Source organism: Halichoerus grypus, chromosome 2, assembly GCF_964656455.1.
Source record: "Halichoerus grypus chromosome 2, mHalGry1.hap1.1, whole genome shotgun sequence".
Classification (NCBI taxonomy): Eukaryota; Metazoa; Chordata; class Mammalia; order Carnivora; family Phocidae; genus Halichoerus; species Halichoerus grypus.
Genome location: NC_135713.1, coordinates 185,010,344 through 185,078,231, shown reverse-complemented (window position 1 = coordinate 185,078,231; position 67,888 = coordinate 185,010,344). Strand labels below are relative to the sequence as shown.

At 51.6% G+C, this 67,888-nt stretch overlaps 4 protein-coding genes and 2 non-coding genes across 16 annotated transcripts in view; 3 read left to right on the top strand and 3 right to left on the bottom strand.

Annotated features, from left to right (window-relative positions):
* The window catches only part of B4GALNT2 (beta-1,4-N-acetyl-galactosaminyltransferase 2 (SID blood group)), a 24,890-nt gene extending 12,280 nt beyond the window's left edge, over window positions 1-12,610 (top strand). Inside the window, exons 4-11 of the mRNA XM_036095275.2 lie at window positions 447-553; window positions 1,758-1,795; window positions 3,381-3,561; window positions 4,714-4,800; window positions 8,737-8,924; window positions 9,646-9,786; window positions 11,709-11,928; window positions 12,405-12,610. Coding sequence (XP_035951168.1) covers window positions 447-553; window positions 1,758-1,795; window positions 3,381-3,561; window positions 4,714-4,800; window positions 8,737-8,924; window positions 9,646-9,786; window positions 11,709-11,928; window positions 12,405-12,610 — 1,168 coding nt within the window. The remainder of the gene's footprint in view (window positions 1-446; window positions 554-1,757; window positions 1,796-3,380; window positions 3,562-4,713; window positions 4,801-8,736; window positions 8,925-9,645; window positions 9,787-11,708; window positions 11,929-12,404) is intronic.
* Window positions 4,168-4,274, bottom strand: LOC118537664 (U6 spliceosomal RNA). The gene has a single exon (XR_004918230.1). It is a non-coding gene; the product is annotated as a U6 spliceosomal RNA (small nuclear RNA).
* A 12,778-nt stretch (window positions 12,611-25,388) lies between the features above and the next one.
* TRNAQ-UUG (transfer RNA glutamine (anticodon UUG)) lies at window positions 25,389-25,460 on the top strand. Its single transcript has one exon. It is a non-coding gene; the product is annotated as a tRNA-Gln (tRNA).
* Window positions 25,461-35,332: 9,872 nt separating this feature from the next.
* On the bottom strand, window positions 35,333-40,274 carry GNGT2 (G protein subunit gamma transducin 2). Of its 4 annotated transcripts, XM_078065615.1 has the most exons (6): window positions 40,146-40,274; window positions 39,469-39,893; window positions 38,830-39,347; window positions 38,384-38,493; window positions 37,518-38,006; window positions 35,333-37,124 (listed from the first exon to the last, which is right to left on the bottom strand). In XM_078065615.1, exons 5-6 carry the CDS (start codon window positions 37,599-37,601, stop codon window positions 36,999-37,001), a joined length of 210 nt encoding a protein of 69 aa, XP_077921741.1. In that variant the 5' UTR covers window positions 37,602-38,006; window positions 38,384-38,493; window positions 38,830-39,347; window positions 39,469-39,893; window positions 40,146-40,274; the 3' UTR covers window positions 35,333-36,998. The 4 variants fall into 4 exon arrangements, with proteins under 4 accessions (XP_077921741.1, XP_077921738.1, XP_077921739.1 ...); XM_078065612.1 differs by having other exon boundaries at window positions 37,518-37,623; window positions 38,384-39,347; XM_078065613.1 differs by having other exon boundaries at window positions 37,518-37,617; window positions 38,384-39,347.
* Window positions 40,275-40,424: 150 nt separating this feature from the next.
* Window positions 40,425-49,450, top strand: ABI3 (ABI family member 3). 3 transcript variants are annotated; one of them, XM_078065611.1, is made up of 8 exons: window positions 40,425-40,544; window positions 44,591-44,758; window positions 45,800-45,976; window positions 47,316-47,401; window positions 47,534-47,629; window positions 47,820-47,971; window positions 48,502-48,639; window positions 48,967-49,450. In XM_078065611.1, exons 1-8 carry the CDS (start codon window positions 40,428-40,430, stop codon window positions 49,128-49,130), a joined length of 1,098 nt encoding a protein of 365 aa, XP_077921737.1. In that variant the 5' UTR covers window positions 40,425-40,427; the 3' UTR covers window positions 49,131-49,450. The 3 variants fall into 3 exon arrangements, with proteins under 3 accessions (XP_077921737.1, XP_035950969.1, XP_035950977.1); XM_036095076.2 differs by having other exon boundaries at window positions 47,817-47,971; XM_036095084.2 differs by lacking the exon at window positions 45,800-45,976 and having other exon boundaries at window positions 47,817-47,971.
* A 390-nt stretch (window positions 49,451-49,840) lies between these two features.
* Window positions 49,841-57,022, bottom strand: PHOSPHO1 (phosphoethanolamine/phosphocholine phosphatase 1). 6 transcript variants are annotated; one of them, XM_036095096.2, is made up of 5 exons: window positions 56,726-57,018; window positions 55,507-55,604; window positions 53,507-53,618; window positions 52,351-52,469; window positions 49,841-51,629 (listed from the first exon to the last, which is right to left on the bottom strand). In XM_036095096.2, exons 3-5 carry the CDS (start codon window positions 53,549-53,551, stop codon window positions 50,747-50,749), a joined length of 1,047 nt encoding a protein of 348 aa, XP_035950989.2. In that variant the 5' UTR covers window positions 53,552-53,618; window positions 55,507-55,604; window positions 56,726-57,018; the 3' UTR covers window positions 49,841-50,746. The 6 variants fall into 6 exon arrangements, with proteins under 6 accessions (XP_035950989.2, XP_035950996.2, XP_035951012.2 ...); XM_036095103.2 differs by having other exon boundaries at window positions 56,837-57,018; XM_036095119.2 differs by lacking the exon at window positions 52,351-52,469 and having other exon boundaries at window positions 56,726-57,021.
* Window positions 57,023-67,888: the final 10,866 nt, after the last annotated feature.

The following is a 67,888-nucleotide window of genomic DNA, read 5'->3' as shown; positions in this document are numbered from 1 at the left end:
TTTTTGAGTTCAGTGCCAGGAAAAGGTTTATTTGCCTCAGAAGTTGTTTGCTTTGTCCTGTTGATAATAAGACCAGAGTACTGACTGTCCATCGCTTTATACCCTGACTACCAGGAAGTTCACATGTGACCCTGGCATTTGGCTGCTGCCGCTGCGTTCACCCAGATGGTCTTGTTATTTTGTTTCTTCTTTCTCCCGGGTTGTGTTTTTAATTTTGTATGTGCTTTGTTGTAAACTGCCTCAATTCCTTTGCAGAATTCAAGGCTGGAGGGAAGGGAATGGAGGGGTGAATAAAGGAGGGAGGGAATGGAGGGGCGAACAGGACAATCTACTTTCGATTTCTCCCCATTGGCAGCAAGGAGCTCCGGGCACAGGTACCACTTTCAGAACTAACCAGGGGGGCGCGTCAGAGCAGCTGCTAACGGTTCTGGTACTGTTTCCTGCAGAGAAGGGTTGCCCCGTCCACCGCCGCTGCTGGCTCAGCCCAACCTCCCTTTTGGGTACCCAGTCCATGGGGTAGAGGTGATGCCCCTGCACACAGTTCCCATCCCAGGTAGGTACATCTCCATGTGGAGAGGAGCCAGGCAACTTTCTTAACTCTTCTTAAGCAAAATGGGGGAGTGGATGCGAACAGTCATTCATTGAGTATCTGCTGTGTACTCAGCACAATGCGGGAAGCTTGACATGATTTCATTTAATGGTTAGTCTCAGTGTTTCCACCATTGGGAACCGCCTTAGCCGATGTGACCTCCCCGGGGATCTGAGATAACACAGAAGAGGACAGAAATCTGTGTGCCTCAGGGAATCGTAGGACATGATTGGCTTTTTGAGGTCCTCCAGCATCATGAGCCCAGGCAAAGATGAGCCCATCTCCTGGGAGAGTATATTGAAAAGAACATTTATGTTGGTTAAAACCCCCCTCCACAAGGGATTTCTACACACTTCTCTAGTTCAGCACCACATCCCTGTGAGGTAAATGTTATTTTGCCAATTTCACAGATGACTTAAGTTATCTAAGACCCCATAGGGAGGCTATATTTGAATTAGAACTTGAATTAGTCATATTATAAGAACAGAGAGAGATTCTAAAGTAAATACATTTGGAGGAATTGCTAGTATTTTTGAATAGTCATTTAAAAAGGTGATTTGCCATTTTGGATGATTCCTTTTTTTGCATGTAAAATATGCAAAACATAAAATTTATTATATTAATCATTTTTAAGCACACAGTTTTGTGGCTTTAAGTATATTCTCATTGTTCTGCAACTGTGACCATCATCCATCTCCAGACCTTTATAATCTTCCCCCATTGAAACTCTGTACCCATTTAACATTGACTCCCTTCCCCCCACCCGACCCCCACCTGTGGCAACCACCATTCAGTAGAATGTCTTGTCTCATCTCTACCAATCTGACTATTCTAGGGACCTCATATAAAGATGATTCATTACTTATCCATTGCTGCCTTCCCTTCAGCAACAGAGATCCTGGAAGGGGCTGGATTAATTCACAGAACATGTCCAATGCTGAGGGTGGGCATCAGAGGCTTTAGATGCACTGGAATTTGAGAAGGACCATGGGACACCCCCTAACAGGACCCCAGGGAGAGGGGAGTGGTCAGCAAACACCCTGGATAAGAGGTGACCCCGGAAAGGATTGTGGAAGGATTTGTAGGAGTCATCAGGAAGGTAGCGAGCATCAGGGAGCCCTTGGCATCCTCTCAAATGGTGTTTTTTATCCTTTTTTCTGTCCTCCAGGTCTCCAGTTTGAAGGACCAGAGGCCCCCATCTATGAGGCAAGTCCCCTTCCCAGCCCCTTTTTGCACTTGGCATCACTGCCCAATGATGGCTGGTCGTGCCCAATGGTCATGGGTCTTGGATTTTGACAGAGTGCTCATCCAGATTAAATATCCGACACGAGTCCAAGGTGGGGAGAGGGGGTAGGATGCCTCCAGAAGGCATGATTTTTCCAGCCATTCAGTGGCTGCAGTTCCAAGGACTTCCAGAGCCCCGGGCCAGCACAAATGCTGCTGGTCTTGCTGCAAGAGGAATTGCATGTTGCCGGTGCATGTTGCCTCCGCCAGGGTTAGCGCCAGCCAGCAAGACCGGGGCTCCGTGCCCTGCCTTTCGTTCCCCGCTTAATGTAGCTCCAAATCCAGCCCTTGTGCCCATAGAGTGACGGCTGGGAGGCAAACTGCATCCAGAACCCTAATCTAAAAAGGAGTCTGGGAAATGTAGTTTTACTTTTCCCACTCTGCATGCCAGAGGTTGGAGTGGGTGATGAGTGAGCAAATCTGCAAAACAGAGTACTCTATCCTCAACAGCCTGCTCTGCCCTCCCCCACTACCAGCAAAGCACCCCTCCCCCACCTCTGCCACTTTCCAGGTGCTCTGTGTTATCCTCTTCGTGGTGCTTTCCTGTACCTGAATTATTTTATATGCATCATGATATGCTTACCGCCATTCTCCCCCACTAGAATATAAGCCTCTTGAAGGCGGGGAGTTGGTTGTATTCACTACTCTTTTCCCAGGACCTATAATTTGGATCTCAGAAAACACCTGTTGGCTGACCGAAGTGTTTTCAGCAGTCGTGACGTAACCCAGTGTACTTTTCATAAAAATACCCGGCTGCCCAGAGGACGAGAAGGCAGGAGAGGAGAGTTGCTTTAGGGAGTAGCAATGGGATGGAGAGAAAGGGACCAGTTCTAGCTCCATGTTGAAGGTAGACCCAACAAGACTCCCTCAGAACAGCAATGACCTCCTTTAGGGACTTCAGTAGTTGAATGGATGAAGGTGCCATTCACGAGGCAGGGGGAACCAGGGAAAGAGTGGCAAACAGGTTTATAGAGAAAAATCAGCAGTTGTAAAGATTTCGGTTGCCCGTGGCACTTCCTAGCAGAGCAACCAGCCAGGCAGTTGGGTCTCAGAAAGACGGGAGCTAGAGACACACATTTTTAAGCCATTAGCATCTGAATGGTATTTAAAGCCGCCTCCTCTAGTGTGACGCTGTTGAATAGTCAGAGAAAAGGGCACGGAACCAACCTTGGAAAAACTCCACTGGGAGGTCAGACGGAGGCGGAGGAGGAGGCGGTCGGAGGCAGTTGGAAATCAAAAGGAGCAGTCAGAGGGAGTAAGAAGAAATCTAGAATGGGATCCTGTAAGCCAAGACCTAAGAGAGCAATGGCCCTTGAACACATGAGTCCCCAGGACTTGGTTCTACTTCGCCGCGGATAGAGCAGCGGAGGGCTTTGGAGCCAGACCCCAGCTTCCAGGGACATCCAGGGGCACCTCCTCTCAGCCTCACGCGCTCTGCCCCCTGCTGGCCAGTCCGGGGCATGTGCTTTCCCTTGCATTTAGCGTCTTTCTACCTCACCCACCTTAGGTCACCGTGACAGCTTCTCTGGGGACACTGAATACTCTCGCTGACATCCCAGACAGTGTGGTGCAGGGCAGAGGCCAGAAGCAGCTGACCATTTCGACCAGTGACCGGAAGCTTTTGAATTTCATCCTCCAGCACCTGACATACACCAGCACAGTGTACCTGCACGACAGGGTGGATGTCGGTGAGAGCCTGTCCTTGGATGGCAAAACGCTTAGGGAGTGGGAAAATACCACCGGGCCCTCTCAAAGTCTTCCTCCTCCAGGAAGCCTGCCAGCATTTAGGATGTTTCCCTTGCTCTTGTTTCTAAACCTAGACCTCTAACTTCTCAATTACTGTCCCCAACATTACCCCCATGTTGCCACTAACCCCACAGCGTGACTTGAAGGAAAGAACATGCATCTCTCTGTGAGGGCAGATCATTCATGCTATGCACCTGGAAACCACCCGGCTCTGTTCCCCATTATCCGTAGCTCTCAGAGCTGAAGACTTCACCTGTGAGAGAGGAGGGACCCAGTCTGTGCATCAGTGTCTTGTCCTGGGCACCTTCAGGAAAAGAGAGATGTGGGGGAATTAAAGTCACTCTTTTCTCTTTTGACTAGCTACCCAGGATGCATTCCCAGGACACCAACAGAAAACTGAAACACAGGATAGATTATGCATGACCACAGACTAAAGAGAGCACTCTCTCTACTTTCAGATTCCCAAACATTTCCTTTCACCAAATGACCCTGTGAGATAGAACAGGGCAGGTGGTGTTATCCTGGTTTTGTAGCTGGAGGAGAGTAAGTGATTTACCCAAGGTGTTTCGAATTTGCGTGTAGTCCCTGTGCAGGGGCCATGCTGATCTTCTCTGTATCTTTCCAATTTGAGTATTTGAACTGCTGAAACAAGCGCTAATTTACCCAAGATAGTTCAGGTAATAAATGGTAAAGTCAAACTTAATCCAGACCCTATGATTCCAAACCCATTCTACCCCACCAGACTCTCACAGTGGAAGAAATGCGAGTTAAGGGACATTCAGCAGGGGGCGCCTGGTTGGCTCATTGGTGGAGCATGCGACTCTTGATCTCAGAGTCCTGAGTTCAAGCCTTGTGTTGGGCATGGAGATTGCTTAATTAAAAAACAAAAAAAAAGAAGAAGGAGGCATTCAGCCAGTTACCCCAGAGACACACAGCAAGTCAGGAGGCAGAATGCTGTCGACTCTGTGGGGTCTCCTCCCAGGCAGACATTCTCTACTGAACCTTTACCCCTGCTGCAAATCGGCTTCCTTGGGGCAGTGTGGAGAGTGACCTAGACTCAGTGCTGCCCTCCTTGACCTTATTTCTCCCTCCAGTGAGTCTGGAGTCCAAGTCCTCGGTGGTCAAGTTTCCAGTGACCATCCGCTATCCTGTCATCCCCAAGTTATATGACCCTGGACCAGGTAAGACCCTTGCTCCTGGGGCTCCAAGGCGGGATCTTGTAGCTAGTTGGTGAAACTCGGAAGGGACCAGCTCTGAGGCACAGGAGAAGAATTGATGAAAATAATTGCTCTGATATGATTCCTGACAAACAAGAAAGAAAATTCTAATATTCTCCTAATATTGCTTAATTGTATTTAACTTATTATGTGGTTGTGCTTATTTTGAAAAAAAAATACAATTAATTATAACATCTTAATAAGTAATAGTAATAAAAACAGTGTGGTATTGGACCATGGCTAGATATATCAATGGAGTCGAATTGGAAACCCAGAGACAGATATGTTGGAGCTTTACCATGTGATCAAGGTAGCTTTCCAAATTAAAGGGTGAAGAGATGGATGATCCAAGAAATCACATGGGACAACTGTGTTGATAAAGGAAGATAAAAAGTTGAATCTATCTTACAGCTCATACCAAGATAAATTCCAAATTGATCAAATATCTCATATTTTTAGGTGCTAGAAAAAAACCCATGGAGTTTAAAACATAATCTTAGAGTATAAGACCTTTCTAAATATGACACAAAACACAAAGACCAGAAAGAAAAGACTACACCCATAAAATACATAAAATTTTTAAATGTTTTTAGGGCAGAAAACCACCAAAAGCAAAGACAAATGACAAAGGACAAATTGGGGAAAAAAATATCTTCAACACACACTAAAGTCAAAGGTGTACTTTTACTTGAAAGTGCCTATGAATCCATAAGAACACCTACTAGGTAGGCCTCCGTGCCGGGCTGGCTCGGTCAGTGGAGCATGCACCTCTTGATCTGGGGGTCAGAAGTTTGTTTTGTTTTTTTTTAAGATTTTAGTTATTTTTTTGACAGAGAGATACACAGCGAGAGAGGGAACACAAGCAGGGGGAGTGGGAGAGGGAGAAGCAGGCTTCCTGCAGAGCAGGGAGCCCGATGCAGGGCTCGATTCCAGGACCCTGGGACTATGACCTGAGCTGAAGGCAGACACTTAACGACTGAGCCATCAGGAGTTTAAGTCCCACCTTGTAGAGATTACTGAAATAAGTAAGTGTTTTTAAAGATTTTATTTATTTATTTGCCAGAGAGAGTGAGAGAGAGAGAGCACAAGCAGGGGGGAGCGGCAGGCAGAGGGAGAAGCAGGCTCTCTGCTGAGCAAGGAGCCTGATGTGGGACTCGATCCCAGGACCCTGGGATCACGACCTGAGCTGAAGGCAGACACTTAACCATCTTAGCCACCCAGGTGGGCAATTTTTTTTAAAAAAAACACCTAAACAAAACAAAACAAAAAACCAAACACCTAATAAGCCAATGGAAAAACACACAGTTGGCAACAGATTAAATTCAACAATACTTTTAGCCATTAAAATATATGCTCAGTCTCGGGGCGCCTGGGTAGCTCAGTCGTTAAGCGTCTGCCTTCGGCTCAGGTCATGATCTCAGGGTCCTGGGATCGAGCCCCGCATCGGGCTCCCTGCTCAGCGGGAAGCCTGCTTCTCCCTCTCCCACTCCCCCTGCTTGTGTTCCCTCTCTCGCTGTCTCTCTCTCTGTCAAATAAATAAATAAAATCTTTAAAAATAATAATAATAAATAAATAAAATAAAATAAAATATATGCTCAGTCTCATACTAAAAAAAGTGCAAATGAAAAATACATTCATATCAGAAAGTATTGGACAAAGAGTGGGGGGCAGGAATTCTTATAAACTCCTGGTGGGAAATGTAAATTGGCACAGCCTTTCCGGAGGCAGTTTGGCATACCTATCAACGTTTGGGAGGTGCATTCCTTTCGGCCCACCAATTGCACTTCTAGAAATTATCGTACAGATACTTATATATGTGTGAAATGATGTTTGTTTGGGGTTCTTTATTGCAGCATTGTTTGCGAAGACAAAAACCTTCCAGGTGCGATGCACTGATGAGATCAAGTGTGGTCCATCCATATAATGAAATTCCATGCAGTGGCATTCAGAAGGAGGGAGGGGAAACACAGGAGGAGGGATTTTTTAATACTGCTGCAAAATGCTTTCCAAGTTATAAGCAGGTACAGAAGAGAGGGAAGAGTAATCTATTGTTTCTGTAAAAAGAAAAAGGGGGGAAAATGTATGTATGCCTTTGCTTGAACATTCTCATTTTAAATCATTTTCAGATTTCTCTATTATTTTCGGTCTATCTGGAATGGGTTCATCTGTACACGATAGATTTGGTAGATTCGTCGGCTGTCGTTCATACTAATTCTCTTTAAGTGTTCTGTAATTTTGGTTGGTGAGCTCATCTTGAGCAGGAGGTTTCGCTCGCTTATTTTTTCCTCTCCCTTCTCTCTCCTGACTCCTTCCCATCTCATAGCTTTAGTGTTGGATCTACTCCGTGTCTGCCCAGCTTTCTGGTCTACTATTTTATACTGGAGTCTCGGGGTTCCTGCCACATGGTGATATTGGGTTATTAAAGAACCAGTTGCTGGGCCTGAGGGTGGCTTGGCGCAGGTCGTGGTCATGTGAGGGGGTGTCATTTCTGTTTGCATCCAGAGGTGTGTGCAGGGGTGGTGGCTGTTCTGGTGTTCCTTGCCTGGCAGGTAGTGATGAGGGATAGAGGGTGTGCAACCTAGCTCTTGTCCATGGCTTCTAGCAAAAAGCCTGGCTCTGGACCCACACATCCCGTGAGACACCTTAATTCCATTACTCCTCAGAATCAGCCTCCTCTGCTGCTTCTGATCCCAGAATGTGGCAGGTCCCAGCTCTGATCACTGCTTTTTATTTCTGTTCCTTAGAAGTAATGTATATTTTTGAGCATAGTTATATCTTTGTATTTTTATCGTTGCTATATATTTGGAAAAAATAAGGACTCTCAAACAGAAAGCTACACCACGAACCTAGCCAGGAGCCCCCTATCTTGACCACATCCTCTAGTAATTCATGCCCCTGGTTCTCTCTTTACTATAACAAAAGAACCAAACTTGGCATGTGGCCCAAGAAAAGGGGGGACACGATTCACTTGGCATGCCCTTGAACACCATTTACTTGACTCTTCCCACTGATCACTTTTCCCTCATGCTCTCCAACCCAGGGGGAGCTGGTGTAATGGTGCAACAGGTATTAAAAAGAGGATTCTGGAAAGACTTCTGACTTCTGTCATTCTGAGAAGGGGCTCTGCAGTGGGGTTCTGGAGCACTCATCCATAAGCCACGGGTAGGGTTGTGGCTTTCAGCATGCATTAACTCCCAACAGAGTCCACCCCACCCCAACTAGGTATCCCACAGGCTCAGTCCACTGATGTGGCTCCACGTTTGATGACTGAATCCCAAAAACACACCACAGCTCCAGGTGATTCATCATGAGGCCTCTTCCACAGAAAAGCTGCTCCTTTTCCAAGTTTTTGTGGTATCACACGCCTTAAGCTGGACTATCTGGTCCAGACCTTCCACTCTCCAAGGAGAGCTACAGACCACTGATGTCTTCCTGAGGAGAGAGACCAAGTGTGTTTCTCTCTAGGAGTGCAGCTGATGACAGGGGCAGGTCTCAAGTCCTTTAGACCTTTCTCCACTCCCCGGCCCTGCCCCGTGTCCCTCCATCTTGAACCCCTTGATGGGCAGAGCTCTGTGCATCTCAATTCCTAGGATTAACATGACAGCAGCATGCAAGCCAAGTGCTGGTAAGACAAAGCATTCATACAGACAGTAGGAGATGGCGTAGTTGGGCCAACAGAACCAGGGAAAGAAATTCTAGAAGATGGATAAAATTTCAACAAGCTGGCTATGTTGTAAATATATTTATTTTCTATTCCAACTAACAAACTCTTACTAAGTGCGGTGGGCACGAGGCCCACACTGAGAAGTTGCGGCATAAAGAAATCACCAGAACAGTGCAAGTCAAATCAGTGAGGCTTCCCAAAAGACAGAGTTCTGACATCAACCCTTTCTTGCCCAGAGAGGAAGCTCAGAGACCTGGTGACCATTGCCACCAAAACCTTCCTCCGTCCCCACAAGCTCATGACCATGCTACGGAGCATTCGTGAGTACTACCCAGACTTGATAGTGATCGTGGCCGATGACAGCAAGGAGCCCCTGAAGATTAATGACAACCATGTGGAGTACTACACCATACCCTTTGGGAAGGTACATCCCGCCCGGATGGGGAGACATCAGGGTCCTGGGAAAGAGGACCCCAGAGTCAGGTTCCACCCCGGATGGGGACGCTTGAGTGGCTTTCCCAGGGTGGCATGATCCTGGAGTAGAGGGGGTGGACCGTCCTCTGAGTCCCTTTGCTGACTCCAAATTCACAGAGAAATCGGATCACTCTCACGTTTCTGCATTAATAAGTGGTTAATCTGCCTTCCCTCGAGATTGGTATGGACATTAATTGAGGTCCTTCTAGGTGACTTGAGGTGTCTGACATTCTAGGGATTCCTGACATGCAGAGAAACTTGTTATCCCTATGATTCTACCCAAGCTAGAGGCTCTCTCTCTCTCCCACACACACACCCTCCCTCCTACAAGGACACACAGAAGGAAATGGGTATTATACGTACCATAGCGCCCCACCCTCCAACACCTTCCAGGCACCAACAGGGGAAATGGAAGGAGAGCCACAGAGACTCAGTTGAAAAAGGACTTCAATCCATCCACACTGGTCCTAGGACCAAGGAAGGACTTCCTAGCCTTTCTTTGCCTCAGCCTTTGATTCAGGGAGTCACTGTCTTTCCTCCAGTGTCTCTGAGACATGGACTCCCTTTCACCCAGTAGTTCTCAACCGCTGTTTGGGGCGCAGCCTGGCTGTTGGGAATTTAGAAAGCTCCCAGGGATGGCAACCACTGATCTAACCTCATTTCACCTGCAGGGTTGGTTTGCTGGTAGGAATCTGGCCATCTCTCAGGTCACCACCAAATACGTTCTCTGGGTGGACGATGATTTCCTCTTCAACAACAACACCAAGATAGAGGTGCTGGTGGATGTCCTTGAGAAAACAGAGCTGGACGTGGTAAGGGAGAGTTGCCAGGTTTACCCCGGTTGCAACCTGTAGAGACAGCCAGGAGAGGGAAGGGGAGGAGGAGAGGGGAGAGGAAGGGGCAGGAGGGGGAGGGTCCTGGGGAGGGCCAGGGGCTGATGCAGGAGAGGAATAAGCCGGCACTGCTCGGGTTGAGAGCATCACACCAGGAATCAGGCGCTGTGCGGTTTCTGCTTCTGCCTCCAAATTTAATTTTCTTTGAGCAAATTACACCCCCCACACACATTAACCCTTGTTCTGTCTTTAAAATGGTGTGTTTATGTATCACTTCTAACTGCCCCCCCCACCCCCTGGACTGGTGTGAGGTGAAACAGCGGCGCTCTCTGGTTGTCACACGCCATTTAAAAAAAAAAACGCGAATGGTACAAAGTTTTAAAAGCACACATAGCCCTAATGAGATTTAAAAAAGAAGAATGAGAACATCAAAAGTCATTTGAAATATAGAAAAGCAAAAGGCAGCTACAGTTAATAATAGTCTCTTGTATTCTCGAAATTTGTGAAGAGAATAGATCTTCAATCTTCTGGCCACGCGCACAACGGTAACTATGCAGGTGATGGATATGTTGTTAATTAGCTTGATTGTGGTGATCTTTTCACAGTGTAGACATATATCAAAACATCAAGCTGTACACCTTAAATATATAAAATTAAAAATATATGTACAATTTTAATGTATCAAAGATAGCTCCATAAAAGCTATGTTTTTTTTTTTTTTAAAGAAAAGAAAAAACAGGAAATGGATAAGAAAATCAGTGGCATTGTGATCACAGTTATCTCTTCCGGGAGGACAGTCCCCAAGGCATCTGTTCACTCTTTCCGGAAGGTAGGGCCCTCCGTTTCACAAGGAGGAGCAGTGTTTGGGGTGCAGGCAAGCGACAGCCTGCGTCCCCAAAGATACCTTCCGGCTACTCCTGTTCCAGAGAGGAAATCACAGTAGCATCAGTGAGATAGAAAGCATAGCTCCTGTCGTGTAAAAATCCAAGCTGGCCCTTGACTTTGCTTCCAGCGTCCGCCTGGACCAGCCTCCTTCCCTTGGTGCTGCGCTGTCCTCTTGGGCCTCGGCTGCGTGGCCGGAAGAAAGGGGGAGAGAACATGGAGAACAAGCATTTGTCTTTGCGAAATGTGCTAGAAGTTGCAGACGTCCCTTCCAACTCACATCCCTTCAGCCAGGACTTAAGACACATGGTCAAACCTCGCAAGGGAAGTGGGGAGGGTCCGTCTTTAGTGGCGTAGCTGGCTGTATCTTAATTTAGTCTACTTACAACGCAGAGGGTCTGTTTGCTAAAGGAAGAAGATGGGGGACAAGGAGCCACCCTAGATGATTATGATGGCTCAGGACTCATCCTGCTTTGCTGGGGCTCACACATAGAAACGCACATATCTTCGGTGAGCACGTGCACAGACAGCTCAGGGAGGAGAGCCAGGAGCAGAGGAGGAGGGGGAAGGCAGCTTGAGACACACGGCACACGGCTTGTTTTGTTGCAAGGAGCCCGGCAGTAGGGACTCCACAAAGGGACCCGTGTGCACGCAGGCTGTTGCTTGCCTGCACCCCAAACACTGCTCCTCCTTGTGAAACGGAGGGCCCTACCTTCTGGAAAGAGGGAACTTGCTGTCAGGTGAGTAGGGCAGGGTTGTGTGCCCTTTGGACTTGGTGCTTTCTGCTCCCACCAAGGAGATTTTCTGGGTTAAAAGATCAAGGGACCTAGCCGTGATGTGCGGAAGGCTCTGGCCCCAACAGCAACAAGAGAGTATCCGAGGAAGAGTGTGAAGGGTAGACACAGAACAGGTGTGCTTCTTGTTGTAACTGAGGTTCAGTCCAGGAAGGCTTCCTGGCAGAGGCAACATGGATATCAAGTCTGTGTTCTCTAACATGCGTTTCTCTGCCCGCCGGTTAGGTAGGTGGCAGTGTACTTGGGAATGTGTTCCAGTTTAAGCTGTTGCTGGAGAAGAGTCAGAATGGGGACTGTCTGCACCGGAGACCAGGCTCTTTTAGACCCCTGGATGGCTTTCCCCGCTGCGTGGTGACCAGTGGTGTTGTCAACTTCTTCCTGGCCCACACGGAGCGACTCCAGAGAGTTGGCTTCGACCCCCGCCTGCAGCGGGTGGCTCACTCAGGTAGGGACAACCTGAGTGAGGAAGGTGCTGGCCCGTGGACTGACCTCAGGACTTTGTCCTTTCCAAGAGCCACGAGCCACTGATCATGGTCCTTGCCTGCAACAGTGGGCTTCTCTCCCTTCCTACCCCCCCCCCATGAGGGAGCTCAGGGTCTTTCTTGCCTCCCTCCTCCCTCTCACTGTAACTTCTTATCTCCCGTCTGCTGCTCCCATGCGAGACACCCTTCCCCTGAAGCTCTGTCCCCTCCCTCCGATCCCCTCAGTTCCGGAGTTCACAGTTCTGTCCAGCTGGAAAGCTCACCTGGGTCTCTCTGCCTCTCTGGCTACACCTCTGACAAATGTGCTTATTTGTTTCCTTCCAACTCGGTCAGCCTGGGCAGGGGGCTCTGCGCCCTTCCCCACCTGCCTCTCCCCCCCCAGACCTGGAATACGGCCCCGCGTCTCTGGCTGAAGCTCGTGTTCTCCCTCTCTTGGCAGAGTTCTTTATCGATGGGCTCGGGAGCTTGCTCGTGGGGTCATGTCCAGAAGTGATAATAGGTCACCAGGCCCGTTCTCCGGTGGCCGACCCGGAGCTGGCCACCCTGGAGAAGACCTACAGAGCATTCCGGACCAACACCAGGAAGCAGGTCCAGTTCAAGCTGGCTCTCCACTACTTCAAGAACCATCTCCAGTGCTCTACATGAAGGCGCCTGGGCATCAGAAATGCTCTAGACTTCCTGGGGGGTGGGTGTATAAGACAGCGGATACTGATGGTGGGACTCCTAATGAGACGAATGCTGTAAAGGACAAGCCAGCGGGCGGGGCAGGTGGGTCGGGCTCAGTTACTAGAAATACCCATCAGAGGCTAAGGATCATTAGAAATGGACCATTCCCTGAGAAGGGCGACAGAGGCCCATCAATAACAATTATTATTTGTATGATGCGGTACCATTTACGGAGCATCCGCACACACGGTATCTCGATTCCTCTCATTGGATCTCCTGCAAGAGAGTATAGTGTGGGTTGGTATCCTTGGTCAAAAGAATGGCTGCGGGGGTTTTTGAGGATTATTTGGTAGAAATTATATCAGAGTCAGAAGCATCCTCTCCAGCCTCCACAAATGATTATTTGTTGCTACCCTGGGGACTCAGATGATGTGAATAATACAGGGTCCTGGTCTTGAGGATGTTGCAGCCTGGTCCAGTTCAGTCCGCTAGCAGACTTTCGCAGCCAGGATCAGGGGATCAGAGGAGGGAGGAGTGACAAAGGGCCGGGCAGCTGAAGGAGGCTCGGTGGAGAGAGCTTGGCTGCAGCCTGGAGGACGGATGGGATTCAGGCAGAGGGAGGGGAGCACTGTAGTCCCCTGTCTGCCTGAACAGAGGTTTCCCTGGCATCAGATGCGCTACTGCCAGGACACATTCCAGAACGCCAGGGATTGAACTCCAACCCTGAGCTAGGTGCCATGATAGCCCGCGTAAGTGCAGTGGTGCCACTGTTGACCACTCAAGACCCATGTCATCTGCAGAGAGGAGCCATCACGTGTTGTGGAGGAAGGCTCTCTCTGTTATCTCAGGAGTCGGCAGCTTCTACAACTACTGGGCTTCCACTCTTTCCTGCTGAAGATGCTCTAGGTAGGTCAGGATCTCTGAAAATGTGGCTCAGAGATATGCATAAAACTCCATGAAAAATGTTTTGGTGGCCCAATAATTTTGAAAAATACCAAAAGTTGTATATCCCTCTTGGAAAGTTGCAATTCACATTAGCATATTAAAGGCTCTGAGAAGTCCCACAGTAAAGAAATCGGGTTAATTTTGTTTAATTCAGGGGCGCCTGGGTGGCTCAGTCGTTAAGCGTCTGCCTTCAGCTCAGGTCATGATCCCAGGGTCCTGGGATCGAGCCCCACATCGGGCACCCTGCTCAGTGGGAAGCCTGCTTCTCCCTCTCCTGCTCCCCCTGCTTGTGTTCCCCTCTCTCGCTGTGTCTCTCTCTGTCAAATAAATAAATTAATTAATTAAAAAAATTTTTTTTGTTTAATTCAGCATTTCCCAGCTATGGATATAGACCAGCAATCATTTTTTTTTTTATACTCCCAAACCCAGAATTGAACACATACCTCATTCCATTGCATATGTCATCAAGATTCTATTGCAAAAGCTTTGGTGGCTTTAACTAACCTGGACAATCATTTGGTGCAGTAGTACATGTACTTTACCTGTAATAACATAGCTATACAGGAAGATGATGCTGGATTGTCCCACTCAGTCCTGCCTTGAGAAGCAGGCAAGAGAAGCCCCTCACTGGGCCCTGTGCTCTAGAGAACACAGTATATCACAGACACGAGTGCTTGCTGATGACCACCTGGGCATCTCTTTCGCTTGGGATCCAGTGCTGAGCATGAGTACCGCACAACCTGTTACCCTAGATATCCACTCTTAGGACTCATAGTGTTCAGGCCCCAGGGAAATGCTTCTCCACACCTTATGTCCTCACAAGACGACTGCATCCAGATGCACTGAAAGTCTGTGGCCGTGCTTTAGAGCGCAGGTAAGACTTGATCTGCCAGCTGCTCGGATAAAAGAAAAAGACAAATGTTTCCTCTTGCCCTCCATGCGTGGTTCTAAAAGTGCTTAAAAAAATTAGCATAGTATTCACAGTGACTGCATTTCGTGACTTCAGGGACATTTGAAAGTAGTAAACCATTTGTACGCGCTACTTCTTCTATATGTAGATCTAGATGTATCATGCTTGAAATGTGACACAAATTCTTTACACTTGGCAAGTCGGTTGGTCATTGAAAGCTGATGTTGCAATCATTTTTATTTTTATAAAAATAATGTCTTAAATTTTCAAAAATTAAATAACAAATAAATAAATTTCATTAAATAAATAAATAAATGTGATTTTTAAATTTGGTATGTGTCTTATAACTTTGATTTTCTTTTAATCTTTTCTTTAAAATTATACATTCTCTCTCAAATAAATAAATAAAATCTTTAAAAAAATAAAATAAGATTATACATTTATTTATTCATTTGAGAGAGAGAGAGTGTGTGAGTAGGGGGAAGGGGCAGAAGGAGAGGGAGAAAGAGAATCTCAAGTAGACTCCACACTGAGCAAGGAGCCTGACATGGGGCTCCATCTCACAGCCCTGTGATCATGGCCTGAGCTGAAACCAACAGTCGGACACTTAACCAAGTGAGCCACCCAGAGCCCCCTATCTTTTAATCTTAATAGATAATTTTGAGTATTTAAAATTTTTTCGAAAGTTTTTATTTTTTAAGCAATCTCCACACCTAATGTGGGGCTAGAACCCACAACCCTGAGATCAAGAGTCACATGCTCTACTGACTAAGCCATCCAGATGCCCCAACTTTGAGTGTTTTAGAAGAAAAATAATTTCTAAAAACATAAAAAATAATTTTAAGCATTTTTTACATTTGCCTCAATTTACCCTTGAGTTAAATTTTGTGCACTTTGAACACACTCATTTTTTTTTATTTTTTTTTAAAGATTTTATTTATTTGAGAGAGAGAGAATGAGCACATGAGAGGGGGGAGGGTCAGAGGGAGAAGCAGACTCCCCTCTGAGCAGGGAGCCCGATGCGGGACTCCAGGATCATGACCTGAGCCGAAGGCAGTCGCTTAACCAACTGAGCCACCCAGGCGCCCTCATTTTTTTTTTTTTTTTAAAGATTGTATTTATTTATTCGACAGAGAGAGACACAGAGAGAGAGGGAACACAAGCAGGGGGAGTGGGAGAGGGAGAAGCAGGCTTCCCGCCGAGCAGGGAGCCCGATGCGGGGCTTGATCCCAGGACCCTGGGATCATGACCTGAGCCGAAGGCAGACGCTTAATGACTGAGCCACCCAGGCACCCCCACACTCATCTTTTTTAATTCCTCAGATTATTACTACTCGGTGTGCTGGTCCGCAAATCCGTAAGGAGCATGCGTCAAAATGTAATCAACACAATGCTTCCTTCATCGAGAAAGTCTTGCCATGAAAAAGTGTCAGCTCAACTAAATCAGTGTGCTTCAGGATGTAGATGGTTTTGATTCTAATACAAGCTCCTTACCTCAACGCAGACTAGTAGCAGACAGCTTGCAGACCAAACCTTGGGGCGTACTTTGGATTAAGGGTTGGCAAAATTTTTGTAAAGGACCAGACAGTAAATATTTTAGGTTTTGTGAGCCACTGAAGTCTTTTCTTCTTTTTTTAATATATAACTCTATAAAATGTAAAAATGGGGACGCCTGGGTGGCTCAGTCGGTGAAGCATCTGACTCTTGATTTTGGCTCAGGTCATGATCTCAGGGTCATGATATCGAGCCCCGCATCAGGCTCCATGCTCAGCATGGAGTCTGCTTGGGATTCTCTCTCTCCCTTTCCCTCTGCCCCTGTCCCCTGCTCGCATGCGCTCTCTCTCTGAAATAAATAAAATTATTCTCTTAAAAAATAAGAATAAAATAAAATGTAAAAATGATTCTGAGCCTGTGGGGGTAAAACCAAGCCATAGGTTGCCTTTGGTCCATGGGATATAGTTTGTTGGCAGATTAATATTGTCATTGGCAAAAAAACAAAAAACCAAAAACAAACAAAAAACCCCACAAAAAACAAAAAGCAGAGGGAGATGGAGAAAGAAACTCAACCCCAAACTATCATTGGCTACAAAATTACGTGAAAAATCTTGATTATAAAAGCATGATTAGTGATTTTGCTGAAACAAAAGCAAGAAAATTAAATTATACAGAATAAATATATGATAAATTATGAATTATATTCATCATCTACCCATATATTTTTTTCTTATCCAAATGTCACCGATCATCAACTAAACAACCAGACATGCACAATGATTGTTAAATTCCATTGCTTTGGTATGTTGTCAACTTTTAGTCATACGGAAAACCACAGCTTGATAATATTTTTGATTTTGCCATTATAAAGATATATTTGTCAAGGTAGGAGGATAAAGCATGTATTATAACAGTTTGCTGGCTTCAGGTATCACAGCTTTTAAATATTGAAATATTTTGAAATAATTAAGATATAGATAAAATATTTAAATATTTAGACAGATATTTGATTTGTCCCAGGCCTGGTTCCACATAAATGTTTGCCTTCCTGATTAAATATTGTGTTCGTGATCCAGGAGGATACAGTTGTGTACTTTCATGGCCATTAAACCATTCTCCAACGTCCCCCCAGTGGGCACCATTTTGACATGCTTATCATCAGTATGTTCCAGACACATTTTCCCAAGATCTGGAACCTTCTACTCCAGCAGGGAGGAGTAGTTAAAATGGAGCTCTTGTAGGGTGTTTGCCTAAACTGTGAGCCAATTCTGCAGGCTGGTCAACTACCCAGAGAGTGTGGGACCCTACTCCCTGGTGAAAATGTATCGGACCAGGAAAGCCAGGCTCCTGCGCCAGCGACCAATCAAATTGTCTTAGAATTTGAATTGGGTCTGCAGAGCAAGGCTCTGTGGATGGCTGGACTCCAGATGTCACACTCAGGAGTACAGATGTGCCCCTTACACCGAGCAGACTGAAAAGCTGAGAAGGCCAGCCTTCGGCCAGGAAAAAAAAAAAAAGCAACCTACGCACAAAGAGGAGCTGAAACAAGAGCCTCCTGACAGCCTTCTGGTTCTTTCCTGAGGTCTGGCTACAGTCCTGCCCTGGGATTTTGTGAAACACTATACCCTTATAATTCTTCCTTTTTGCTTAACCTAATTTGAGTTGGCCCCTGTTACTTCTAACCACAGTGTCCTGCATAATACAACCATTCTGTGTGTCTGCCTGTTTTCCAAACAGAAAAGCGTAACTAAAAAGTTTTCTCCTTGGGTGGTTTGGAAGAAAAATCAGGTCACAGACAGTAACAGCCACACAGACCTCCCTCCAGCCTTGCATTTCAGACATAACCAAGCAGCCTGGACCAGACCGATAACAGAGGTTTCCTTCCAGGGCACTGCAGGACAGTGAAGTATCCCTTGCAGGGAAGTGACAGTGAAGGACAAGGAAGGCAGTGAAGTCATCCTTTCTAAGACTTCGGCTAAACCCCAATTCCAGGACAAGTTGGTGCAAATCACCGTGTGGGCCTCCAGGGGGAGCTCGAGCCTGCTCTGTCTCCCCCTCTCCCCGCCCATTCCACACCCCCTGCTCAGGAAAGGAAAACTGCTGCTATGACTTTCAGCAAAGAGGAATCTGTCGGCCACCAGTCATGTGTGGGTGTGTCCGTTTCACGTGGCCGAAGTGGAAATGGGATTGGGATCCGCTTTCTTCTGAATACTCTCTCCTCCACCCAGGAAGTTTCCCGCCTAACTTATTTATTTATTTATTTTTAGGATTGATTTATGTATTTGAGAGAGAGAGAGAGTTTGAGTGGTGGAGAAGGGCAGAGGGAGATGGAGAAAGAAACTCAAGCAGGCTCTGTACTGAGCGCAGAGCCGAACGCGGGGTTCGATCTCACGACCCTGAGATCACGACCTGAGCTGAAAACAAGAGTTGGAGGCTTAACCGACTGTGCCACTCAGGTGCCCCTTTTTTTGACTTTTAATAGACCAAAAATATGTATAAGCCACTATGAAAAGGTTATCTATTAGAATGCTTTTACCTACAAGTACCAGAAACTTGACCCAAGTTTAAACTTGTCTTAAACGGTCTCAGGTGGGGTAAAGAGGCGGGGCAGACCACAGGTGTGCTATGATCAGGAGGAAGATCAGGGATTCCAAGCCTAGCAGTAGAGGGGGTGCCTTGCTCAGCCCATCTGGCAGTTCCAGGTTCTTCTGTCAAGGAGGGGTCCCCTTGTCCATTATCGTCCATATCCCCATCTGAGTGGTCCTCGGGCAGGGTGACCCTTCTGTGGCCTGTCAAAGCTTTAACTGCCCACTTCCTGCCCGGGGATGGCCGTAGGAGGTAAAACTAACTGGCAGTTATCAGTAAGATTTTTAAGGAAATTGAATTGCTAATGAAATCTTATTAGAGGTTTCTAAAACTTAAGAGGTTTTCTGTCATTTCCAGTCAATTCCAGACATCTTGTCTAGACATGGTCTTTGAGACTGGGAAACCTGTTCTGGTAACCACAGGACTCTATGCCTCTTTTACCCTCTGGCACTCAGTTAAATGGCTTCTGCCTTGAGGCTATTTGAAATCTTCCTCTGAGGGACAGAGAGACTATAATCTGCTCTTTGCTCCCAGGTTTCTCCTCTTTGTGAGCAGAAAATGATGAAAACATTGCAATGTAAATAGGCTGGTCTTTTGCTTAACCTGGTCTCCAGCTAAGTCTCCTGTCTCCGTTGGTGCTTTCTCCTGGGGTAGAGAATTCAGCTTTTCTGGACCTGCAAGGCTCCAAATTATAGGACTTCCAGGAAACTTGGATTGCAAGCCACTCTTAAAGAAACCATATTACACCTGCTTTAAAACAGGGCACCTTCAGCCTGAAACTTGTCTTCCTTATGGGACCATCCTAAAGACGAATCACTAACACATGCTAACACGCTCATTTTTCCTACCAGTTCCCATTCTTGATATTCTAGAGTCTTGATAGGCACATAGTCTGTGTTCTGGACACCAGCAAGTTTCAGGATCACCAGTTTCCCAGTTGGTCGCTGTCTCTACGCCATCTCTTCCACTGAACCGTACATTGAATGACCTTCACAGAGGATTCATACCTGAATGCAGCTCTTCTTTTTCTTAATCCTTTGCCTGGATGCTCCAGCGGGCCTTATGCCCTTCAGCCTTCCTGCTCTGGCTTCATACAAGTCTCCCTTATAAAAATCTATGTCTCTTATCCTACTTGAAATTTTACCAAGCGATTATCAAAGTTTTAATTATGTAACTGAATAATCTGTCCCTCTCCTACCCTGTGTGCTTGGCAAAGGATCCCAGCTCTCTGCATGCAAGGACACAGAAGGCATGAATCATAAAAGGAAAAGAAAACCATACGTTTGATTTGATTGAAATTAAAGCCTTCTGCCAATCAAAGGATACTATTAAGAAAGTGAAAAGAAGGGGCGCCTGGGTGGCTCAGTCGTTAAGCATCTGCCTTCGGCTCAGGTCACGATCCCAGAGTCCTGGGATTAAGCCCCGCATCGGAGTCCCTGCTCCGCGGGGAGCCTCCTTCTCCCTCTGCCTCTGCATCTCTCTCTCTGTCTCTCATGAATAAATAAATAAAATCTTTTTTTAAAAAAAGGGATGCATATCCCAGATATATAAAGAATTCCTATAAATCAGTAAGGTAAAGGCAGTTGTTTTAAATGGGCAAAATACTTGAAGAAGCACTTAGAAAAGAAGATATCCAAATGGCTGGGGAGCATGTAAAAAGAAGTTCAACATCATTAGCTACCAGGGAAATGCATATTAAAACCACAACCAGAGATCATTGCACACCCACCAGAGTGGTTAAATTTAAGACTAACAATACCACCTCTTAGCTAAGATGTGAAGCCCCTGAAATGCTCTCATATGCTGCTGGTGGGAGGGTAAAATAGTACAACCACTCTGGAAAGCTGTTTGACAATTCCTGATAAATGTAAATGTCCGCTTACCCTATGACCCAGCAATCCCATTCTCGGTGTATACCCAAGCCCGAAACAGGTTTGCACAAGAATGATCACGGCAGCTTTATGTATATTAACCCCAAACTGGAAACAACCCAAATGTCCATCAACTGGACCAATACATTTGGTATTCCTACAATGGAATACTACTTGACAATAGGAAAAAACCATACCTCAGATATATAAAGTGACATGGATAAATCTTGAAAACACTATGTTGAGCAAAAGATATCATTTTGTGCTTTGTTCTTTATATATATATGCTTAAAGAATAGGCAAAACTAATTTTTCAGTGATAGAAACCAGAGTAGTGATTTCAGGGGAGCAGGATAGGGAATGACTGGAAAAGATCCCAGGGAACTTTCTGGGATGATGGAAATGCTGTATATCTTGATCTAGGTGATAGTCACACAGGTTTATGCATACATTTGTAAAAAAAAAAAAATAATTGATTTCTTCAGTTAAGGTTTGTGCATTTTACTTTATGTAAATAATATCTCAATAAAATACCATTTAATTAGATGTATGTACTATTATGGAACAATCCTCAAGATGTGGTGCTGAGTAAAACAAAGTGCAGAACAGTATTTCCACTTTTTTTTTTTTTTTAAGATTTTATTTGTCAGGGAGAGAGAGAGCACAAGCAGGGGGAGCAGCAGGCAGAGGGAGAGGGAGAAGCAGGCTCCCCACTGAGCAAGGAGCCCGATGCGGGGCTCGATCCCAGGATCCTGGGGTCATGACCTGAGCTGAAGGCAGACACTTAACCGACTGAACCACCCAGATGCCCCAGTGTTTCCACTTTTTTTAAAAGAAAAGGAGTATGGGGTGCCTGGCTGGCTCAGTTGGTGAAGTGTGAGACTCTTTATCTCGGGGTTGTGAGTTCAATCCCCACTTTGGGCATAAAGCTTACTTTAAAAAAAAAAGGAAAAAAAAGGAGTATGCATATTCATGTATATTTATGTAAGAATAAAATATGTCTAGAAGGAGAGCATCAGAAATTGCCTCTGAGAGCAGAAAATTATAGTCAAGAAGTTTTATTTGTCTGTGCGTTTCCTTTTATACCTTGTGAATTTTGTATTGTGCTCATGTATTACCCATGTAAATATTTTAAGGAAAGAAGAAACAAGGTTTTTAAGTCACATGTCATTATTATGTTAAGCACAAAAGCAGAACATACAATTATACAGTGAAGACTATGTAAAAATGCAGTTTAAAACAGGAAGTGGAAAAAATCAAATGTCAAAGATGCTTGTTGGGGAGCACTTGTCTGGCTCAGCCAGAAGAGCATGGGACTCTTGATCTCAGGGTCGTGGGTTTGAGCCCCATGTTGAGTGGAGAGATTACTAAGGAAAATAAACTTTTTAGGTGCCTGGGTGGCTCAGTTGGTTAAGTGACTGCCTTCGGCTCAGGTCAAGATTCTGGAGTTCCAGGATCGAGGCCCGCGTCGGGCTCCCTGCTCAGCGGGGAGTCTGCTTCTCCCCTCTCACCCTCCCCCCTCTCATGCTCTATCTCATTCTCTCTCAAATAAATAAAATCTTAAAAAGAAAATAAACTTTTTAAAAAAGTGCTTGTTGGAATTGTAGTTATTTGAAAATCTTTCTACTTCACTGCATTTTCTACATTTTCCATAATAAATACTTCACCTTTAAAACCTGAAAAGATAAAATAATTATTTTAAAAGGAGAAAGTGAAAAACCTTCAAGAAAAGGATACAATGTGGATGCTGCTTTGTTCAAAGAAAGTAAGCAGCCAGATTTCCCCGTCAGAGTCTCTGGAATGCCAGGTCCAGAGCAGGGGGCCGGGCAGCAGGCTCAGAGACTCAGGGCCTCACGTGTCACCTGGCACAAGGTGGGGCTTATGGCTTGTCTGGCATAGCTGGGGCTCCCAAGGCAAAGTAGGGGATTTGTGGCACATGTCACCTGTCCTGGGTGGCAAGGACACAGAGCAAGGCTGATTCTATCGCAGCTAGCTGTGAGCAGCGTCAGCATGGATAAAGGAAACTGACTTGGACTTGACAGTGAACATGAATTCTTTCCACTTCACTCAAAACATTACTGTACCTATTGTTCCATTCGCTAGCCATTTGTAGGCTCACAAGAAACTTGGGAGAATACCTTAAAAGTCCCTAATCCGGACTTTAGCTGTCTTTTCTTAACCTCTGACCTCATTAAACTTTCTGGGGTACCCTCTGCCTCAGTTCAGCCCTCAATCCCAGGTGCCACCGCCGAAGCCAGGCTAACCCCGCCTCCCACAGAGCCCAGACTTCCCTGCGCTTGAGGAGCCACCTTGTGGAGGTTGAGATCTGTGCTCAAAGCCGATGCCATCCCTGGGGTGTCATGCATTACGGATTTAATGTTAAAAGAAACTAGTGATGCGGGGCAGGGGGATTACATATTGTCTCTCTTTTCTCTGTTGTCTCAAAATTAACGAATGTGATGTTAAAGAGAATGTTCTTTCTCCCTCCTGAGTTCTCCTGTGCCCTCTGAGGGGGTTCAATGAGTGTGTTTGGTATGGCACTAGCCATATTTAAAAATCAGCCAGTCCTGAGCCTTGTCCCCAGAAGAATTCACAGTCCAACCAAGGGGACATGGGGGAGGGACGATGGGAGAGACTAAGCCACAGAACACAATTACCTATAATTCCAGCAAGTAATGACAAAAGCTGTCAGGGAGATGATCCTTTTATGTCACTTGAGGAATTCACGAGTGGGGATTTAGTGAGGGTCTCATTTGGGCTGGTAAGATGTTTCCAGCTGAGAAGTGGAGGGTACTGGAAAGGAAGAACTAGGGAGTGGGAGGAGGGAGAAGTCCTCCCACTGGACAGAAGGAACTATCTCCTGTACACTTTCAAAGGGCATAATCGCAACTCTTTAGGATTTCTACGTAGCTTCTGAAAATTTAATTTCAATACACTTTCACGGGTACAGAGCACTTGTAAGAAGGAACTAGATGGGGGTGCCTGGGTGGCTCAGTTGGTTAAGCGACTGCCTTCGGCTCAGGTCATGATCCCAGAGTCCTGGGATCGAGTCCCGCATCAGCCTCCCTGCTCAGCAGGGAGCCTGCTTCTCCCTCTGACCCTCCCCCCTCTCATGCTCTCTCGCTATCTCATTCTCTCTCTCAAATAAGTAAATAAAATCTTAAAAAAAAAAAAAAAAAAAAAAAAGAAGGAAATAGATGGGAAACCAGAGAGACTAAAGCCATTTGATATCAAGTCAATTCGATATTGTTACTCCAGCCTAATAAAGAGACACGCTTATCTCACCATAGGAACTCAGTGTGAGTTTGGTTCACTCCTCAAAACGGAAAAACTGTAATGTTTCTTCTGACAATATACAAGAGTTATAAAAAAAATTTTTAAGCAATACAGTAAATCATAAACTGTGAGAATGTATTCCCCAGGGATATCTGTCCACAGCAGACCTTTTTGGATTGGAGCTAAGCAGGTTTTTGACCGAAGGCAAGAGAAACAGATTCTAGGTTAATTTAAACAGCAACAGGACTCCTTGGAAGGAAGTCGGATAGCTCATGGCATCAGAGGAAAAGCAACTCAAGAAAATGGACAAGAACGAGGGGGAACTAGGCAAGCAGGAACCCAGGCAAGGTCAGGATCTGGGGCAGTCTGGTTAGGATCCGACCTCTGCCGCCAGTGGACATGGCATGGCTGCTGTCAGTGTCCCTGAGACACTGGGTGTCACAGCTACCACCAGCAGCAGAACAAGTTCTAAAACGTCCCTGTTTCTGGGCATCAGTCGCTTTGGATTCTAAGTCCAGTTGGCCAGGCTAAGGGACACACAGTCACTCTGGAGAGGGAGCGTATCTGTCTTGGAGCATAGCCCTGCTGTCACCCAGACCTACACCATGCTGGATGCCTCAAGAAAGGCAGCCGGTCCCATGTCCCAGGGCAAATAAATGGCAAATGTCTATTACACATCCTTACAGTTTTTCTGTTTGTAGATAAGTGGGATTTTATTATACATACTAACTGGTAAGTAGATTTTTGGTGTTGGTTTGGTTTGGTTAGGCCTGTCGCTCTTTTCATGTTAATACAATAAATCAGCGTAATACATAATACATCAAAATTATGTCAATACAATAAAAACTCATCCCCTAAATTCCTGCACAGTATTAATCGTTCAGATATTGTCAACATTTACTAAATCGATTTTCGCCTTTATGTTCTATTCTTCACCATTGTGAACATCGCAGCTGAGAACATCCTTGAACACTTGGCACTGGCCCTCGTAGTCCTTTAGGATAAAGTTACAAAAGTGAAACTGCTGAGTCAAATGTTATAAAAGGTTATTAAAAAGTTGACCTGGAAAAGCCCAAGAGGGAGTCTGTCTCCCGCTGATCAAAAACCCGCAGGTTGAAACGCACCCCCCGCACCCCCTCCCCCCGGCAGTCCCATTAAGTCTCCCGTAAAGCGGGACGCGGAAGCAGAACGTTCTGGGTCTCGGTAGAGAGGCGGCTTTCCAGTCCACGCCCCGACCGTTCGCGCTTGGGGCGCCCGGGCTTTGAACCGCCGTCCCCCCACGTGCCAGCGCGCTTCCCTCCCCGCTTGGCCACAGTGGCCGCGCAGGGAGCGGCTCGTGGAAATAAATAAATAAACAAGCCCGGAGCCCGGGATGCGCGCGCCGAGCCTTCCGCTCCCGGCAGCGGCCGCAGCCCGCCGTCCTCCCGGCTTCCCCGGCGCAGGGCAGGACCCCGGGAGGAGAGCAGGAAGAGCGGCGACAGGAGATGACACCCGGCACTGGCAACGTCGGGGCCGCCGAAGCGCTTTGCGGCTCCCCGCTTCCGCCCGCCCGAGCGGCCTCGGGCCCGGAGCGCAGAGCCCGGGCGGGAGAACCGGGCCTCCGCCGCCGCTCTGGGAAGGCAGCTCCGCGCGCCATGTGGCTTGAGAAGCCTCCCGGCCGCCTAAAGCAGCCAGCGGGTCCCATGGTGTAATGGTTAGCACTCTGGACTTTGAATCCAGCGATCCGAGTTCAAATCTCGGTGGGACCTCTTCAAACCTTTTGGTTCTACAATTCCTGTTTTGAGGACTGCTGGCGGCGGCGGCCACCTTGGGCTGTGCCGTTACCCCCGTGACCTAGGGGATCGCGGTTTAGGGTCCCTCCCCCTCTCTCCTTTCAGGGCCAGCCTGAGAGCCGCAGTGCGCATGCGTGAGAGGCCGGGCGGAAAAGTGTTGGTGGAGACCGAGAGTGACTTTACTTTGGAAAGGAGGGCGAAGGAGCCCGAGGGACCCCAGGGAGCCTGCTACCGACCGCAGCCTTCGGGACTAGGAGACCCCCCCACCCCCACCCCCACCCCCACCCCCTGCCGCTGGGAATCCTTCTTCCTATTGGCGGGTGTGCGGAGTGCGATCGATCACTGCTTCATCAACCGGGAATGAAATGCTGGGCGGAGCCAAGGAGCGCGGGAAACAGTAACAGGCTGGGGAGAAGGGAGTGTGTTTGGATCCATTCCGTCTGTGAGTCGGTCAGATAGCGAAGTGGGTCTGATTGGTTGTCCGGCACTCAGGCAGTAGGCGGTGAGGTTGTCCGTGTCTGTTCTTCGGGCGGCGCCAGCCGGTCAGGGGATCTCCGCTCGCCGTTTCTCACCCTCTGGATGGGATGTTTCTCCCTTAGGGGGTAGGAATCTCTATGGGGTTCACCAACAGGGTTGAGCACGTCTATTGGCGAATCTGTCCAGGGCTGGGGGTGTTTTGGGTGCTGGCCAGGCGCGCGTGATTTGCAGGAAAGGGTGTGTCTCTGGGATAGAGGGGAAGAGGTGCGCCTGGAGTGTTGTCTTCTTTGAATTGTATCTGGGTTTTGGGAGGTGTCTGGCCCCCTGCGATGAGTGACGAGGGAGCCCATTGACGCATTTGTGATCTCCCTACAGGGTGATTGGCACTGTGGCTCTATGTGCCTGCCCCTTGGGAGGATGCCATGGAAACAGGATCCTTGCTCTTATTTCCCCTGAGCACCCCTCCTCCCCACCCCCCCACCGCCACACACTGCAAATACGTTTGAATGAATTTGTGTGTATGAAAGATCCCACCCTCAAAAATACGTAGGCATGAGAGGTGGGCGGGCTTGCTCTGCCAGACACTAAAGCTTATTATCAACTATAAACTATAGGAATTAAGATAGTGTGGTCCTGGTGCAAGAGAGACAAACATGCCAATGGAACATAAGGGGGGCGGGGGGCCCAGATACAGCCCCACACGTATGTGGAGAAGTGATTCATGACAAAGGTAGCACAACAGAGCAGGAGGGAAAATAATCTCCTTTTAATAAATTATTCTGGGAGCATTGGTTGTCCAAATGGAAAAACATGAAATCAAATTCCTCCCAACTTACACTAAACACAGCAATACATTCCATGTGAATCATAGACCTTAACCGGAAGGGAAAAGCAATAAAGCTTTTGGAAGAAAACATAAGAGAGTATCTTCATGACTTCAGGGTAGGGAAAGTCCTCTTAAACAAGACACAGAAAGTTCTAAAAGCTTAGTCTATGTCACCATATTAGTATGATACTCTTATGTTCTTCTTATCAAAAAACCCCAAAAAGAAAGTGAAAAAGTAAGCCTCAGAATTAGAAAAGATATTTGTAATGTATAATTGGCAAAGAAATGGTCTCTAGATTATTTAAAGAACTTGTAATAATCAGTAAGAATTTAAAATAAAAAAATCAATAAGAATAAAGACAACCTAATAGAAAAATAGCAAACTATTTAAACTAGCACTGCACAAAAAAAGGAAATCCAAAATAACTGATATAGGGACACCTGGCTGGCTCAGTGGGTAGAGCATGCAGCTCTTGACCTTGAGGTTGTGGGTTCAAGCCCCAAGTTGGATGTAGAGATTACTTAAAAATAAAATCTTAAGGGGCACCCTGGTGGCTCAGTGGGTAAAGGCTCAGACTCTTGATTTTGGCTCAGTTGGTGATCTCAGGGTTTTGAGATCGAGTCTCCTGTAGGGCTCTGCACTCAGCAGAGGTGGGTCTGCTTAAATTTCTCTCTGCCCACCCTGTGCTTGCTCTCTCTCTAATAAATAAATAAATAAATAAATAAATCTTTAAAAAAATAACTGATATACATATGAAAAGATGCAAAGCATCATTAATCATAGCAAAATGCAAATTAAAGCCTCAATGAGATAACACTATACACCCACCAGAATGATGTGCTGACTCTTTTTAAGAACAGAGAATAATGTGAACTCTCACAGGAATGTAAACTAGTAGAAACTAATTTGACATTACTGAAGCTGAAGATACTCACACCCTATGATCTAGCAATTTCGCTCTTGTACATATATCCACAGAAATGTGGGCATTTGAGCACTTAGAGACATGTATAAGAGTGTTTTGGGCAACATGATAGTCAAAAATTGGAAAGAACTCAAATGTCCAACAGTAGAATGGATAAATAATTTACAGTAAGGCCATACAATAGGATATTATACACCAACAAAATGGATGAGTCTTTTTTAAAAAAAGTATTGAGCAAAAGAAGGCAGATACAAAAGAATAAATAATATATGACTCCATTTATATAAAGTTGCTAAACAGGCAAAAATAACTACTGTATATTGTTTAGAGCTGTAAACTTAGATGGTAAAACTATCAAGTAAAGCAAAAATTCCCATGTAAGTAAGGATATCCAGTACCCCTGGGAAAGAGAGAGGGCCATGTTTGGAAAAGCAACAGTCTTCTGGGGGTGGTGGTATTATTATTATTATTTTTTAAAGTAATCTCTATACCCAATGTAGGGCTTGAACTCACAATCCTAAGATTAAGAGTCACATGCTCTTTTGTCTGAGCCAGCCACATACCCTGCTACTGGTATTATTCCGTTTCTTGTCCTGGGTGGAGGTTACATAGCTTGTTCACGACAAAAATTTGTTAAAATGCACATTATGTTGTATTCATTATTCTGAATGTGTATTTTTCAATGTAAGAAGTAAAAAAAAGGGGCGCCTGGGTGGCTCAGTTGTTAAGCGTCTGCCTTCAGCTCGGGTCATGATCCCAGGGTCCTGGGATCGAGCCCCGCATCGGGCTCCCTGCTCAGTGGGAAGCCTGCTTCTCCCTCTCCCACTCCCCCTGCTCGTGTTCCCTCTCTTGCTGTGTCTCTCTCTCTCAAATAAATAAAATCTTTAAAAAAAAAAAAAAAAAAAAAGAAGTAAAAAAAAAAAAAAGTACCTATCTAGAGACATGTTTCTGTCCTGGTCATGGATGAGAAATCTGAGATCAAGAGTTTGTCCTCAGATTGGGGAGTCAGGATAGAGATCCTCTACTCTGAGCCAGCCCAAGGGCATTTGAAGAATCAGGTTCAATCCTAGGCATTGCAGGAGAACATTGATGAATATCACCCTGCCACTAACTGGGTGCATTTGGGTAAGCAATTCGAATGTTCTGAAATTGTAACTATGTGACATGATGGACGTGCTAACTAAACTTATTGTGGTCTTAAAAAAAAAAAAAACAACTTACTGTGGTAATCATTTCACAATTCACATGTAAAACAAATCATGTTGTACGCCTTAAACTTACACAATCATACATGTCAATTACATCTCAATAAATCTGGGAAAAAACATTAGGAGCCTCATTTGTAAAGGAAAAGAGACAACAACGTTGCCTTTTGCATAGCGGTGTGGCAAGAACTAGTAAAATAGTAAGCAGAAGTCCTTTTCTCTGCACGGGAGCCAAGGTAGGCTCTATATGGTAACTGCTAGAAAGAATCAGAATAGTGAGGACTACAGAAGCTCAGACTCTTGAGAAAAGAACACATGCCTATGTGGGGAGGAAAACAAAGCTTGAAGGGTAGCAACAGAGGCAGAGAATGAGAATCTGTGGGTGGAAGTTAAAGGGGCAATAGGAAGAACTTTCTAACAATTCTCGCTGCCCATCCACAGAACAGGCTTGAGAAATTCTGAGCGTCTCAGGCCTGGAAGTCTCCTGGGGGTGCTTGAAGGTCTTTGTCACCTGGAGTTGTGGGAAGATTTCTAAAGGTTGGTCCCCATCTACTAATTGATTTCATAACTCACTAATGACTCTTAACCCACAGTTAGTAAAACATTTACAAACTCGCCACCCCCACCCCACCCCACTCCGTCCTTCCCCTCCTAGCTCTCGATTTTCTGAGAGCCTCTCCACATTTCTATCTCTTTCTATCCCTCCTAGCTCAGGAGAAAACCTCTCTCTCCTCCAACAGTCTGAGGGGCCCCTCCCAAGGACTTTATTCCCAGGAAGGTCCCGCCAAAGGCAGCAGTTTTCAGAAGATAGTGACTGACATATGTTGTCCTTGACCAGAGTCACCAGGAGAGGGCAAAGTGCTAGAGGGCAGCATCTGCGCCTCCCCCAGCCTCTCTCTCCCTGTCGGTTTATTATCTTCTTTGTCTATTCGTTTGTGGCTGGGATGTTGTGTATACAACACTTATCACAATGCTGGGCACATAGAAAGTCTATAAATTATGGGACACACACAGTCATTTAACACCCACTTGTTGGGCACCTACCATGTTCGAGGAGCTGGAAATACAAAAATCAAAGACTGGACTTCTGCCCTCAGGGTGCTTGAAATCTGGGCTGATAAACTGAGGACTAAAGTAGGGTGTACACCGGGGGGTGTGTCCAAGAAGAAATAAATCTGTAGGCCTTGTCTGTTAATAGTTTATACACCTAAAAATAATAATAATAAAATAAAGTAGGGTATAAAATGAAAAGCAATAGGCAGGGGAGTATAGGTGGACACACTAGGGAATTCCGAAGCCAGAGGGGCCAGGGGGATGTTGAGAAACTACTTCAGAGTCGCTTCCCCCACCTCAGCTTCTAACCCTCAGAGATCACGGAGGAGGGCAGGGAGTAGGTGGTTAGGGTGTTATTTTGAACCCCCCTTAAACTCTGCTCTTGGGTAAGCATCCTGCCTTCTCCACCGGGCTGGAGCCTCTGCCTCCCTACCCAGGACAGATACAGAACATGTGGGGCCCCGTGCAAAATGACAATGTGGGGCTCCTGTTCAAAAATTATTAAGAATTTCAAGCGGGTGTTAAACCAAGCACAGGGCCCTTCTCAGTAAGAGGCCCTATGTGACATCACAGTCAAAAGCACCCATAAAGCTGGTCTTGTTCCGAGGCCTCGAGCTCAGGTAGGGAATTGGGGTAGGGGCAGGCCAGGGGGCTCTGACTGATTTTCCTAGAGGCCCTAAGATCATGGTTGGGTAATCATCCTCTGCCTAAGGCACCAAGATGCCAAGCAGACAAGAGCCTATCCCCCTCCCCACCCCCAACTCCTCCAGGTTGCAAGGGTAAAATCCAGGAGACCGGGGGTGGGTTAGGGGTGCTGGGCTGCCGGATCCACTAGGAAGGATTTCTAGCCAGCCCCCAGCCCCAGGTGCTGAGCCCCCAGTTAATAAGTCAGCTGTTCCCCTCTTCCCCTCCCCTCTTTCTAAGGCCCAGGGATCCCACCCAGGGACTCTCTGGTGAATGTGGAGTGTTGGAAGGAAGGTGACAGAGAATTTAAGAATGTTTCGGCTTGGGCGCCTGGGTGGCCCAGTGGGTTAAGCGACTGCCTTCGGCTCAGGTCATGATCCTGGAGTCCTGGGACTGAGTCCCGCATCGGGCTCCCTACTCTGCAGGGAATCTGCTTCTCCCTCTGACCCTACCCCCTCTTGTGCTCTCTCTCTCTCAAATAAATAAATAAATAAAATCTTAAAAAAAAAAAAAAAAAAAAGAATGATTCGGCTTGATGTTAGTTGACCAGGAAATCAGGAGCTCTTTTCCTGACTTGGCATCATTTTATTGTCAGGATCATCAGAATTTCAATGGTCCGCGCTCTGCTTGGCCTTCTCACTCTATGACCCTCCCCACTTGGTCCTTTCCATGGCTCTTTCTCCTCCACCTAATCCTGAGTCGCTGATGTTCTCCAAGCTCCATCATTGGCCTCTTCCTGTCCTGCCCCACGAAGTCATCCTGCATGGACTCACCTCCTTCCATATTATCAGCTGTCACGTCCAGTGGTTTTCAGCAGGGCAAAAGGGGAGGGAGGAGAAGCCACGGGGAATCACGTAGAATCACCTGATGAGAAGAGCCTTCTGACTGGTGACACTACCATTCCTTCAGTCATCCCAGAAAGAAACTTGAAGTCATGTGTGATGTTTCCTTCCCATCCTCCCAACATTCAAGCAATCTCTAAGCCCTGAAAATGTTACCTCTTAATTATCTCTCCAATTCATCACCTCCTTTCCGTTCTTACTCTACTTCCCCAATTCAGGCCCTGATCACGTCTGAACGTCTGCATCCCAGTGATTCCCCTTTCTCTGGGAACTGCGCTTCTTGGGGTGACCCAAAAGTCAGCAGGGAAGGGAATTCCTTCCTCTCTGATCCTAGGAAGCAATTCAGGTTCTGGTCAGATAATCAAGGTCTTAGAGCCCAACCGAAGGACTGGAAACGAGGATATCTGGGGCAAACTATGTGGCTGGTCCCCTTAGGGTGAGTTCAGAGACTGAAAATATTCAAGTGTCATGAACAGGTTTACCAGAAGGCCGCCCCTGTAGAAGAGGCTCTTTATCGCCCCCTAGACAGGGTGACCCCTGGGCTGACTGGCACTCACGAAACAAAGCAGCAGAGAGGCAGGAACAGAGGTTATGCATGAGCGGAACAGTCAGGGCTTTCTTTCGTCAAGACTGGCACAGGTCTGTCAATGAGCCAGTGACGGTGACTACCCTGAGCCCCTCATACAATACCAGACCTCAAGGACAACCAGCCAGTTCTCTGGTGGCAGGTCAATGGAGGGGACAGAGTCACGGGAATAGGCACTTATTTGGGAATCGGATTTGTATTCCCTGCCTGTCATGTCTCTGTCAATGCTACCGCCTATGGACCCATGAAATGTCTTCTAGGTGTGCCATTGTGTCCTAGACCACAGTATCTCCACATAGAAGCCCTTCCCTGGGGACGCCTGGGGGGGGGGTTCAGTCAGTTGAGCGTCTGACTTTGGCTCAGATCATGATCTCAGGGTCCTGGGATTGGGCCCCGTGTGGTGCTCCCCTCTGAGCATGGGACTCCCCACTCACTTGTGCCTCTGCTCCTCCCCCTTCTTGTTCTCTCTCTCTCAAATAAATAAAATCTTTTTTTTTTTTTAAGATTGTATTTATCTGAGAGAGAGACAGAGATAGCACAAGCAGAGCAGAGGGAGAGGGACAAGCCGACTCCCCGCTGAGCAGGGAGCCCTATGTAGGACTCCATCCCAGGATCCTGGGATCATGACCTGAGCCAAGGGCAGATGCTTAACTGACTGATCCACCCAGGCGCCCAGATAAAATCTTTAAAAAAAAGAAGAAGAAGAAGAAGAAGAAGCCCTTACCTGAAAAATAAGTAAAACACTAAGTGGAATGTGGGTCCTGGAACAGAACAAAGACGTTAGTGAAAAAGTTAGGGAAATCCAAGTTGAAGTCTGGAGTTTAGTCCATAGTATCGTCCCAATGTTAATTTCTTAGCTTTACTACAAGTACGTGGTTAATGAAATGTTCACATCCAGGGAAGCTGGGTGAGGGGGATAAGGGAACCCTCTGCGCTAGCTTTGCGACTCTTCTCTGAATCTAAGGCAAGGGGTAAATGCTGACAGGATTTGCTGACCTCACCATGAGTCCCTCATCTGGAAGCTGCTGGTTTTACAGAGCGAAGGACTGGCCCGGTCAAGCCCCAGTGGGGAGCTAGCTGGGAGACACTTTGCAAAGATGAGGTGCTGTCATCAAAGGTGAGGCTGCTGCCCGTGCTCTGAACCCCTAACAACACATGGTGCTTTTGTTCATGGGTATGAACCCCCAGGATCTATGGGACAGGGCTGGGGCCGGGCGGCTTAGATTACACCCGTGACCTGCTCTCAGCATCATCATGCTCAGTCTCTGAACTGGCTAAGGCGCAGGTGTGGGCATGCAATGAAGGAAGGGGGCCACCAGGGCACACAATAATTCCTTTGGGGTGGCAGCTGAGATTGCCCTCTGCCATTTGAGGCTTTTTCGGACACTAGGAAAACAGACAGAAGAGGGGTTCAGAGCATTGGGCTGATGACTGACTGTGAGGCTTAGGGGTCCTGTGATTGTTACCACACCTTGGAGTGGACAAGAAGGGTGTGGGAGGAGCCAACAGAACCCCTGGAGCATCTGGGTGCTGTTTGCTGGGAAAAGGTGAGCAGCAGAGCCTGGTCCAGGGTTCAAACGCCTCAGGAATAATGGTTAGAGTCCCTGCTGGGCGAGACGGCCCAATCAGCAGGATACCACCTGGAGGGAGCAGAACGAGGACTGGGTGGGAGGAAGAAGGAAGCCGTAGCCCTGTGGCCTGTAGCCGTAAGGCTGTGGCCCACACCTGCTTTTCCTTTCTTTTTTTATTTATTTATTTATTTATTTATTTATTTATTTTTTTTTTTGTTAAAGATTTTGTTTATTTATTTGACAGAGAGAGATACACAGCGAGAGAGAGAACACAAGCGGGGGGAGTGGGAGAGGGAGAAAGCAGGCTTCCCGCAGAGCAGGGAGCCCGATGCGGGGCTCGATCCCAGGACTCTGGGATCACGACCCGAGCCGAAGGCAGACGCTTAACGACTGAGCCACCCAGGCGCCACCTTCCTTTCTTTTTTTAAAATTTTATTTATTTGTCAGAAGATACAGAGAGAGCACAAGCAGGGGGAGGGGTAGGTAGAGGGAGAAGCAGGCTCCCCGCTGAGCAGGGAGCCCGACGCGGGGCTCGATCCCAGGCCCCTGGAATCACGACCCGAGCCGAAGGCAGACGCTTAACTGACTGAGCCACCCAGGCGTCCCTACCCTTCCTTATTAAAAAAAAATAAGAATTATTGTATTTAAATATTCTCTTTCTCATTCCTCTTCTTTTCCTTCTCAAGTATAATGAGATTGGTTGAACTTATTCAAGGTTGCAGAATGGTAAGTTGGGGGTCAGGATGGAATTTTCAGGAAGGAGTTGGGAAAGCAGTGGACACTTCCCCGGAGATCCTAGATTCTGACCAGGGGCCCATGACCTCCCCAGTAGGCCCAGGGCATGCCCTCGAGGTGGGGCCTGCTGAGCGGGGCTGAGTTTGCAGCTCTAGCGGGATCACTGTATTATTTTAGGTTTATTTTCACCTACTTTGCCGTCTCTCTAGTCATCTCCCAAGCCAGAAGGTCATCATCCCTGAAAACTCCCTCTCTGTCACCCATCACTCCGCGAGATGTCAAGATCGGAAAACTTCATTTCCCAAAGAACTCCTCACCCCACCTCCCACTCTAGACTTAAGACGGCAACTCCCCCAATCTAAGGACCATCTCCTTAACTGTCTCTCCGCCTCCATTCTTTCTCCTTTCAATCTTGCCAAAAGCCAGTTTCCTTCTAAATGCAAACATTGCCAACTCACACCCCAGATGAAGGTGGGTGACGCGAAGACCCTTCTGCTCATCTCCAAGCCCACCTCTCTAGCAGTGAATTCCAAAGATCTAGGCCTCTCCTTGGACAGTCCCACTCCAACCCGGTTGGTGTTTGTATTCAAACCCTGGTTCCTACATTTTTCCCTTCTCATACCTATGCCTCTGTTTATACGGCCACTTCAGCCAGATTTGCCATGCATCTGCCCATTTACAACTTCAGTGTTTAGGATTCAGCTCCGGATATCACCTCCTTCTAGAGGCTCTTACGGATTTTCCCTCCCAGGACGCAACTCACCCATTTGGCTGGATTAGGCTGCCCTCCAATGGGTCCCCCTGACTCCCCCCACCACACACACAGACTTTGCACTGAATGCATTGTATCATGTGAGTCCTTCTGATGTAGTTTTTGAATGTAGGTGAGGTTTGGTGGGGTGAGGTCCGGAGCCGGCAGCCAAGAAAGAATTCTTGAGACGTCTTTGGTGCAAAATGGTGGTTTTAATAAAGCACGGGGACAGGACCCGTAGGCAGAAAGAGCTGCTGCATCGGGGTTGTGAGGGGTGACTTGATTATATGCTTGGGAGTTGGGGGTAAGGAAAAAGCGAGGTTTTCTTTTTTTTTTTTTTCTTCATTTATTTATTTATTTATTTATTCATGAGAGTCAGAGAGAGAGATAGAGAGAGGCAGCGGCAGAGGGAGAAGCAGGCTCCCTGCCTAGCAGGGAGCCCGATGCGGGAACTCGATCCCAGGACCCTGGGATCGTGACCTGAGCCGAAGGCAGACGCTTAACCATCTGAGCCACCCAGGTGTCCCAAAAGCGAGGTTTTCAAAAAGAATTTTTGTATGCTAAAGAGGACCTACAAGATAATGGAGGCCTTGCCATTGTCATTGTTTTTCCCTCTAGTAAAGCATTAACAGTAAGACAGTTGGGAGTTTCCTTCTGGAAGTTAGGTTATTGATAAGAATGTTTTTTTTTTTTTTCTTGGTAAATCACTAAGACCTTTGTAAAATGAGGGAGACTCCTGTCTTGCAGGACTGGGATCTCTGTGAGTTAACCATTTGTTTTTCCTTCCCTTAGCTTTAGGGCAGCGGGGAGTGCCTGAGGAATGTCACACAGATCCCACGGGGGGGGGGGGGGGGCAGGGCTGCAGGGTGTCCCCTTGTGCTCTGTCCTCCACTTGCCTTCTGCGCCCTCATCACTTCTGTGGTTCCATAAGACTATAATCTCCTTGCTAACAAGGCCCAGGAATCCGCATCCTCCTTAGCAGGAACCAGCCTCCCTCCTGCTAATCAAATCCTGTCGCTTGGCTGCGTCCTGCCTGTCCCTGCGGGTGGGGAACACAGTTCTTAACTGGGCTCACGGGAGGTCCTTCAAGGCTTCACGCATCTCCCTCTTGGGCCTCTGTCTGCCGCGTCCCCCCGCACGGCCCACTGGCCTGCAACAGTTCACGCGGACCTTGCCCGTGGCCCTGAGCGTGTGTCTGTCTGCAGGGTGCCCCACACCGCTGCTGGTCCTTTCGCAGAGTAGCGCTTACTGACTTCATTGCAAACTCAGTTCCCGCCACGTTCGCGCGGCTACTCTTCTCTCCCCAGGACCCAGCACGGAACAGACACTCCGGAACATTACATGAATCATGACATCATGACTTTACAAACTCTTTTTGTCGTCAGGCCCTCTGGAGTGACTAGGAGGAGGCCCACAGGGTCAGACATGAGATGGGGAAGAAGGGCCCCCCCCAACTCTGGCCCTCAACCCGAACTACTCTGAGTAGGAATGCTGGCTCCTAGGAAGAGAGTGGAGGGAGAGACGGGACGGCTCCAGGGAGGGGTAGACGTCCCTAAGGGTGCTGTCCGGGGTCTCGGGGCGTGGCCAGCTCTGGGGACCCCACCACAGCAGGTGCCCGCCGCTGAGCCCAAGAAGCTGTCCTCGAGGGCCTCCAAGTGACCCAGCGGGTGGAGGAGAGGAGAACGGAAGGTGGGAGTGGGGCATAGCTCCCCAGTGCACGGGCCAGGTGTCTGCTCCTGCTGTGGCCGAGAGAGGGTGGAGAGTCCCCGGGTCCCTGGGAGTCCCTGGACACTGGGTTCCCGGTGAAGAGCGGGGCTGAGGAGGGACAGATGGGCGGGGGGGCGGGGCCCCAGGGCCCTCAGCTTATCGCACACCCGCCCTTCTCCTTGAAGGGATTCTTGTCCTCAGGGATGCCTTTGAGGAGAAGGTCGTTTCCTGCTTCAGCCTCCACATAATCCTTGATTTCCTTTCCTGTCTTGGAAATCTGAGAAAACAAAGGGTGGTTGCAGCCCTCGTTTGTCTGTGGGCATCCATGATCTGCTCGGTGCAGGAAAACAGGGCCTGGACAGGGGGCTGGGGAGGAGAAAGAGAAAGGGGCAGGCGGGGGTGGGGGGTGGGTGCTTACCTCCGAGGGGCGCTGGGCCAGGCCCGCTGCGGCCTCCAGGCTGCGGGGTTCGCCCCTGGCCCCTCTGTGAGGCTAAGCCCCAGCCTCCCTCTGCAGCCTCGCTTGGCCTAGAGGCACCTCCCACTCCTGCCCCTTCTGCTGTTCTGCGGAGGCCTCAGCAGCCCGCCGCCTGTCGCTTCCCCTGGGGGCCAGGCTCTGTGAGGACCAGGACACCATGGCGAGCAGAGTCAGGGAAGGGAAGAGGGGCCTCACCAGGGTTCGTGGGGTCTTGACTTCCTTCTTCAACTGTTCCACCTCCATCTTCAATAGCTCCTTCTCGCTGAGCTCCTGGGCCATCCTGCTCCAGAGAGACCTGCTCCTGGCAAGGGTTCCGCGGCTGGGATTGCAAATCCCCTGGGCTCCCCACAGAAGCTCCCTCCTGCACTTTCCACACCTCAACTTCCACCCTCTTCCCTGCCCATCCCCTCACTTCACACCACAGATTAATTCCCACCCCACCCCATCACGAGTCCAGGCTCTGGAGGAGAGGGTACCCCCAGTCTGATGGGGGAGGCACAGCCCCGAGTCTGATGGGAGAGGAACAGGCTCTGCCCTTGGAGTACGATCTGTCTATGGACGGAACAGGAATCAGAGCATGGAGAAGGGAGAGAAAAGGAGTCTCTTTCAGTGAATAGAATTCGGGAAGCCAGGTTATTGTTTCACATAATGGCACAGGTAGACGTTTTCGGGAAACAGCAGATCCTGTCAGGGGAGAGTGTACCCTAGTGGTTAAGAGAAAGGCTCTGGAGCCTGCCAGACTCCAGTTCTGATCCTGGTTCTGCCACTTCCAAGCTGTGAGGCTTAGGCAAGTCACCCAACCTCCTTGAGTCTTAGTGTCCCTGTCTGCAAAATGGGTATAATAACAGTACCTACCTTGTATGATTTTTGTGAATCCTAAGAAAATAATGCATATAAAATATTTTAACCCTCTGTATGGCACATCATGACTATTATTATTATTGTTATAGTTACTGATATCATCATCATCAGGACAGGGTTATCAGGAAGGCCTGCCGGGGGCCCAACTTTAATAATTCTAAGACTAAATCCCAGCCCAGTGCAACCTCAGCCCCTCTCACCTGCCAAGAAAGAGCGTGCCCTTCAAGTCACTGGTCTTCGACTCAGACAAGATGGTGTTTGAGCTTCCCGGCTCCTCAGCTTCTGAAAGTCTTCGGATAAAGCAGATGGTCTGAAAGCCAAAATCTCTGATGCCTAAGCTGATCATGGGCTCAAGGTCCTAAGCCCATTCACTGGCTTGAGCCTCCAAGCCCTCACTGCCACTGGAGCGGACACCCTGCCCCCTACGTCCGCCTTGCTCCTTTCGAGACCCGTCTGGCTTGTAGCCAGTTCTCACCCTCAGCCCGACACACTCCCCTCCCCGTGCCTTGTCTCCCAAGCCCTCCCGTCCGCTACCTCTGAGCCTGCTCTGAGACTATTCTTCTCAGTGAAGCAAGTCCTAGACCAGCTCCTAACGTCCCTCACCCAAGAAGCCTTTGTGTCTCCCATTGGAGCCCCGTGATTATACCTTACAAGCTTCTCCTAGCTCAGTCTTCCTTCACTCATTCAATAAAAATGGACTCCTTACTTAGGATGCCGTTCTTGTCAACACTTGGGGCCATCGTCTCCTCCAGTGCCCGTGTCCATGCTTCTTGGCCTCCACGTCTTCTCTGGGCTTTGAGTGGGGGTCTCCCTCACCAATCGCTGAACACAGGGCCCACATCCTGATATTTCTCTCGGTCTCCTTCCAGGACCACCCAAGGGCTATGCTGTTTAATAGACACTGAGCTCCTGCTCAGGCTGACACCTGTCCCATGGCAAGGGGACCCTCCCAAGAAGCAGATGCTTAAGAGATCAATACGGTCGGGCGCCTGGGTGGCTCAGTTGGTTAAGCGACTGCCTTCAGCTCAGGTCGTGATCCTGGAGTCCCGGGATCGAGTCCCACATCGGGCTCCCTGCTCAGCAGGGGGTCTGCTTCTCCCTCTGACCCTCTTCCCTCTCGTGCTCTCTGTCTCTCATTCTCTCTCAAATAAATAAATAAAAAATCTTTAAAAAAAAAAAAAAAACAAAAGAGATCAATACGGTCAGTTAGGGATCCTGTTTTTGTCCTGTCTCTAGGTTGACAGGAGGGGCTCTGGAAGGGGCTGGGAGGAGGCCTGGAGCCCACCTGACTCCCCCGCTCCAGGGTCCGAGTCCCACTCACAGCTGGGAGCGCGAAGAATTTAGGATCAGGACAGGAGCCTGGAGGTTTCTAGTCCAACTGTGCTGTAAATGCAGGATGGAGAGCACAGACCTCTAGAGGCCAGCTCGGTGCTCTGTCCACCGCTGCTTCCTAAGACCGACCAGTTAACCTGGAACTTGAACCTGGTGCTTCTCAAAGCCAATTCCTTCCTGTTGTCTAATCCGAATCCCTGGCGCTACAGCTGGGCTTACCTCCACCAGGCACAGAGCATGTGCACCAGGGCTTCTTCACACACAGCCCTTCCGAGGCTTGCTCACACTTCTCAGGGGACCTCTGGATGTGTCTTCCTGCTGTCTGAGCTGATTCCTCTGGCTGCTGCCTTGGCTGGTTTCCATGGTTGCTGCGCCACCCTACAGCCCCCGGCACGACTGGTCTCCATATCCTACCCACCCTCCACTCCCCGGGCCCTTGGTGACTCATCCCTGAGCTTCCCAAGGAAGCCCCCACCCTCTGCCCTTTCCTCCCCTTCCATGAGTGGAAAATCCGCCTCCACCGCCCACCCAGAGCAGGCCAGCCCCCTTCCTCCTCAGTCTCCCACCCCATTCCCCACCCCCCCAAACAGTTTCCTCTCCAGGCCCAGGGAGCAATCACAGCGCCCCGACCTTGGCTTCCTCTGCTGGGAGGGATTGGGGCACTGGGCCCCCACAGGGGCCCCTGGCTTCCCCCTTCCTCTGGGCAGGGGGCAGAGAGGCGCGGGCCCAGGGAGCGGAGACTGACTTCCTCTTGTCCCGGAATGAGCCTGCCTGCCCTTTGCAAGCAGGTTTGGGTCTCTCACTGAGAGGAAACCAAAAGCGGTGAGGGGGGAAGACAGAGCGACCAATCAAGAGCAGGGTGAGGCACAAAACCAGCGGGCTCCCTGGGGAGCCAGCCAGAGGCGGGGGGCCATGTCGGAGCTTCAGCAGCTGCAGGAGTTCGAGATCCCCACGGGCCGGGAGGCTCTGCGGGGCAACCACAGCTCCCTGTTGCGGGTCGCGGACTACTGCGTGGACAACTACGTGCAGGTAGGCAGCATGGGCACCCGCCCCGACACCCTGGCCCCCCCCGCAGCCCGCCTTCAAGGCAGGACCGTGAGAGCCATCCTGACAGGTGCTCGTCCTGGGCCCACCTGGGAAAGCCTCCACCCCAGGCCTCAGCTCCATTCCAGTCCCCCCCAAACTTCAGCCCTGGCCCCATGCTACCCAGCCCCACCGTGCCCCTTCCCTCTCCCGGAGCCCCAGAGACACCCGGGCAGGCCACACTGTTCCGTCCTGTCAGCAAGCCTCACCCGACATTCGTCTCCTTCCTGGGTCCCGTGCAGTTGCAGGGGCCCAGGCTTGTCCTCACACAAATGCCGGCATCATTACGTGCACGCTGACTCTGGGTGAGACTTGAGAACCTCCCGAACAGTGTCGTGAACTTGAGAGGCACCAGGGGGAGAATCCTTTCCCTGATATTTGAGCGAGAGTGGAGAGACATCAGGCTAAGCTGGGTCTGGCGCAGAGGCAGGGGCATGGACAGCATGATGGCTGGGAGCAGTCCACCAGCACAAGATGACAACCGCGGCATTTTAGAGCAGTCTCCTAAACCGTGTAGTTGTTCCAGGACCATGAACATGGATTCTCGGATCACGGGAAGAGGATCGAGGGAAACTTGGCAATGATTGAGCACCTCTGTTTTTTCCATTAATCCTCATAACCTCGTGAGACAAGTATTATTATTCCTCTTTCATAGATGAAGAACCAGCAGCGCAGGGAGGCAAGGTGACTTGTCCAAGGTCATACAGCTTGGACTTGGCAGAGTTGAGCATCAGCCTCCTGACTTCTGAAGCCAGGCTCTCTCCTCTCCACATTTCCCCTCCCCTGCCGGGCCCTAGGACTTAAAGACAGTTTCTTTGCACTGGCAGGCCTGGGAAGCTCCTGGCTCAGTAGGAACGTTGAAAAAAATAATGGAAGTAGCAAGTGCTTATGGGAAAATGGCAGATTCAAGAGAGTCAGTGGTGATACCAGGGAGAACGCTCTGCACCCTTCCTTTGAGCAGGCATGTTATCCTCACTTGGCCTCTTTTAGTCCTCCTCCCAGTCCTGAGAGGAGAAAACCACTCCCACTCCACAGCCGGGAGGCCGAGGTTCAGAAAGATCAGGTCACTTTCCCAGGTCTCTAAGCTGGTGGCAGAACCTGGATTCGAACCCAGAACTCTGACTCCCAGCCCACCCCCAAACCTCTAGTTGAATAACTGCCGTTTGTGTAGATGTTGAGTGACCCACTTGTAGATGAGATGGACCGTGGCTTGTAAACCAGCCCGGTCTCAGGGTGCTGGAAGGCAGGCTCCTCTTATGGACAAGGAGAGAAGCGGTTCTGCACGTTCCTTCAGTAACCTCTGCACACCTTCAGGCTCTTCCAGATGGTTCTCGTTTGTCGGATGCACAGTGTGCACATAGGATTTGGGGTCCCAAAGACCTGAGTCCAGTTTCCAACTCTGCCACCTAGCAACTACAGCACCCATGGCAAGGTGACCCTCTGATTCTTACACCTTTCCTCACGGAGGTCCCATGGGTTAAATGTGAGAATGTGTTAAAGCACTTAGCCTAGTGCCTGTCCCTTAGGAGGGGCAGGATGCATGGAAACTATTACCATGACTGTCATCATCATCATCATCATCATCTTCCGCCGGAAGGATGAAAGGCACATAGAGATAATGAAAGTCAATTCTAGCAAGGCGAGGCAGCCCTTGCAAAAACACCCAGGTCAGAGTCCCTGGGTTCCTGCTTCCTTCATGCAGAACACTAACTAATTGACCTTAGTTACCTTTCCCGGCCTCTCTGAGGATCTCGGTCTGGGGAGCAAATGCCTGCAAAGGATTTGGATGACTTCTCAGAACTGCCCTTAAACAAGGCCTGGTTCCCATGCCCTCTGTCCCTCCCCCAGCCCCTCCCAGCACCCCAACCAGGTGTCAGGAAACCCATGGGGAATTGGGGGAGGGCAGGCTGGGGTCAGACTGCAGAGTTCTCGGTCAGAGTCCACTGAGTTTACAGACAAGGTAATTTGCATGATGAATAAGCAGTCAGCCATGACAATGGATCTCATACCTTTGTACCTCCGGACCTAACTTTGGGCCAAGCCCCAAACCAAAGGTCAGCAGCCTCCCGGAGCTGGACCCAAGCAGACATTTTCCTGTCTGGGCTGACAGTTCCACATGGCAGGCCAAACAGGGGACAGTGCCGGCGAGGTGAACTAGGAAATCTGGGTGCAGACCAAAGGAGGAGTAGTAACCGCTTTGTTCTGGGCCTTCATTTCCTCGTCTATTAAAGAAAGATCTTGAGCTAGAACAAGACCTGCTCTCCTTTCTGGTTTCAACATCCTGGGTTGATTTCTTTGCCTTTTCAAGGCTCTTGGTTACATAGGCTGATGAGATGTAAACTGCATGCAAATGAGCATCTAGCTGGTGGAACAAAGACAAGGAAGGGCTGCCCAGAAGGTTCTAGGCCTGCCCTTTGACTCTAGCCTGGCTCAGGCTCCATTGGAGGCACCCTGCTCTGAGAGGTTCCAGGTGTGCTCTCCATTGACAGACCTCTGGGAGCACCCAGGGGCCTTTAGCAAGGAGACTGCATGGTGCAGCCTTGTCTGTCCATGCACGGGGCCTGGCCCAGATTTGTCCTGGACTCACCCCTACCCTCTAGAGAAGGCTACAGGCTAAATGGCAGTGGCTCCATGATCGGAACCGGCAGCAGCTCCTCATCCAAGATGAAGAAGCCGCCTGGGGAACCAAATGACCGGAGTTTTGCTTCAGCCCCATGGTCTCATCTGGAACTGAAAAAAAAAACAAAAACCCCCAAAAACCCTCTTCTGTCTCCGGCCATTCCCTGCCCACCCTTCCATCCCTGACTGCCGGTGTGACTCTGGCTAGCACCTGGCACAGCGCCTGGCATGCAGTAAGGAGATACCCAGCAAGTGTTTGGGTTCACATTAAATTCATTAATTAACTCACAAATGCATATGTATTAAATATTGTCTGTATGTTGGGCACTATTCCAGGGTAGGATACAGAGTAAAACAGACAAGCTCTCTGCCCTCACAGCGCTTACATTTTAGTATGTGGGGGGAAATAGATAATGAAGTAAATAGATAAATAATTTCTGATAGATAGTGCTAAGCACTATGAGGAAAAGAGAACAGGGTAAATATGGTAGAGAGTCAATATAGAAGTAAGCTAGGAGAATCTTAAGGTGGTGATGAAATGTGTCTCTGAGGAGCTGAGACTTAATAAGAAGGATTCTAGAAAGAAGTATGGCAAGTGCAAAGGTCCTGAGGTAGAAACAATCTTAGCTTGATCTGGGAAAAGGAACCTTATGGCCAATGTGCTTGAGGGGAGTGAGAGGGAGTGGTAGAGGAGAGCCGGGAGAGAAAAGCAGAGCCAGCCTTGTGGGGCCCTATATAGGCCACGGTTGGAAGTCTGGATTTTATTCTCAGTGTATTGGGAAGCTACTGGAGGGAATGAATGAAGTCACTCTTCTCTGGGCTTCAATTTCCTGATCTATAAAATGGACTAGATCATTGGTTCCTAAACACTACTCTGCAGACTGGAGAAAAACAGAACAAGAGTCCCCTGGGGAGCTTTTAAAGGCACAGGTTCATCAACCTTACTCCTTACTCCCACGTCCTTCCTCTCCCATCCTACCAGAGTTCTGATTAGAAGGTCTGGGATAGGGGGTCTGGCGTCGATTGGTTCGTTTTTAAGTTTGAAAGTACTGCCTTCCTCTTTCCTTTCTACTATTCACCCTTTATTCCCAAAGGTCCTGTGGAGGTGGTCAGGTCAATCCTCAGCTTGAGTCTTCGAGGAGGGAGATCTTTCCCTCCCCTTGCACCCCCATTCCTCAGGGTAACAGATTTGCTCTCCTAATATCCCCAAGTCCCTCTTACTACAACTTCATTCTCACAGAAACCACGTCAAACATCTAGAGTTACTGCTCTCTCCCAGTTCAGCCCCCACGTCCTCCCTCTCCCATCTTACCCACCCAGCCAAGGGTCCAGTGGAAGGGGCTGGCCTCCGACCAGAGCTGTGTGTATTTCAGGCCACAGACAAGAGGAAGGCGCTGGAGGAGACCATGGCCTTTACCACCCAGGCACTAGCCAGTGTGGCCTACCAAGTTGGCAGTCTGGCCGGACACACTCTGCGTCTGCTAGACCTGCAGGCCGCCTCCCTGCGGCAGGTGGAAGCCCGTGTGAACACGCTGGGCCAGGTAAGGGCTGTGGGAGGGCTTCTTGCACTGGCTCCCAGTTCTTTGGCCCCACTCGGACATGTTCTCCAGCAATAAGTTCTTTCCTGCCTTCCTCCAAACGCCTGACTCCACCACGGGAGCTTGGCATTTCCCAAGGGTATTGAGCCTCCTTATCTCTGTGGTTATGTCTCCATGCTGGGCCTTGCTGCCCTACCAGACTAGGAACTCCTTGAAGGCAGTCCTTTTCCTTTCTGACTTCTATCTGAATTCTATCCTGCATGGTAGGAAGCAGGGTTTACCAATCGCGGTGGCTGCCTAGTACAGGAAAGAGGCAAGTGGATCTTGTTTCCAGCTAAACACAGGCAGTGACTTAGTAAGTGTCCTCATCCCGGAGTGTTTGCCTGGCAAGGTCATCTTCAGCCCCGGAAGCACGGCCACCACCACGCCGTGCCCCCGCCCATCTAGCACACATGCCCTCCTCCTCCCTTCCTGGATCCTTGGCTGAGGAATTGCCCCATCAGCCACGTGCACACAGCCACTGACCCATCAGCCCGCGCATCACCCGCATGTTCACTGCGCGCTGTGCCTTTTCCTCTCACCCCAGCAGACCGGGGTTCCCACCCTCCCAGTGTTGTGAGTTTCCCCACAGAACATTCCAAGAGGGAGTGAACTCACTTCTTTGTCCCCCCAAGAGAGACAGTCACTCCAGCCACGATGCTCCACCATCTCTGCGTTCTCCACCTCTGCTGCCCAGCCAGCCCAGCACTCCCCTCTCTTCCCAGCAGCCCCAGGGGTGCTGTGTTTTCTCTTTTCCTCTGGTTCCTGCTCAGCTAATAATAACCCTCATTCTCTTCCACCAGGAAGTTGCTCCAAAGTGGTTCCATCCTCCCCTGGCAACTCTTTTCCCAAATGCCGTGTGACCCTGGGGACAGCATTTACTCTGTCTCTGGACCTCACGGCTTCCCCTGGCCCCTACGCCCACCCCAAAGTCTCTATCCTCTTCCTCCCGTAAGAGGAAGGACAGAGATTGCCCCACTGTCACCTCAAACCCTGTCATGGCAGATGGTGAACATGCACATGGAGAAGGTGGCCCGAAGGGAGATCGGCACCTTGGCCACTGTCCAGAGGCTGCCCCCTGGCCAGAAAGTCATCGCCCCCGACAGCCTCCCTCCCCTCACGCCCTACTACAGGAGACCGCTTAACTTTGGCTGCCTGGATGACATTGGCCATGGGATCAAGGTAGAGAGAGGGCCCCTCCTCTTTCCCATAACCCACCCTCTCCTCGTCATGGCTCCCTTCTCGGGCCCCCAGTTCTCTTCCACATCCACATCCCTCCGTGTCTCAACCTGCCGCCCTGGTCTTTCCTCACTCCCTGAAGCCATCACCCTAAGCGGACCCCTTTCTCTCCAAGCCTTCCTCCTTAAAAGTCCTTCCTGACGGGTCCCTCCACCACTGGCCTTTACCCTGTCCTCAGATGATCTGCTGAGGGTGCATCTGAGCACCCCCCTCCGTGGGGGCTGGGTGTGTGTGAAGGGGAAGCGGGGAAGGGAGGTGTCAGGTCGTGCATGAGAATGGCTCCCCAGCCACATGAGAACGGCAACTTCCTCTGTCTGGAGGTTTGAGGTCACCGCAGCGCTCACCCCAGAGCCGCTTGCTGGTGGGTGGGAACTGGTGGGGATGCAGCCTCTCAAAGGGGGCCTGAAGACCGGGGAGCCTGACACTGCCATTTCCTTCTCGGCTCCTCTCCGGAGAGGTGGGAGAGGACACGTCCCCAACCCCATTTCCTCAGTTCCCGCAGGCCAACATTCCAGGTTAGACTAAAGTTCCCCTGGGTCTCAATGACCCCTGGAAACCCTTCCCATCCCATAATATGCAGACCACACTCCCTCCTTCAGGCACCAGGCCTCCCCACCAGTAAGTTCTTCTCATTGCCCAGCTTCTACTCTTTATGACTCAGCTCGGGACCCTCTTGCCTTGTGCCTAGTGGACAATAGCAGAGGACAGCATTCCCCATGTCCCCCACGCTTGGGGACACCCCACCAGTAACGCAGGTGCTCCCTTGCCTGTGGGCTTGGCCTGGCCATTTGTGCATTTTAAATGCTCTGCCCCTCTCTGTCCCGAGCTTCCTAAAGCCGGTTCTGCAGACCCGTCCAAACGGCAGGTGGGATACTTCTAAGTGTGTTGGTCCTCTCCTCCCTCCCCGCTGCCCCCACCTCCTCAGCCTCGCGTTGGGGTCGGGCTCTATCAGAATTAGAGACCACCAGGCTGGCCACTGAGATGTTTTGGGCGCGAGGGGCGGATGCTAGGCTGTGCGGAGGAAGTGGCCTTCAGACCGTGTCTGCTCCAGGTTTCCGTCGGGCCTGCAGCCGGGCGACCAGAGAGGCCCGGGTCCCAGGCGGCAGCAAGAGGGGGTGGCTGTGGGGTGGGGTGGGAGAGGGGGCTGGGAAGTGGAAGTGGGAACTTGCTGTGCCCGCACTCTCCCTGCCAGTTCGCGGCCGCCTCTCCCTCGTTTCCTTTCTGGGACCAGGCGGGTGAGGGGGGCCCATAGACGTCAGCCCCGCCCCCTGCCCCCCCGCAGGATCTGACCACACAGCTGTCGCGGACCGGGACCCTCTCGCGCAAGAGCATCAAGGCGCCTGCCGCACCGGCCTCCGCCACCCTGGGGTGAGGCCTCGCGCTCCTGCAACTCTCCTCCCCCACCCTCCACGCAGAGAAGCCAAACTTCCTCCTGCCCGCACCTGACCCCTGCTCGCCGAAGCCTTCCTTCCCCCCAACTGACGACACCCTCCCCCCCAGGAGGCCACCCCGGATCCCCGAGCCCGTGCAGCTCCCCGTGGTGCCCGAGGGCAAACTCTCCGCCGCCTCATCGGTCTCTTCCCTGGCCTCGGCAGGGTGAGCCCCACGAGTCCAAGTGGGGGGTTGAGGGGAACTCCTGCCAGTCGTCAGGGTGACTACTAGGGTCGGGAGGACGCTCATCACAGGCCTGGGGCGCACGACTGAAGGGGAGGGGCGGGGGGGGATGCTGAGTTAGGGAAGGTGGCCCCCAACCTAGCCGAGCCCCGCTTTCTCTGGTCTTCAGCAGCGCCGAAGGTGTCGGTGGGGTCTCCACGACCAAGGGGCAGGCAGCACCCCCACCCCCACCTCTCCCCAGCCCCACGGCCCCACCCCCTCCACCGGCCTCCGAGGTCTTCCTGCCGCCCCCTCTGCCGGAGGAAGTGTCCCTGCCCCTGCCGGGTAAGGAGCTCCGCCCTCTCCTGGGTCAACCGCGGGGTCTCTTCTCACCTCCCCACCCTCGCCCTCCAATCGGCCCGCCTCAGGGAACGCCTCGTCCGGGTAGGGGCAGCGGAGAGGAAGGGGCCCGAGTAAGTGAGCTAACAACTCCACTTAGCGCCTGCCTTATACCAGGCTCTATGTTCAAGCTTCTCATCCATTTTCGCAACTAAACTTTTAACAACGGTGAGAGGATCTTCACACTCTGATTTAACAGATGGAAGTTGAGGTTGACAGGTTCAATTAAGTGACCTGCCCGAGAGTCACCCAGCTAAGTGGCAGAGCCTCACTGCCCTACACTGCTCAACATTTGTTTGCTGGGAACCTACTGCGTTCTAGAAGCCTCATCGTGGAGGCCTGATGGGCTGGGGCTGGAGAAAGATTACAGAAAATGGGTAGATGCAGGAACCCTGACTTTGAACAGCGAAGTTTCCTGGGGGCCGTTGGAGGGGGTCCGCTGGGCCACATCTGCAGGCTTTTTCTTTCCCTCCCAGCACCAGAGTTGCCTCCACCCCTGGACCTGCCCCCTCCTCCGCCCCTGGATCTAGAGGAATTGGGGCTGCCGCCTCTGCCCCCACCAGACTTTGGGCCTGAAGAGCCTAGCTGGGTCCCTGCTGCGTACCTGGAGAAAGGTACCTGACTCCTGGGACTAGGGATCCCTCCCCGCCCCCCCCGCCGGGTTCTACTCTAGAATCCGCAAAGGTATGAGCCTGTTACACCCCCCCACACACACCCCTCCCTATTTTCTGATGAACTGACCAACGTTCATCCAGGAGTGGGGATCCAAGCTGGAAAGACAGCAGCTGGCCTGGCACTGAGTATTATTAAACCCAGCTGGGGAGGGGGTCCCAAGAGCTTCGGAGCCCCATTCCCTGCAGCCGTCCCCCTAGATGTTCCCTGACATCCCCATAGTAGGGCGGGAGTCACGTCTCATGGCACCCTCTCCTCCCGCCCTGCAGTGGTGACATTGTACCCATACACCCGCCAGAAGGACAACGAGCTCTCCTTCTCCGAGGGCACCATCATCTGCATCACACGCCGCTACTCAGATGGCTGGTGCGAGGGCGTCAGCTCGGAGGGCGCTGGATTCTTCCCAGGGAACTATGTGGAGCCCAGCTGTTGACAGCCTGGGGCTCTCTGAGCTCCTGACCCATGCACTGGACCTGAGCGAGGTCCTTGAGTTCCAGCACAAAGCCAGCTCCACGGTCAAGGCTGGACTAGGCCTGCCTACCTCTTGGTCTGTGAGCTGGGTCTGTCCCTTCCCCTCATTTTGGTGGGAAGGGATCCTGGGGAGAGAGAGGATGTACCCAAAGGCCTGCTGTGGCCAGGAAAGAACTGGAAGTCAAAGCGTTTGGTGATCTTGTCCACAGAGGACCCCCTCCTCCACGAAGGATGGGGTCTCCAGCTGCAAGTGCCAACTTCGAATAAAACTCTGATGACTTCCTGGTGATTGCCCTGCAGGGCTAGGGGGCCCGAGAGAGAGAGAGAGAGAGAGAGAGAGAGAGAGAGAGAGAGAGAGAGAGAGAAAGGGAGTGAAAGACTCCAGCTAATTACTGAGCCCCTCTGCCTGGCCCGGCAGCCGCCTCTCCCCATCATTTCCGTCCTAAGTGCCCTCTACACTAGACCCCCGAGGCTCGGCACCGACTGACTGCATCCTGTTCTTTTGCCTGTTGCGTTCTGCTCAGTTTTGGTTCCTCAAGCTGGGTACTCTTCCCCGACGGGGGGGCGGGGGGGGGGAAACACCAACTCCCCCATTTCTGTGGGGCTCTCTGAGGGCAGGGATCGCCTCGCCCTCACCTTTCAGACTTCGGCGCGAGAGAGCTCAGTCAGCGCTTCCCCCCTTCACCTCCTTTATAGCTCTGAAACACCAAAGAGGGAGGAGGGGCTTGGCTTTCGCTGGCTCTGCTTTCAAACATCATGGCTTTCTGTTCCATACGGGAGGAGGGGGGCGCAGAGTGCCCAGCCCGCGGGGCGACTTTGGTAAAGTCCCTGGTCTCTTGCTGCATAGACGAGGCTGGGGTGAGAGGAGACACCGTCGCGCGCTGCGAGGTCCCGGGCTGGATGGACCCCAGCCGGACCGTGTGCTACCTCGTTCCACCACCAGGAGGCGACTGTTCCCTCCGGCTTTTTTCCCCCCACTTTGGGGATGCTGGCGGGGGGTGGGCGGGGGGTGGGGCGCGGGAAGGGAGGCAAGAAGAAAAAGGGTGTAGTGTGGAGACGCGGTAGGTGAAGCGAGACCTAGGCCTGAGGCCGTCGGTGGAGAGCCTCATCTCTCTCGGCTGGGATTCCGGCGCGACCTGGAGGCTTTCGGGACGGAGTTCCCTTAACAGAAGAAAGGGGGATGGGAAGGTTCCGCAGCTCAAGGGAGCAGTTAAAGCAGCGGGAGATGTTCCTTTCTCCCCTGCCAGGGAACCCCTTCCTCCCAGTTCGGAGGACAAGGATTTTGGAAACACCGCTGCCTTCCCGGGTATGCGCACCCCCTCGGTGGGGCCAGACTCCAGAATGAAACGTTGCAGTGCAAAGGGGGCAGGCAGCCGCGCTGGGTTAACTGCATAGATAGGGATGGCTCCGAACTCCCTCCCCCAGCCCCCGGGGGGACGAGCCCGGAATCCCCGAAATTCCCGGAGGGACACACCGAAGCCAAAGGGAAAAGGGAGTAATAAAACTAGGTTTGTCTTTCCCGCTCTCCCCCCACCCCGCCCCCTCCTCCGCCCGGGCGCCCCCTGCAGGCCGCCGTCCTCAGCACGTCTTCAGCACCTGTTGCAGATGGAGGCGCACGTCGGTGGCCGTTTCCCAGGGCACCACGCTGGCGCGGAAGGAGCTGGGCTCGGCCTTCTGCGCCTCCTGGATAAGGCGGTGCATGGGGTAGCCGCGGCGCGGGAAGGCCACGTCGCCGCCCGCCAGCAGCCCCATGGGGCAGAAGTCGTTGGCGCCGTCGCCCACGTAGAAAAGGCGCTCGAAGTGCACGCCGTCGTGGGCCCGCTCGCGCAGGTAGTCGCTGAGCACCTTGTGCTTGCACATGTTGGCGGGGCAGCGCGCGCAGCTGTGCGTGTGGAAGGGCCGCAGTGCCAGCAGCCCCCGCGCGTCGGGCCCCGACGGGTTGCTGAGGATGCGGCGGAACAGGCCGTGGTGGCCCGCGGCGCGCAGCGCGCTCTCCACGCCGAAGGTGTTGGCATCCGAGATGAGGATCACCTCGAAGCAGGAGCCCTGCTTGGCCACGAACTGCAGCAGGTCGCTCATGCCGGGCGACAGGGGGATGGCCTCGTAGATGGCGCGCAGGTCCCGCGGCCGCACGCCCTGCTCGCCCAGGTACTGGAAGACGCGCTGCATGTACTCGTTGTAGAAGCCCTCGCGGTAGGTGGCCCGCAGGCTCTCGGGCAGCCGCTGGCCCGGCGCGGCGCGCACGATCGAGTCGTCGCTGTTTTCGTCCACTATCGTCTCGTCGAAGTCAAAGGTCAGGAGGAAGCGCGGCGCGCCCTGCGCGGCCATCCCGCCGTCCTGGGAGCAGGGGAGGGAGGAGGAGGAGGAGGAGGAGGGAGCAAGCGAGAGGGGGCGCGGCGCGGGCCGGCCCGGGAGAGGCTGGTTAGCGGGCCACGGCCAGAGGCGCTGGGACATCCAAGACCTGAGGAGGACCCAGGGCAGGTTAAGCTGGGCGGAGGACCCAACGCCGCCGCCCCCACCCCAGCCTTCCCTGCCCAGCCCCGTTGGCGCCTCTCAGTGAACTGTGCTGGGGTTTATCCTCAGAAGACATCCTCCTCCTGAACCCAGAAGGGCTTCCTTAGCACCTGTTTCTGCTACTCTCCTCTGGGGCCACGGGGCTTAACAGGGTCAGCTTAACGGAGGGGAAGCGCAGCTTCCAAGGGGACACCCCTTTGGGGGAGGTTTCTGGACTAGGCCGTTCTGGAGACTTCCAGTGACCCTTGTTGTTGGTGTGGAGCGCTCTCCACCTTCTTCCCTAACAAACGTAGGCCAGGGAAACCAGGCATTCACCCAACTGAAGCAGCCTCCTCATTCCCTTTTTGGGCCAAGCCCAGCTGATGGGCCTGTGGCCAATAGGCCAGGCTCCAGGGAACACTCGTTGGTATCATCCAAGGCATGTGGACTGTGAATGCCAGGTCCTCGGGCCTGGATCGTTACTAAGGGCTGGGCCTGGAGAGCTAAGTGCCTGGGCTTCCGCACTGGCCAGAGAACTAGATTTTAGCTCTTGGAATAACCAGGTCGCTGGGTTGACCCAGGAAGGCTCTCTGGGAGCTGCTTCCAGCCAGATGGGGTCCCAGGTTGGAACACTGCTTCTCCAGGGAGTTTTCGGGCCCTGTGCTGAGAGCTCATAACTAATCACTTGCCAATTCCCTGGGAGGAACACGTCAGCGGGTGGGGTTTCTGCCAGAGTCCGAAGGCAGCGGGCAGCAGAAGCAGTGGGGCTTGGGGAGGTAGGAGCTTCCCGAGCCAGGCCACGACATACCTGGGAGACAGGTGAGGGAGAGGAAAGAGAGCAGCAGTGGCTGAAAAGGCAGAGGGGGAGGGAGCAGGGAGTGGGCACAGGGTGGGGAAGGAGAAGGCTAGGAGGAGGTCATGCCGGGGGTGCCTGGAGACAGACTGCAAGGGGGACAGGCTGGGGACGGGGGGGGGGGGGGGGGGGGGGGGGGGGGGGCTCCAGGAAGTGGAGACCTCGGGCCAGAGTCCCACCTACAGAGGACGTGGGACAAGAGTGCAAGTGTGGGGCGCCTGGGTGGCTCAGTTGTTAAGCAACTGCCTTCGGCTCAGGTCATGATCCCAGGGTCCTGGGATTGAGCCCCGCATCGGGATCCTTGCTCTGCAGGAAGCCTGCTTCTCCCTCTCCCACTCCCCCTGCTTGTGTTCCCTCTCTCGCTGTGTCTCTCGCTGTCAAATAAATAAATAAAATCTTAAAAAAAAAAAAAGAGTGCAAGTGTGAGGCACAAAGAAAGGCAAGCGAATGGAGGCCACAGAAGCCCTCAGCAGCCTGTCCCACCACCTTTGCCTGCCGGCGGACGGGCAGAGAGCAAATCACGTACCGCTTCAGAATACCCACCACACTGCCTTTCTCCCTCCTGGCCTCCCACCTCAGTCAGTCCAGACGGAACCACTCCTCCTTCTGGCTTCTTCCTAACTCGATCTCTGATATTCCTGTGATGTTTGTGGCCTGGCCCACCTTGTGAAACGGAAGTCCCAGCTCCGAATTTCAGAGCTGGGGTGTGGACCTAGCTCTCTGCCTCCCTAATAGCACTGTCCCTTCGAGCTCATCCCTAGAGTCACCCTCTGGTCTCATCGACATCCATCTGGGAGTCTCAGTGGCCCAGGATCCCTGGAGTACGTAAAGCAGCAGGACCCCACACCTGGGATGGAAGCTTCCAGGGATTAGTGGAGGCCCAGTAGAGATGAGGGTAGGCCTAAAGGGGGCTGGATAGGGGCTCCTTCCACCCCATAATGGGAAGGGGGTTGAGACCTCATCCTAAGAGACCCCTGGAGGGACCCACTTACCCTAGACAGGCATCGGAGGCCAGCAACTGGAAAACACCCGCTCATTGTCACTGCATCACCCTGGGCACCACTTGTAGGGACTCTGTCGGCCTCCAGCCGTCGTCCAGAGCTCCTGACAACCACACAAGTTCTGTCTGAGAGCGCCAGCAGCTAGCTTTGTTTCTACTACTAATGCGCACCTGATTCTGTCTCCTTGGCTGAGCCCCGGGAACCACTCCCAGGGGCTCAGTGGAAACCCCTCAAATAGGCACAGCGCTCACAGATGGCAAAGCCCTTGCTACGTAGCCTCCTACCCACCCCCTGGGACATTCGAGAGGTTACAGGTGACATTAATTGGAGGTCCAGAACGGTTAGCCGATTTACTGAAAGGTAAGTGGCAAAGACAGATCTCAAAACCAGAACTTAGGGTCTGAGACCAGCGCTTTTTTCTCCAGTATAATCCTGGCCCCCTTTCTTGTGTCATGGTTTACACATCACCCGCACCGGTGTTCTCCCACTGCTCATCGCAGTCCCATGAATTCAGCAGATAAGGGCCCAGAGAGGTTAACTTGCCGGAGGATGTGCTGTGTCCCCAGGGAGCCTGGTTCATGAACAGGTTCATGAACACCTGGCCACAGCCTTGTATGCCGTCTGCCCTTAAAAGGGAAGGGGCAGATGACCGGGCTCATTGTACCACAGCTGGGGGCCGGGACCCCTGAGCATCACAGATGATCTGGGACTGGCCTCCCTGGTGCTTTCAGAGGCTGGCCATCGGCTGGAAGTCAGTTTGAAATTTCTGTGGGGCTTTGCTGTGTGGCTTTGGGGACAGGGGCTGGCTTCGCGGGGGCTTCAGCAGCTCAGCTACAGAGGACAGCACGTACAGCCCCCAGTGCCTCCCCATGCCCCATCCCTCCCCCTCACCTTGGGGTTGAATGAGAGACTAGAAGCAGCTGGGACAGATCTGGAAAGATACTGAGAACCAGGGGACTAGACCGGGAAAGGAGCAAAGTCCTGGCTGGTTGCTGCCCTCTGGTGGTGACAGCGGATGACACTGGAAACCCCTGACTTTGTCAAGGTGACATGCTCCCCAGACCATCCCAGACCCTCAGGGAGAAGCTGAGGGCCCCCGAGACAGAGATTGGGACCTCCCAGGAACAGGGCATAGGTCAGAGGGAGGGCCCCTATCACCTGGAGCTACCCCACCCCTCGCCACGCCCTAACCAGATGTGCATTAAGCCCTTTTGATATGGATGGAGGTGGGTCTCAGCCTTTCCACTGAAGATCTTTTAATCTAGGAATCCGGAAAGGCAGCCAAAGCTGAATGGGGCAGGGGGCAGAAAAAGGTGGGGGTTAGGGGAGGGGTCAAGGAGAAGATGGGAGAGAAGGCATGGGGACACTGGAATAGCATGTTTTGGAGGATGGAAGGGCTCTTCCCAGGCCCTATCTGGAGGAGTTCCAAACTTCCAGGATCCTGCCTGATGTCCCATGTGTGCCCCCAGGCCTAGTGAGTTTGAGGAGAAAGGTCAGGGGATGCCACTTCTGCGGTAAAAGCAAACAGCCCCACGGCACACACAGACACGGACACGTGCGGGGCTCGGGGAGAAGAGAGCGCGCCATAGAAAAATACACAGGCTCTTCAAGCAGCCACCCAGAGACCAACTTTCATCCCACAGAAAAGGGTCTCCTGGTTTTGCCCTTGTTTCTTTTTCTTTTCCTTTTAAAAATTTGGAGGAATGGTCCACTGATTTTCAATCAGGTACAGAACTTCTCGTTCATTAGAGCAAAAGACATGGTATATTTTTTCATCTAATAATACTATTTAGGGAAATCGGTTCAACAGTTGTTGTTTAGTGAGTTGCCCTTGTTTTTTTAGTCCCCAGAGCAGAAAGCCAGGCATCCTGAGTTTATTCCCCCAGAAAGAGAAGGCCGTACTCCCACCCCACCCGTACCCCCTCGGTACTCGGTGGCACCCCAGACCCCTTTGGCGTCTGCTTCTCATGACGTTGAGAAAGATTACTCACCTCTGGCAGCTTTGTCCTAAGTGACCAAATCCTTTTGTGGTCACCAAAAAGAGTCCCTCAGAGAAAGGGGGACAGGATCTAGGAGCTTCTCCAGATGGCTAGAGCAGAGAGAGGAGAGAGGGGTTTCTTTGGGGTGGCAGGGAGTCCATATTCTAGTCCCACCTAAAAGTGGTGCTCGCCTCCCTGATTCCACATCAGATCACCGGATTCCTCCTTGTTTCCTCCTGCCTTTGACAAAAATGCTTTCAGATGATATTTGTGGGAATGGGGATGGGGGAGGGAGAAACAGTTTGAAATTCACGCCCCCCCCCCTTAATGAGGGGACTGGGAGCCCACAGGACAGTTCGGGGACAGTCTTCCCCAGGAAATGTGGAGGATAGGGATGGAAGTGGGGATCAAGGACCCGGCAGATACCACAGTTACAAGCCTCCTGCCCAAGCCCAGGTGGTCTTCTATCAATCACTAGGAACTGGATCCCACAACTAAGTTGAAGTTTTCTCCCTCCCCAAGACTGTATTTCCAGCTTTATCATGGTCTCTTCCTTCTCACCACCACCAGCAGCAAATAGGAAAAACGGAGGCCCAGAGAGGTCAAGCTAGCATCCCGGCGGGGGGGGGGGGGGGGTCACACATCAGATGCAGGATCAGAACTCAGGAGTTCCTGGTGCCTCTTGGCAAAGTTGCAGCCAGAGCTCCCCCTATTGCCCTGGAGACCCCCTTGGGCTGTGAGTAAGCTGGCCCTGAGGACCTGGAGCCCTGGTGTCAGTGAAGAAGCTGGGACCAGGAGTCCCCTCTGGGCTCGCCCTGCCTGGGTGGACAAGCTGCAAGGGGATCCTCGGTGGACAGGGAGGTGGCAGCTGCCGGTGGAGTGGGGGGAGAGATATTTTTAGAGGTGGCTGGAAAGCAGGCATTCTGGCACACCCCCAGCTGGCGGGTGCTTCGCTCCAATGCGGGGCAGGGGGGTGCGCAGCTCGGGGAGCCCAGGGGACTGGTGGGTGGCGGGGAGCAAGGGGGCACAGATTCCTTCGCTTTGCCCGAGTCGGGGACAGAGGGCTATCCGGGCACCACGTTCGTGGGGTAGGAGAAAGAAGGAGGACTCATTTCTCCGCTCCAGGGACTCCCCCACTGACACACGTGAAGGAGCGCCCTCAAACTCCACGCAGCCCCCACCCCACACTGGGACCCCAGCCCTCCCCTACCTCGGGGAGCCCAGGACTCACGTGGGGAGCGGCGGCGGTAGAGGTCTGTCCCGGCTTAGTTTGGAGTGTAAAGAATGGGGGAGAGGGGCTAGCTGAGGTATTTGGGCGCAGGATGGGGCAAAGGGTGCTTACGGGAATTGGAGGGGACGCGGTGTCTTATCCACCCCCGGATTTCTGGGCTCCGGCTCACGAGGCCCTCCAGTCCCGAGGGGCCGTGGATGATGTGCGTCTGGGCCGCCCCCTCCACCTGCCCCCCATCCCCCCGGGCAGCCGCCGCGTCCCCTTTAAATGCCCGGGAGCCGGAGCCCGAGCCGCGGCTGGCGCTGCGGCTGCCGCAGCACCCGGGCCCACCGCAGTCCCTGCACGTCACAAGCGACTGTCCAATCACAGCGGCGCCGGCGCACATCAAAGGGGCGGGCCGCTTGCGGGCCACGCCTCCCGGCTGTCCCGCAGGCTCCCCGAGCGCGAGCGAAGGTGGGGTTGCGCGCAGGCAGGAAGGAGAGCGGGAGCGCATCCCTGCGGAGGAGCGTGGGTGGGGGGCACCCTCGCTGGAGCGGCTGCGGGGCTCTGCGTGAGTCCCCGCCTGCACACCCAGAAGTGGCAGGGCTGTGCCTCCAGGGCGCTGAGCCCTGAGATTTGCCGAAATGCACCCCTACCGCCAGCCCCCATGCCCTTCTTGGCTCCTAAGCCCCGCGGTAGGCACCGTTGGACCCAGCCCAGGAAAAGCAGTTCCTCCCCCACGTGCGCCTAGCTCTGCCCTCCGCGCGGAGTCGCGGCACCTCGCCTCTTGGGACCCTTCCTCGGTTACAGGTTACAGGGGATTGCCGGGGAAGGGGCTCTCCTACTCCCCTACCCCGTGAACACTGATTTAAGGACCCAACTGTTTGCCCTTTGCAAGTGGTGTTGTAAATAAAAAACCCACTTTCTCTTCTGTTTCGTAAGAGTTGGTGCCTAGCCACACTCCCCTGCCTCCCCCTTCCCCCCGACCCAAGCCCTCCCCCCAGCTCCCTCTGCCCTCCAGCCCGATGGTTGAGGAGAAGCTTATGTTTCAACAGCAGAGAGCCAAAACTTATATATACCGAGAACGTACTATGAACAGGGCACTGTACTAGGTTGCTGCACTTAACAGTTGCATATTCACAACAGGAGAAATTATTTGCCTGGGTTCAAACCTAGGCACACCTGGCCCACGGGGTCACAAAGGAGCTGTGTGGATGCAGAGCCTAGGCGCCCCCAGGCCGGGGTCTAAGTCTCCCCCTGCTCCACTCCTCCAAGAGAGCCGGCAGGTGGAGAGGCCCTGTGGGATCTGGCAGCCCGTGGCTCTGGAAACCGGCGAGGGAAGGAGGGTCAGCAAGGAATTACCCTGTGCCGGGGGCTAGTGTGAACAGGACAAGTGTGTGCCGTGTTTCCACATGTACAAAGGAGAACGAACGCTTTACAGCTGCTTAAAACCCTTGACTGTAACTTCCAGCTCCCCAGCTCCTTCGCTGCCTTGCTGCTCACGCCCCTGTCCTCACTGCCCACCCTCTCTTCCCGCTCTGCAGCACCCCTCATGTTTCCTGGGGACTTCCCTCCTCAGGAACACACCTGCCCCATTTGCAGGGTGAGCTCGGTCTCTGTCACACATCCTGAAGCTCCTTCTATCACCTGTGTGCCTCCAGAACATGTGGGGAATGCCGTCAGTACACTTCCGTGGGTCAGCTCACATAATCCTCACCACTCTCTGAAATGCTGCATAGCTCCTTCTGCTGTTGGGAAATCGGGGCACAACCAGTTGAGCTTGCCCAGGGTCATCCAGCAGGTGAATGGTACAGCTGGGCTTCCAGCCTGGTTGCCTTTTTAAGGTTTTGTTTGTTTGTTTTTTAATTTGTCAGAGAGAGAGCACAAGCAGGGGGAGCGGCAGGCAGAGGGAGAGGGAGAAGCAGGCTCTCTGCTGAGCAGGGAGCCTGATGCGGGGCTCGATCCCAGGACCCCGGGATCATGGCCTGAGCTTAACCGACTGAGCCACCCAGGTGTCCCCCAGCCTGGTTGCCTTAACCTTTACTCCACACTGTGCCCCTCCTTCAGCGTCTGCCACCCCTGTCAGCAACAGGAGGGCAGAGACCACGTTTGCCTTACGTGGTAGTGTTCTGCCCACCCCAGCATGGAGACTGCGGCGCACAGTAGGCCTTAGATGTTTGTTGTTAAATGAAACCCATCGTCTGCTGTGTTCAGCTCAACCTAGCACTCCGTTTGTGTCTCCTCATTTTATCTTCTAACTGGTCACTGCAGGATTATCCCCATTTTCCAACAGGGAAATTGAGGCTCAGAGAGATCAAATGAGTTGCCCAGGGTCACACGCCCCCAAGGAGGCACTAGATGCAGATCCGGATCCTGACGCTGACGACGAACACCCTTTCTGCCGTTTTCCACCGATGGGGCTGAGGGTGGGGCGGGCCGTAACTTTCTGTGGGTGGCGGCCTGAGCCAGTTCTTACTGCCCACCTCTGCCTTCCAGGCTTGTGCATATCAGAGCCACAGGGGCTCTGTGCAAAGCACCTCTGTGGAATAAATCTAGAAACTCCCCGTTCCCCCTACGCTGAACTTTTCAGGGCACAATCCTACCTCTCTTAAACTTTCCCCCCTCATTGTGCCAATGAACACAGCTGGGCAGTTGGACAAGTTGGATGATCAGCCATGTGTCTAAAGAGGGGGACGGAAAGGGGAGGGGAGCCCTACCTCCCACCTCACCCCATCCCGGGCCCCAGCAGGGTGAGGCCTCTGCCCGGCACTCAGCTGCAGAACCTCCTCTCTTCCTGTGGGGTTCACCTTAGAACTCCCAGCAGTCAGTCTGGCAGAGAGCTTGCAGGGCTGGGGTCATCTGAGGCGACAGACACAGGAGTTTCTGGGGAAGCCTGATTCAGGTGGCCAGGGATGGGGCTCTCCGGTTGGCCTTGACGAAGAGGGTGTGACTCTCGCCTAAGGTTTTGGCGTTAGAGCCCGGGAGGCCAGGAATCAGGACCCGGGACTCTGGCTCTGCGACAGGCCTGGTGGGGGAGGGGCAGTGGCGGAAGGGGAGGGGCAGATCGCCTGGTTCCTCCGAACACTCCAGCTCCGGGAAGGACCATTTTGTGCCAGGCACGTAATCCGCACGACAACCCCGGCCGATGGGTTTTAGTATTCTCCTTTTTACAAATGAAAAAGCAGAAGCTTGGGGACATTAAGAAAGTGCGTTGCCCAAGGACGCTGTGCAGCAAGTGGCGGGCAGCTCCGATGTTGAGGTCTGCACTTCTCTGTCTGGAGGAGGCTGAGGGCCTTCAGTGACCTGGCAACCTGTGCAGGTGGGCTTAGCGCCGGAGGCCACCGGGAGGGCCCCATTCGGGCAGTTCTGCGGGTTCTGCCGGAGGTGCTCTGGGCCTAAGGCGTCGTGCTGGGGTGTAGGGACTTTTCAGGTCTCTCGTCCCCTTCCTAGACGACAGCCACTGGCATTGATGGAGCGCTTACTGTATGCCAAGCAGTGTTCTAAAGGCTCAGCTCTCTTCATTCTCACATCAACCCTAGGACCTATTTGTTCCTCCACCTTACAGATGAGAAAAATGAGGCACCGAGTGGTATGTAATCTGTCCAAGGCCCCAGAACTGGGAAGTGGCAGAAGCAGGATTCGCCCGAGTTTTGAGTTGCCCTTCTGTGGATGGGCAGGGGCCGCCTCCCCCCGCGCTGGTGCTCGGGAGAACCTGGCGATAACGTAGATCGAGGTTCAGATCTTCCGAGCTCTGTTCCGTCGGTGGCTGCCGACCGTCTCCCGCTCTCCAGGTCCTCCCTACGATACAGTACTCATCCGTGCTGTCCTTCACTGGACAACTGCTAACTGTGTCAGGCCCTGGGAGATAAGACATTGAAGAAGACACAGACCCTGCCTCAGGGAACTTACAGTCTAGAGAGGAGACAGAGATAAGCGAACAGCTTTGCCCAAAAGTGTCAGACAACTGGCAGATCTGTTCTGCCCGGGACCATTCTGTCTTGGACTTCAGCAGGTAAAGCAGCTGGGACCTGAGGTGCCTCCGGGCTAAGGAGGAGACTCATAATCCGGGGGTCAGGTCCACCCCCCCAGGGATGCCCCCATCCTGACCACTCTCCTACCCCGTCCCACCTCAGCTCCTACTCTTGCCTGCTGCTGGCTTCCCCTCCCTTCTTTCTCCACATCCCCTGAGCAGCCTGGAGACACTTGAGAGCAACCTTCTCCCCACGCTTGCATCTTTCCCTCCCTGCCTTCCCCAAGCCAGCCCCTCTCCCACAACAGACTCACCCAGACAGAGGTGTCCACTGTCCCCCCTCAGTAAGCAGCAAAGATGGGGAGTCATGTGGCAGAGGGAACTGGGTAAAGAGGTGAACGTGCAGACATCCTTTCTGCTACCTGGCAGACACCCTCTGCAGGTGGTTGAGAAAGTCACCCCTCCCCACCCCAGGGTCCCAGTTGGGCCAGGAAGTCCTTACAGTCTGACTCAAATCCCTCTTGCTGGGATATTTCCTCTCACTTGGCTTCTAAGGCACCCTCCTTCTGTGTGATGGCTTTCAGAGTCTTGAAATCTGCCACTCCATTTCCTCCGTTTTTCACAAATGTCACATTAAAGAGAGAACAAGGTGATTTCGTCTCTGCCTGCCTCGTGTCCCTGGTTACTTCTTGCATCCCTCTCCTGCTCACTCTGTGTAACAGCCTTGTTTCAGCCTTTCAAATGTGCTACCACAGGCCCTTTGCACTTGCCATGTCCTCTTTCCAGCGTACTTCCCACCGCATCCATCCCACTGAGTTCAGGGCTCAGCTCATCTGTCACTTCTTCTTTTTTTTTTTTTTTTTAAGATTTTATTTATTTATTTGAGAGAGAGAATGAGAGAGAGAGAGAGCACATGAGAGGGGGGAGGGTCAGAGGGAGAAGCAGACTCAGGGAGCCCGATGCAGGACTCGATCCCGGGACTCCAGGATCATGACCTGAGCCGAAGGCAGTCGCTTAACCAACTGAGCCACCCAGGCACCCTCATCTGTCACTTCTAAAAGGAAACTAGCCCTGCCCAGACACCCTCCCTCTCATGCTACACCTCCACAGCACCCTGGGCTCCTCCTGGCTGATCAATTAATATCTATTTCCCTCAGACTGTCAGCTCCGCGACAATAAAGACCAGAGTGGGTTTGCTCCCATGGTGTCCCCAGCACCTAGTGCAGCCCTTGATCTGAAGTAGTTGCTCAAAAAATATTTGTTACCTGAATGATCCCAAGACTCTCAATCTCGGCTACTTGTGTGGGTGTGGCCTTAGGCGGGGAATGACACCGTGGCAAGCTTCCTGGCTTAACCTGGGCGGTCTCACCGGGGATATGCTAACGAAGGAAGGGCCGGCAGCTCAGCCGGTTTTCACAGCTTCCCCCTGAGCACCCCGCCCCACGGAGGAACCTTCCCATCCCCAAGGCAGGTCTGTGCAGTTGGGAGCTGGAGAAGCACCCTCACAATAGGAGTCCGACCAAAATGAGAGCCCCTTGTGTGTTCCGTAGGCTTTGTAGCTTACAAAACAGTGTCTGCAATTCATATTATTTTCCTGATGAGGAAAACGAAGCAGAGGGAGGTCAGGGGACAAGTCCAAGGTGGCTAAGGCAGAACTTGAACGCGGCTCTTTTGAAACCAGCCAGTTTTTCTGAGGCCATTGTACAGGGGGAGAGGATGCGCTGCCAACCAGCAAAGATGCCAAGATTCTGGGGCTTTCGTTCTTTTATTCGTCCGTCCAGGTATGCACGCATTCATTCATTTGTTCAGGAGGCGCAGGCCCCGCCTGGCCTCCCTGGAGGCCGCAGTGGAACACGAACGTTCTGGAGCCCTGGTCCACCTGTGAGCGGCCTGAGCTTGCTGTAGATACTTTTTTGTGTTTACATGTAAATGTGCATTTTTCATGTAAACTTTCAAAAGATTCCCTGACACCACCTATCCTTCCCTCCCCTCTCTGCAAAAAGTTTAAGAACCACTGGGGTCATACATGCTAACTCAGTGTAAATGGGCAGTGGCCCACGGGCTCATCAGTCCTGCCCGTTTGGGTGACTAAGGCCCCAGCACGTGACCATCTCTGGCCCAAGTGATAAACCTGGTGTCTGGACCACATGAGTCATCTGCCGGCACCGCCGACCTGGGACAGAACCCTATAGAAACACACACGCATGTGCACACACGTACGCGCGCACACACACACACACACACACACACACACACACACACACCATCGCCCGCTCTAAAACGGCTCCTGACTCCAGGGAGCTACTTTGGTTTTTTTCCCTCCAATATGAGTAACACGCAGTACTGCCCACCATGGTGACATTTATTGAGGACTTGTGTGTGTTGGACTCTATGATGCCTACCTCCTCATCTTTTTTTTTATTTTATTTTTTAAATTTGTATTTAAATTCTAGCTAGTTAACATCCTCCTTGTCTTTTTATTTTTTTATTTTTTTTTAAGATTTTATTTATTTGAGAGAGAGAGAGAGAGAGAGAGAGCATGAGAGGGGGAGGGTCAGAGGGAGAAGCAGACTCCCCGCTGAGCAGGGAGCCCGAAACGGGACTCGATCCCGGGACTCCAGGATCATGACCTGAGCCGAAGGCAGTCACCCAACCAACTGAGCCCCCACCCAGGTGCCCCCCTCCTTGTCTTTTCAAATCCTCACAGCAGGCCCCTGAGTTGAGGAACTTGCCCAAGGTCACCCGGCTGGGGAGAGGTGGCGGTGGATGTGGGGTGAGGGGTGGGGAAAGCTCAATGTGTTTAAGATCCTTCAGGGATGGGGCAGTGGTCAGGGCTCTTAGCTCCCTGTGGGTACGAAGCCTAGACGCATTCTGCTGGAGTCATTCCTACCTTCATTCTTTCTTTCTACGATTTCTTGAGCATCTTCTATATGCCAGGGCTGTGTGGGGGCTTGGTAGCCGGCCTCCAAGATGGCTTCGATGCCGCCCACATCCTGGCACCCACACCCTCCTGCGGGCCCCTCCCATACTGTGCCAGGGTGGGTGTGAGTGACCCGTGGCGGGGGGCAGAAGCGAATGCACAGCCCTTCCAGTGTGGGTTATGACAGACTGCGCTTCGTCTTGGGCGCTCTCCCCCTCTCTTGCTCTCCTCCTTTTGGGGGTCACTCCCTCGGTTGCCGGGCTGTGGACAGCCCCATGGGGAAGCTCACAGGCAAGGAACTGAAGCCTCAGGCCAGCAGCCGGTGCGGACCTGAGGCCTGTCAACGACAACCACATGAGTGAGTTTGGGCGCAGCCCTCCAGCCCCAGTCAGGCTCTGAGATGACTATAATCTTGTTAGGACTCTTGGCTCAGAGACACTGTGGAGATAATAAGAAGCTGCTGAGTTTTTAGGGTGATCTGTTACACAGCAAGAGAGAACCAGAGATACATCTGTAAACACAATCGCCATGGTTCTCATATTCTATTAAAGGAGGCAGCCAGTGGAAGGAAGGAAGGAAGGGAGTGGGGGGAGAGGGAAAGAACTCAGTATATCAGATAGCAGGAAGTTCTATGGAGACAAATAAAGCAGGGAAATGGGAGGGGGAGGGAGCTTCGATTTAAAAAGGGTGGCCAGGGAAAGTCTGACTGAGCAGGGGCCGGTTAAGCAAAGACGTGAGGGAGCGAGCCATATAGAAATATGAGAGGAGAGAACATCAGGCAGCACGAACAGCACATGCAAAGGCCCTGAGGTGGAAGCATGTCTCGATCATGTCACCCACCCAGAGCACAGTTTTTGTCTATTTGGCCACTAGATTGATTGTCTTCACCAGGCCTGTCTTTGACCATCTCATCCTACAGCCTCCAGGAGTGGGGAGGTGGCACGCTGAGCCCCCACTGCTCTCTTGTTCTCTCCCTAAAAGGCTTGGGCCCTCGACCTGGGCTCCGTGGCTGTATTCCGGGGAGTAACCACAGTGACAGATCTTCCCAGCCTTCAATCGGGGCAGGTGATCTGGGACAAATCCAAGTGAGACTGCAGGATGAGAGAAACGATGGAGGAAATGCAATTTGGACACAGAAACTCCAATTTCAAAGGCCCTCCAATAATATAGTGTACCTGGCTTACTGGTAGAATCATCTAACTCCATGCTGTTGCTGTAATCGCGGGTTATTTTTTGCCATTTTCCGTTTTGGAGCAGGCAAAATACAAAGTGTGTCCCTGTGTCATAGCAGAGGTGACCAAAACTGCCCATTTGATATGCCCAGCTGCCTTGCTTCTTGGTTTATTACTTAATAAAGCCTGAGGACTGCCTCTTTCTGTGCCCTCCTCCCTCTCAACCCAGGGATGCCTGCCTTGTCCTATAGTGCGTCCTCAGAGCCTCTCAGGCTCCCCACGAGCAGGCCCATGGCCATAGCAACCGTATTTTTCAGATCAGTGCAGTGAGCCTGAAGTTTTATGTAGAAGACAAAGACACAGGAGCTGAAGATGGGGCTTTCTGGGCACAGAGTAGCAAATACCTCTCCAAGAGACCCACTCATCCCCCGTGGGGCGGAGGGGGAGCAGAGGAATTGTTCATTTATTCATTCATGGATTCTTTCAACAAATTTTTCTTAAACCTACTGTATGCCAGGATTGGGCTTGGTGCTGGAGAAACCATATAAGCAAGACAGAGTTCCTGCCCTGGGAGTGCTTCTAGTCTGCTGGGGAGACAGACAGGTGCATCAGCAGGGGCCTGGTGATTCTGGTAAACATGGGAGGGACACCCATCCCAGTTCAAGGGGAGGACCAGAGAGGAGTGTGTATGTGTGTCGATGTCAGGGGAAGGTTCCATGAAAAGTGACTTCTTCTTCTTTTTTTTAAAGATTTTATTTATTATTAGAGAGAGAGAGAGAGAGAGAGAGACAAAGAGCACAGGTGGGGGAAGGGGCAGAGACAGCGGGAGAGGGAGAAGCAGACTCCCCGCTGAGTAGGGAGCCCGACCCAGGGCTCCATCCCAGGACCCCGGGATTATGACCTGAGCTGAAGGCAGACGCTTAACCAATGGAGCCACCCAGGCGGCCCAAGAAGTGACTTCTAACCCAAGACCTGCAGGATAAGTAGGAGTTAGAAGAAGAGGAGAACTGTGTCCAGGCAGGGAGAGAGCTTGTGCAAAGGTCCTGAGGCAAGAGAGGTGGTAGAAAGAGCAGAAGGCAGAGGGTCTTGTGAGTTTCATCCCTAAGGGCCACGGGGAACCACTGCAGGTTTGGAGCTGGGGATTGACACAATCACATCTGTGTTTTAGAAAGATCACTTTTGTTGCTGTTACTGACTGCCCCTCCTTCTTTTCATGGCCCTGTGGCCGAGAAGGGCCTGTGGGGAGACCACAGCCCAGGCCAACCCAGTCCTCAGAGTGTAGGGGGGATAATGGCAGGCTCTTCTCTCCTCGGCATCCCATCCCACCTCAGCAGACTTCAGGGTCAGGTTCTGAGCGCTGCTATATTGGGCTCTCGTGGGTGAGGGTTCCATCCCGCCTCTGTCCACGCTGGGCTGGCTGCCCCCCGGATTGAGGGGTTATTTGTATCTTCAGGGTGGCAGGGCCTCCTCCCCAGAGCCACGGAACCCAAGATAACAGGGCAGCCTGGGAGCTGTTTATGAAAAGGGTGGGCAGGGCCGGGGGGACGGTGACTGCTGCCACAGATACAGCAATTGGGGCGGGAAGGCTGTCTAAATTACAGCTCCCAGAATAGAAGGGCCCAGAGGGAGGGGCGGGGCATCCTACCAAGGAAGTCCTGGCGGCCGGCCAGGCCTGTCGGGCCTCCGGGCCTTGCCGCAAGCAGCGCTGGGGTGGCCCCGGGGCCGTGGCTGTGAGCTGGAGCCAGGCGGTGGCAGGGAGGCTCCTGGGGGTTGGGAGTGACCTTCTGGAAGGGGTGAGGGCAGGGCTGGGCTGAGGGCGGGGGTGCCGTCTTGCCTGCCCCTGGAAGAGACTGCCCGTCACACACCTCTGTGAATATTTCACAGAAGTGTGAGAGATCCCGTACAAAGAACAAGAATGGGGGCGCCTGGGGGGCTCAGTTGGTTAAGCATCTGCCTTGCGCTCAGGTCATGGTGCCCGGGTCCCTGCTCAGCGGGGAGTCTGCTGCTCCCTCTCTCTTTCTCTGACAAATAAATAAATAAAATCTTAAAAAACACAACAAAACACCAAGAATGGCGGGCATCAGCACAGCAGCTCTGAGTGAGGCCCCGCTCTGAGCGATAACACGTTATCACTTCAGCTCACCCTCAGGGTGCCCGGGACGTAGCTATTATGGACCCACTTTACAGAGGAGGACACCGAGGCCCATTGAGGTCAAGTATGTGCCAAGTAGAGCTAGGGAGTGATAAACTAAGATGCGAGCCCAGGTTTGTCTGACCTCAAAGCCCAGGCTCAGTGTGAGGGAGGCTGTTGGAAACCTTAGTCTCCCGGGCTCGGTTTTCTCCTCTCTCATGGATCACAGCCCCTTGCTCCGAACCAGCGTCCCAGAGCTGTAGGGGTCACATGGGGACGGGGTGTGTGCTGGGACGAGCTGCAAGTCGAAAGGCCTGGCTGAACTGTGTGATCTGCCTGCCGCAGGCCTCTGTTTCCTCATCTGTAAAATGGGGATCATTGTAGGTAACTCAGAGGGTCCTCGGAGAAGCTAATGAGAATATGTATGTGTGAAAGTATTCATATCTTTGAAGGCAGATTGTAGACTGGAAAGTGACACATTTCAAGTGATTAATATGTGAAAGGAGAATATTGACAAAGGCAATGATTTCTGGTTCACTAGGGGGGCGCACAACATCTCCAAGGAACATCCTCCTTTACTTTTTTTTTTTTTTAAGATTTATTTATTGAGAGAGAGAGAAAGAGTGAGTGGGTAAAGGGGCAGAGGGAGAGAGAGAATCTCAAGCAGATGCCGCGCTGAGTGGAGCCCAATGCGGGGCTCGATCTCACGACCCTGAGATCATGACCTGAGCTGAAATCAATAGTCGGATGCTTAAGCCACTGAGCCACCCAGGTGCCCCTGGAACACCCTCCTTTAAAACGAGGAATCAGGGATGCTTACCTGGTTGGCTCGGTTGGAGGAACATGTGACTCTTGATCTCAGGGGCGTTAGTTCAAGCCCCACGTTCGGTGTAGAGATTACATAAATAAATAAAAACTTAAAAAAATTAAAATAAAATGAGGAGTCACCCTTTGCTTATCCTTGGTAGGTATTCAGTTTTCCTATAGGTTG

Coding starts and splice junctions, on each gene's coding strand:
- GNGT2 (XM_078065612.1), bottom strand. CDS start 38,529: ATGATCAGCTTAGGCATCAGAGATTTTGGCTTTCAGACCATCTGCTTT. Junction 37,624..38,383: donor GGCACGCTCTTTCTTGGCAG/GTGAGAGGGGCT, acceptor AACCCTTGCCAG/GAGCAGGTCTCTCTGGAGCA. Junction 37,125..37,517: donor TCAAGACCCCACGAACCCTG/GTGAGGCCCCTC, acceptor TTGTTTTCTCAG/ATTTCCAAGACAGGAAAGGA.
- ABI3 (XM_036095076.2), top strand. CDS start 40,428: ATGTCGGAGCTTCAGCAGCTGCAGGAGTTCGAGATCCCCACGGGCCGG. Junction 40,545..44,590: donor GCGTGGACAACTACGTGCAG/GTAGGCAGCATG, acceptor TGTGTATTTCAG/GCCACAGACAAGAGGAAGGC. Junction 47,402..47,533: donor CCGGCCTCCGCCACCCTGGG/GTGAGGCCTCGC, acceptor CCTCCCCCCCAG/GAGGCCACCCCGGATCCCCG.
- PHOSPHO1 (XM_036095096.2), bottom strand. CDS start 53,551: ATGAGCGGGTGTTTTCCAGTTGCTGGCCTCCGATGCCTGTCTAGG. Junction 52,470..53,506: donor GCCTCCGATGCCTGTCTAGG/GTAAGTGGGTCC, acceptor CCTGTCTCCCAG/GTATGTCGTGGCCTGGCTCG. Junction 51,630..52,350: donor GTGTTCCTCCCAGGGAATTG/GCAAGTGATTAG, acceptor GGTCCTCCTCAG/GTCTTGGATGTCCCAGCGCC.